This window comes from Zea mays, chromosome 5 (assembly GCF_902167145.1).
Source record: "Zea mays cultivar B73 chromosome 5, Zm-B73-REFERENCE-NAM-5.0, whole genome shotgun sequence".
NCBI lineage: Eukaryota > Viridiplantae > Streptophyta > Magnoliopsida > Poales > Poaceae > Zea > Zea mays.
In genome coordinates this window covers 213,434,762-213,506,396 of record NC_050100.1, presented here as the reverse complement: position 1 = coordinate 213,506,396, position 71,635 = coordinate 213,434,762, and the positions used below count along the sequence as shown (strand labels likewise).

Sequence of the window (71,635 nt, the reverse complement as noted above, 5' to 3'; positions counted from 1 at the left end):
TTTTTTGGGAAGCGTCTTCACGCGACTGCTCGTGATCTTCTGACCTCGTCGATCCTGCTACTTCGACATCGTCGACCCTGCTGATTTCGGCGCGCGCCATCTATCAGTAAGTCTAATCAGTACGCATCATCTGATTTGGCTTTTTTTAGTTCTTCTGATTTGGTCATGATTTATATTCGGAATTTAATTTGGAATTTGTCTAATTACTCAACAATCCAAAAAACCTTATTGTAGACAATTTCCTAGTTTTTCTATGGCTACTTTTGCCGACGCGCTGAAGCCAGAAAAGTTTAATGGTATGCACTTTAAGAGATGACAAGTCAAGGCTACGCTCTGGCTTACTGCTATGAATGTCTTCCATGTTAGTAAAGGCAGACCTGAGGGTCCATTGACTCCTGAACAGGAGAAAGAGTACGACCATGCCAATACTATCTTTACGGGAGCCATTCTTAGTGCCCTTGTTGACCGTCTGGTTGATGCGAATATTCAGTACACATACGGAAAAGAGTTGTGGGATGCACTTACTACTAAGTATGGTGCATCAGATGCTGGCAGTGACCTGTATATCATGGAGAGCTTTCATGATTATAAGATGGTTGATAATCGCTCTATTGTAGAGCAAGCTCATGAAATACAGTGTATAGCCAAGGAGCTCGACCACCTTAAGACAGTCCTTCCTGACCGATTTGTGGCTGGGTGCATTATTGCAAAGTTGCCTTCTACATGGAGGAACTTCGTCACATCTCTGAAACATAAGAGACAGGAGATATCAGTTGAAAATCTGATAGTGTCTCTAGATGTTGAGGAGAAAGCTCGGGCTAAGGACACGGGATCTAAAGGAGGTGAGGGCCACTCCAGCGCCAACATGGTTCAAAGGAACCACAACAAGGGGAAAGGAAAGACAAAATCTAACAAGCCCAACAAAACTACCAACTTCAAGAAGAAGAAGAACAAGGCTGAATTGACATGTTTCGCATGTGGCGAGGCGGGTCATTTTGCCAAGGATTGTCCCGATCGAGCGGATCGCCGTGGCAAAAAGGGCAATGTCAACACAGTGGTCGCTAGCAATGAGGAAGACAAAGGGTATGGTAATTTACCTTTCATCTTCTCAGTACTTCAATCATCTAGTTGGTGGCTTGATACTGGTGCTAATGTTCATGTGTGTTCTGACATTAACTTGTTCTCTTCTTATCAGGGCGCCCGAGATTCTTCCGTGCTAATGGGGAATGGGTCACATGCTTCTGTTCATGGCACTGGCACGATGGATCTGAAGTTTACTTCGGGAAAGATTGTGCAGCTGAAGAACGTGCATCATGTCCCTTCTATACACAAGAATCTCGTTAGCGGAACCCTTCTATGTAGAGATGGGTTCAAGGTAGTTTTGGAGTCCAATAAATTAGTTGTGTCCAAGTCTGGACAATTTATTGGTAAAGGCTATGATTGCGGAGGCTTGTTCCGCTTTTCTTTGTTAGATTTCAATAATAAGTCTGTGAACCATATTTGTGCTAATGTTGATGATCTTGCGAGTATTTGGCATTCTCGTTTGTGTCATATTAATTTTGGCTCTGTGTCTCGGCTTGCAACCATGAGTTTAATTCCGAATATCACCATAGTCAAAGGTTCTAAGTGCCATAGTTGTGTGCAGTCGAAGCAACCTCGAAAGCCTCATAAGGCTGCTGAGGAGAGACACCTGGCACCACTAGAACTCATACATTCTGATCTTTGTGAGATGAATGGTGTGTTGACAAAAGGTGATAAGAGATACTTGATAGTCGCCTAGAGGGGGGGGTGAATAGGGCGAAACTGAAATTTACAAATATAAACACAACTACAAGCCGGGTTAGCGTTAGAAATATAAACGAGTCCGAGAGAGAGGGCGCAAAACAAATCTCAAGCGAATAAGCAAGAGAGACACGAAGATTTGTTTTACCGAGGTTCGGTTCTTGCAAACCTACTCCCCGTTGAGGAGGCCACAAAGGCCGGGTCTCTTTCAACCCTTCCCTCTCTCAAACGGTCCCTCGGACCGAGTGAGCTTCTCTTCTCAAATCAAAGCCGGGAACAAAACTTCCCCGCAAGGGCCACCACACAATTGGTGCCTCTTGCCTTGATTACAATGGAGTTGTGATCTCAAGAACAAGTGAGAAAGAAAAGAAGCAATCCAAGCGCAAGAGCTCAAATGAACACGGCAAATCACTCTCACTAGTCACTAGGGCTTTGTGTGGAATTGGAGAGGATTTGATCTCTTTAGTGTGTCTAGAATTGAATGCTAGAGCTCTTGTAGTAGTTGAGAAGTGGAAAACTTGGATGCAATGAATGGTGGGGTGGTTGGGGTATTTATAGCCCCAACCACCAAACTTGACCGTTGGCTGGAGGCGTCTGCTCGATGGCGCACCGGACAGTCCGGTGCACACCGGACAGTCCGGTGCCCCTGCCACGTCATCACTGCCGTTGGATTCTAGCCGTTGAAGCTTCTGACTTGTGGGCCCGCCTGGGTGTCCGGTGCACACCGGACAGTTACTGTTTGCTGTCCGGTGTGCCAGCATGAGCGCGCCTGACTTCTGCGCGCGCAGAGCGCGCATTTATTGCGCAGCAGGTATCCGTTGGCGCGGAGACGACCGTTGCTCCGGAGTCGCACCGGACAGTCCGGTGCACACCGGACAGTCCGGTGAATTTTAGCGGACTAGCCGTTGGCGTTTCCCGAAGCTGGCGAGTTCCTGAGGCCGACCTCCCTTGGCGCACCGGACACTGTCCGGTGTACACCGGACAGTCCGATGAATTATAGCCGAGTCGCCCTGGAATTTCCCGAAGGTGGCGAGTTTGAGTCTGAGTCCCCTAGTGCACCGGACAGGTACTGTTCACTGTCCGGTGCGCCAGACCAGGGGTGCCTTCGGTTGCCCTTTTGCTCCTTTGTTGAATCCAAAAAAACTTGGTCTTTTTATTGGCTGAGGGTGAACCTTTTACACCTGTATAATCTACATACTTGGGCAAACTAGTTAGTCCAATTATTTGTGTTGGGCAATTCAACCACCAAAATTATTTAGGAACTAGGTGTAAGCCTAATTCCCTTTCAATCTCCCCCTTTTTGGTGATTGATGCCAACACAAACCAAAGCAAACAGAGATGTGCATAATTGAACTAGTTTGCATAATGTAAGTGTAAAGGTTGCTTGGAATTGAGCCAATATAACTACTTACAAGATATGCATGGAATGTTTCTTTCTTTATTTAGCATTTTGGACCACGTTTGCACCACATGTTTTGTTTTTGCAAATTCTTTTTGTAAATCCATTTCGAAGATCTTTTGCAAATAGTCAAAGGTAAATGAATAAGATTTTTGTAAAGCATTTTCAAGATTTGAAATTTTCTCCCCCTGTTTCAAATGCTTTTCTTTTGACTAAACAAAACTCCCCCTAAAGGAGATCCACCTCTTAGTGTTCAAGAGGGTTTTGATATACATTTTTGAAAAACTAATTTTCTTTTCCTTTTGAACACAATAGGATACCAATTGAAAAATACTTTTGGAAAGCACTAAGTTTTTGAAATTGGTGGTGGTGCGGTCCTTTTGCTTTGGGCTCCTTTCTCCCCCTTTTTGGCATGAATCGCCAAAAACGGAATCATTAGAGCCCTCGAAGTGCTATCTTCCCCTTTGGTCATAAATAAATGAGTTAAGACTATACCAAAGGCGAGGTCCTTTTCCCGGATGCTCATTTCTCCCCAAGGAATAGAGAGTTGCTTGGAGTGATGGCGAAGTATGAGTTACGGAGTGGAAGCCTTTGTCTTCGCCGAAGACTCCAATTCCCTTTCAATATACCTATGACTTGGTTTGAAATAGACTTGACAACACATTAGTCATAGCATATAAAAGAGACATGATCAAAGATATATAAAAGAGCAATGTGTGCAATTTTAACAAAAGAAGTTCCTAGAATCAAGAATATTGAGCTCATGCCTAAGTTTGTTAAAAGATTGTTCATCAAGAGGCTTGGTAAAGATATCGGCTAATTGATCTTTAGTATTAATGTATGAAATCTCGATATCTCCCTTTTGTTGGTGATCCCTCAAAAAGTGATACCGGATGGCTATGTGTTTAGTGCGGCTATGCTCGACGGGATTGTCGGCCATTTTGATTGCACTCTCATTATCACATAGCAAAGGGACTTTGGTTAATTTGTAACCATAGTCCCGCAGGGTTTGCCTCATCCAAAGCAATTGCGCGCAACAATGGCCTGCGGCAATGTACTCGGCTTCGGCGGTGGAAAGAGCGACCGAATTTTGCTTCTTTGAAGCCCAAGACACCAAGGATCTTCCCAAGAACTGGCAAGTCCCCGATGTGCTCTTCCTATTGATTTTGCACCCCGCCCAATCGGCATCCGAATAACCAATCAAATCAAATGTGGATCCCCTAGGATACCAAAGCCCAAACTTAGGAGTATAAGCCAAATATCTCAAGATTCGTTTCACGGCCGTAAGGTGAGCTTCCTTAGGGTCGGCTTGGAATCTTGCACACATGCATACGGAAAGCATAATGTCCGGTCGAGATGCACATAAATAAAGCAATGAACCAATCATCGACCGGTATACCTTTTGATCCACGGACTTACCTCCTGTGTCGAGGTCGAGATGCCCATTGGTTCCCATGGGTGTCTTGATGGGCTTGGCATCCTTCATCTCAAACTTGCTTAGAATGTCTTGAGTGTACTTTGTTTGGCTGATGAAGGTGCCCTCTTGGAGTTGCTTGACTTGGAATCCTAGAAAATACTTCAACTCCCCCATCATCGACATCTCGAATTTCTGTGTCATGATCCTACTAAACTCTTCACATGTAGATTCGTTAGTAGACCCAAATATAATATCATCAACATAAATTTGGCATACAAACAAGTCATTTTCAAGAGTTTTAGTAAAGAGTGTAGGATCGGCCTTGCCGACTTTGAAGCCATTAGTAATAAGGAAATCTCTTAGGCATTCATACCATGCTCTTGGGGCTTGCTTGAGCCCATAAAGCGCCTTAGAGAGCCTATAGACATGGTTAGGGTACTCACTGTCTTCAAAGCCGGGAGGTTGCTCAACATAGACCTCTTCCTTGATTGGTCCGTTGAGGAAGGCACTTTTCACGTCCATTTGATAGAGCTTAAAGCCATGGTAAGTAGCATAGGCCAATAATATGCGAATTGACTCAAGCCTAGCTACGGGTGCATAGGTTTCACCGAAATCCAAACCTTCGACTTGGGAGTATCCTTTGGCCACGAGTCGAGCTTTGTTCCTTATCACCACACCATGCTCATCTTGCTTGTTGCGGAAGACCCATTTGGTTCCTACAACATTTTGATTAGGACGTGGAACTAAATGCCATACCTCATTCCTAGTGAAGTTGTTGAGCTCCTCTTGCATCGCCACTACCCAATCCGAATCTTGAAGTGCTTCCTCTACCCTGTGTGGCTCAATAGAGGAAACAAAAGAGTAATGTTCACAAAAATGAGCAACACGAGATCTAGTGGTTACCCCCTTATGAATATCGCCGAGGATGGTGTCGATGGGGTGATCTCGTTGGATTGCTTGGTGGACTCTTGGGTGTGGCGGTGCTTGTTCCTCATCCTCCTTGTCTTCATCATTTGCATCTCCCCCTTGATCAATGCCATCATCTTGAGGTGGCTCATTTGCTTGATCTTCTACTTCATCAACTTGAGCCTCTTCCTCATTTTGAGTTGGTGGAGATGCTAGCGTGGAGGAGGATGGTTGATCTTGTGCATGTGGAGGCTCTTCGGATTCCTTAGGACATACATCCCCAATGGACATGTTCCTTAGCGCTATGCATGGAGCCTGTTCTTCACCTATCTCATCAAGATCAACTTGCTCTACTTGAGAGCCGTTAGTTTCATCAAACACAACGTCACATGAGACTTCAACTAGTCCAGTGGACTTGTTAAAGACCCTATATGCCTTTGTGTTTGAGTCATAACCAAGTAAAAAGCCTTCTACAGTCTTAGGAGCAAATTTAGATTTTCTACCTCTTTTAACAAGAATAAAGCATTTGCTACCAAAGACTCTAAAATATGAAATGTTGGGCTTTTTACCGGTTAGGAGTTCATACGATGTCTTCTTGAGGATTCGGTGAAGATATAACCGGTTGATGGCGTAGCAAGCGGTGTTGACCGCCTCCGCCCAAAACCGATCCGAAGTCTTGTATTCATCAAGCATGGTTCTCGCCATGTCCAAAAGAGTTCTATTCTTCCTCTCCACTACACCATTTTGTTGTGGAGTGTAGGGGGAAGAGAACTCATGCTTGATGCCCTCCTCCTCAAGAAAGCCTTCAGTTTGAGAGTTCTTGAACTCCGTTCCGTTGTCGCTTCTTATTTTCTTGATCCTTAAGCCGAACTCATTTTGAGCCCGTCTCAAGAATCCCTTTAAGATCTCTTGGGTTTGAGATTTTTCCTGTAAAAAGAACACCCAAGTGAAGCGAGAATAATCATCCACTATTACAAGACAATACTTACTCCTGCCGATGCTTATGTAAGCAATCGGGCCGAAAAGATCCATGTGGAGTAGCTCAAGCGGCCTGTCGGTCGTCATGATGTTCTTGTGTGGATGATGGGCTCCAACTTTGAGACCACCTAGAGGGGGGGGTGAATAGGTGATCCTGTAAAACTTCAAAACTTAAGCCACAAAAACTTGTTAAGTGTTAGCACAATTATGGCCAAGTGGCTAGAGAGGAGTCAAAACACAATAACCACAAGAAATCAATCACAGAGATGACACGGTGGTTATCCCGTGGTTCGGCTAAGTACAAAAACTTGCCTACTCCACGTTGTGGCGTCCCAACGGACGAGAGTTGCACTCAACTCCTCTCAAGTGATCCAATGATCAACTTGAATACCACGGTGTTCTTGCTTTTCTTTTCTCAATCCCGTTTGCGAGGAATCTCCACAACTTGGAGCCTCTCGCCCTTACAAAAGATGTTCACAGAGAATCACAGAGCAAGGGAGGGAATGAGCAACGCACACAAGACTTCAAAAGATCAGAGCAACACGCACACAAGCAGCAATAAGAGCTCGCAACACAACTCAAAGAGTACACAACTCCACAAGAGCTCTATATGCTATCACAATGAATCGAATGCGCTAGATCAATGTCTTGGTGCTTAGAAAGGTTGTAGGAATGCTTGGTATTCTCCTCCATGCGCCTAGGGGTCCCTTTTATAGCCCCAAGGCAGCTAGGAGCCGTTGAGAACACATCTGGAAGGCTATCCTTGCCTTCTGTCGTCGGGCGCACCAGACAGTCCGGTGCACACCGGACACTGTCCGGTGCCCGATTTGTTTCCTTAAAAAGCTCATCCGACCGTTGCTTTCTGATGCAGATCTGCGCACAGTTGGCGCACCGGACATGTCCGGTGCACACCGGACAGTCCGGTGTACCTTTCCGACCGTTGGCTCGGCCACGTGTCGCGCGCCGATCGCGCGGCCGACCGTTGGCCCGGCCGACCGTTGGCTCACCGGACAGTCCGGTGCACACCGGACAGTCCGGTGAATTTTAGCCGAAGTCGCCGGAGAAAAACCCGAGAGCGGCCTCTTCGGCCGAGGCGGCCTGGCGCACCGGACACTGTCCGGTGCACCACCGGACACTGTCCGGTGCACCACCGGACAGTCCGGTGCCCCAGACCGAAACAGCCCCTTGGCTGCACACAGCCAAGTCTTCTCTTCTCTTCTTCTTTCTGTTTCTAACACTTAGACAAATATATTAGTACACAAAACCAATGTACTAAGACTTAGAAACATACCTTTGCTCTAGATTTGCACTTTGTTCAACCATGGGCATTGATTCACATTTAAGCACTTGTGTTGACACTCAATCACCAAAATACTTAGAAATGGCCCAAGGGCACATTTCCCTTTCAATCTCCCCCTTTTTGGTGATTTATGCCAACACAACATAAAGTAGATAGAACAAGTGCAAAATCACTTCAAATAAAAACTCAAATTGGTTTTGATTCAATTTTGGCATATATGGATCATCCTTTGCCACCACTTGGTTTGTTTTTGCAAATCAAACTCAAATCTCTATCTCTAAGTCAAACACACATGTTGAAGCATAAAGAGAGTCATTCCAAAAGAGATTTATCAAACTTTTCACAAAACTCCCCCTAAATCCCATAATCAACACTTCTCCCCACAAGAAGCCAACTTTTGACAATAGAGACAATAAAAGCTTTTGACACAACAAAAACTCTATTCTACTATTTTCAAAATCTCTATCTCTAAGTGGTAGCTGATCCATTTATCACTTTGGCCTTTATTTTCTCCCCCTTTGGCATCAAGCACCAAAACGGGATCAAGCTTGGCCCTATAACTCCATTGCCTCACCAAAATCTTCAATTAAGAGCAAATGGCAATAAGAGTTCATGAGATGAACTTGGAATTAGTTACCCTCTCATCGGAGTGCAGTGGAAGTCTTTCATGGTCCAAGTCCACCTTTTCCCTTTCAATCCACCTTCGAGACTAAATCAAGCAAACTCAAGCATATGGTTAGTCTCAAAGGGTCAAGTTGTAACACATCTCCCCCTAAACATTTGGTTTAGAATTTCTACCCTTCTTCACTAGAATGTAGCACTTGCTCCCAAATACACGAAAGTAGGATACATTTGGTTTGTTACCGGTTAGTAGCTCATACGACGTCTTCTTGAGGAGGCGATGAAGGTAGACCCTGTTGATGGCGTGGCAAGCCGTGTTTACGGCTTCCGTCCAAAAGTATTCGGGGGTCTTGAACTCTCCTAGCATCGTCCTCGCCATGTCGATGAGCGTCCTGTTCTTCCTCTCTACCACACCATTTTGCTGTGGTGTGTAGGGAGCGGAGAACTCGTGCTTGATCCCTTCCTCTTCAAGGAACTCCTCCACTTGAAGGTTCTTGAACTCGGACCCGTTGTCGCTCCTTATCTTCTTCACCTTGAGCTCAAACTCATTTTGAGCTCTCCTGAGGAAGCGCTTGAGGGTCCCTTGGGTTTCAGACTTATCCTGCAAAAAGAACACCCAAGTGAAGCGGGAAAAGTCATCAACAATAACTAGACCATACTTACTCCCTCCTATGCTCAGATAGGTGACGGGTCCGAAGAGATCCATATGCAGCAACTCCAGGGGTCTTGAAGTGGTCATCACATTCTTGCTGTGATGCGCTCCTCCCACTTGTTTACCTGCTTGACAAGCTGCACAAGGTCTATCTTTTTCGAAATGCACGTTAGTCAAACCTATCACATGTTCTCCCTTTAGAAGCTTGTGAAGGTTCTTCATCCCTACATGTGCTAAGCGGCGATGCCACAGCCAGCCCATGCTAGTCTTAGCTATTAAGCATGCATCTAGACCAGCCTCTTCTTTTGCAAAATCAACTAAATAAAGTTTGCCGTCTAATACACCCTTAAAAGCTAGTGAACCATCACTTCTTCTAAAGACAGACACATCTATATTTGTAAAAAGACAATTATATCCCATATTGCATAATTGACTTACACATAATAAATTATATCCCAAAGACTCAACTAAAAACACATTGGAAATTGAGTGCTCATTAGAGATTGCAATTTTACCTAACCCTTTTACCTTGCCTTGATTCCCATCACCGAATATGATTGAATCTTGGGAATCCTTATTCTTGACGTAGGAGGTGAACATCTTCTTCTCCCCCGTCATATGGTTTGTGCATCCGCTGTCGATAATCCAGCTTGAACCCCCGGATGCATAAACCTGCAAGGCAAATTTAGGCTTGGGACTTAGGTACCCAACTCATGTTGGGTCCTACAAGGTTAGTGCAAATATCCTTAGGGACCCAAATGCAAGTTTTGTCTCCCTTGCATTTTGCCCCTAACTTCCTAGCAACAATTTTCTTATCCTTTCTACAAATAACAAAGGAAGCATTTAAAGCACAATAAATTGTAGAAGGTTCATTCACTACTTTCCTAGGAGCATGAATAACATTCTTTCTAGGCATAGCATTTTTCCTAGACATATTTCTATCATGCATAAAGGAAGAACTATGAGCATCAAAATCATCATAAGCATTATAACCCCTATAAGCACTTCTATCATGATACAAAAAAGCATGGTTCTTTTTAGTGCTACTAGCCATAGGAGCCTTCCCTTTCTCCTTGGTGGAGATGGAAGCCTTATGGCTTGTTAAGTTCTTGGCTTCTCTCTTGAAGCCAAGACCATCCTTAATTGAGGGGTGTCTACCAACCGTGTAGGCATCCCTTGCAAATTTTATTTTATCAACTTCACTCTTGCTAGTCTTAAGTTGAGCATTAAGACTAGCCACTTCATCATTTAGTTTTGAAATTGAAACTAAGGGGGTGTTTGGTTTGAGGAATCATTTCATCCAAAATGTAGTGGTGCATCATGAGTTCATTCCTCAAATTTGGTGGGATGACCTTATTCCTCATATTAGTACTAACTAAATAACTATAAGGAATAAGGTGATGATGAATCAACTCAATCTATTCCACAAACCAAACAAAAAAGTGAGGAGTGAGAAGACGATGGACTAGATCATTCCTCGAACCAAACAGCTTATAAGTGTTCACTACAAGCATTAACATCAAAATCCTTACACCTAGTGCAAATTGCAATATTTTCAACACAAGAGTTACTTGCTACTTCTAGTTTAGCATTTAAAACATTAATTTCACCTTTTAAAGAAGAAATGGTTTCATTACAAGTAGAAAGTTCACAAGAAAGTATTTCATTTCTTTTAACTTCTAGAGCAAGTGAATTTTGTGTACTAACAAATTTATCATGTTCTTCATATAAAAGGTCTTCTTGTTTCTCTAAGATTCTATCCTTTTCATTTAAGGCATCAATCAACTCATTAATCTTAGCTATCTTAGTTCTATCCAATCCCTTGAATAAACTAGAGTAATCAATTTCATCCTCACTAGATTCATCATCACTAGAAGAATCATAAGTATTAGCATTACGAGTGATTACCTTCTTTTCCCTTGCCATGAGGCAAGTGTGATGCTCGTTGGGGAAGAGAGCCGATTTGTTGAAGGCAGTGGCAGCAAGCCCTTCGTCGTCGGAGTCGGACGAAGAGCAATCCGAATCCCACTCCTTTCCAAGGTGTGCTTCACCTTTGGCCTTCTTGTAGACCTTCTTGTTCTCTCTCTTCCCATTTTTCCCTTGCTCCTGGTCACTATCATTTTCGGGACAGTTAGCAATAAAATGACCAAGCTTACCGCATTTGAAGCATGATCGCTTTCCCTTGGTCTTGGCCTTGCTTGGCTGTCCCTTTCGACTTTTTAGCGCCGTCTTGAATCTTTTAATGATGAGGGCCATCTCTTCATCATTAAGACCGGCAGCCTCAATTTGTGCCACCTTGCTGGGTAGCGACTCCTTGCTCCTTGTTGCCTTTAGAGCAATGGGTTGAGGCTCGTGGAGTGGACCGTTCAACGCGTCGTCGACGTATCTTGCCTCCTTGATCATCATCCGCCCGCTCACGAATTTTCCAAGTACCTCTTCGGGCGTCATCTTCGTGTACCTGGGATTCTCACGAATATTGTTCACGAGATGAGGATCAAGAACGGTAAATGACCTGAGCAGTAGGCGGACGACGTCGTGATCCGTCCAACGCGTGCTTCCGTAGCTCCTTATTTTGTTGATAAGGGTCTTGAGCCGGTTGTATGTTTGAGTTGGCTCCTCGCCCCTTATCATCGCGAACCGTCCAAGATCGCCCTCCACCAACTCCATTTTGGTGAGTAAGGTAGCGTCATTTCCCTCATGAGAGATCTTGAGGGTATCCCAGATTTGCTTGGCGTTATCCAAGCCACTCACCTTGTTATATTCATTCCTGCACAATGAAGCTAGAAGAACAGTAGTAGCTTGTGCATTCTTATGGATTTGCTCATTGATGAATATAGGACTATCTGAACTATTAAAGTGCATTCCACTATCTACAATCTCCCATATACTAGGATGGAGAGAGAATAGGTGACTACGCATTTTGTGGCTCCAAAATCCGTAGTCCTCCCCATCAAAGTGTGGGGGCTTACCGAGTGGAATGGAAAGCAAATGTGAATTTGAACTTTGCGGAATGCGAGAGTAGTCAAAGGAAAAGTTAGAATTGACCGGTTTCCTTTGCTCGTAGTCGTTGTGGTCGTCGTCCTTTTGGGAAGAAGTAGACTCATCACTGTCGTCGTAGTAGACGATCTCCTTGATGCACCTTGTCTTCTTCTTCTTTCCTTCCTTCCGTCTATGACCCGAGCCAGAGTCGTTAGGCTTGTCATCTTTGGGCTCGTTGACGAAGGACTCCTTCTCCTTATCGTTGATCACGATTCCCTTCCCCTTAGGATCCATCTCTTCGGGCGATTAGTCCCTTTCTTGAAGAGAACGGCTCCGATACCAATTGAGAGCACCTAGAGGGGGGGGGGGGGGGTGAATAGGTGATCCTGTAAAACTTCAAAACTTAAGCCACAAAAACTTGTTAAGTGTTAGCACAATTATGGCCAAGTGGCTAGAGAGGAGTCAAAACACAATAACCACAAGAAATCAATCACAGAGATGACACGGTGGTTATCCCGTGGTTCGGCTAAGTACAAAAACTTGCCTACTCCACGTTGTGGCGTCCCAACGGACGAGAGTTGCACTCAACTCCTCTCAAGTGATCCAATGATCAACTTGAATACCACGGTGTTCTTGCTTTTCTTTTCTCAATCCCGTTTGCGAGGAATCTCCACAACTTGGAGCCTCTCGCCCTTACAAAAGATGTTCACAGAGAATCACGGAGCAAGGGAGGGAATGAGCAACGCACACAAGACTTCAAAAGATCAGAGCAACACGCACACAAGCAGCAATAAGAGCTCGCAACACAACTCAAAGAGTACACAACTCCACAAGAGCTCTATATGCTATCACAATGAATCGAATGCGCTAGATCAATGTCTTGGTGCTTAGAAAGGTTGTAGGAATGCTTGGTATTCTCCTCCATGCGCCTAGGGGTCCCTTTTATAGCCCCAAGGCAGCTAGGAGCCGTTGAGAACACATCTAGAAGGCTATCCTTGCCTTCTGTCGTCGGGCGCACCGGACAGTCCGGTGCACACCGGACACTGTCCGGTGCCCGATTTGTTTCCATAAAAAGCTCATCCGACCGTTGCTTTCTGATACAGATCTGCGCACAGTTGGCGCACCGGACATGTCCGGTGCACACCGGACAGTCCGGTGTACCTTTCCGACCGTTGGCTCGGCCACGTGTCGCGCGCCGATCGCGCGGCCGACCGTTGGCCCGGCCGACCGTTGGCTCACCGGACAGTCCGGTGCACACCGGACAGTCCGGTGAATTTTAGCCGAAGTCGCCGGAGAAAAACCCGAGAGCGGCCTCTTCGGCCGAGGCGGCCTGGCGCACCGGACACTGTCCGGTGCACCACCGGACACTGTCCGGTGCACCACCGGACACTGTCCGGTGCACCACCGGACAGTCCGGTGCCCCAGACCGAAACAGCCCCTTGGCTGCACACAGCCAAGTCTTCTCTTCTCTTCTTCTTTCTGTTTCTAACACTTAGACAAATATATTAGTACACAAAACCAATGTACTAAGACTTAGAAACATACCTTTGCTCTAGATTTGCACTTTGTTCAACCATGGGCATTGATTCACATTTAAGCACTTGTGTTGACACTCAATCACCAAAATACTTAGAAATGGCCCAAGGGCACATTTCCCTTTCAAACTTGCTTCCCCGCCTGGCATGCGCTACAAATCCTGTCTTTCTCAAAATAAACATTTGTTAATCCTAAAATGTGCTCTCCCTTTAGAAGTTTGTGAAGATTCTTCATCCCAACATGGGCTAGTCGGCGGTGCCAGAGCCAACCCATGTTAGTCTTAGCAATCAAGCAAGTGTCGAGTTCAGCTCTATCAAAATCCACTAAGTATAGCTGACCCTCTAACACTCCCTTAAATGCTATTGAATCATCACTTCTTCTAAAGACAGTGACACCTACATCAGTGAATAGACAGTTGTAGCCCATTTGACATAATTGAGAAACGGAAAGCAAATTGTAATCTAAAGAATCTACAAGAAAGACATTGGAAATAGAATGGTCAGAAGATATAGCAATTTTACCAAGACCTTTGACCAAACCTTGATTTCCATCCCCGAATGTGATAGCTCGTTGGGGATCTTGGTTTTTCTCGTAGGAGGAGAACATCCTTTTCTCCCCAGTCATGTGGTTTGTGCACCCGCTGTCGAGTATCCAACTTGAGCCCCCGGATGCATAAACCTACAAAACAAATTTAGTTCTTGACTTTAGGTACCCAAATGATTTTGGGTCCTTTGGCATTAGACACAAGAACTTTGGGTACCCAAACACAAGTCTTTGACCCCTTGTGCTTGCCCCCAACATATTTGGCAACTACTTTGCCGGATTTGTTAGTCAACACATAAGAAGCATCAAAAGTTTTAAATGAAATAGCATGATCATTTGATGCATTAGGAATTTTCTTCTTAGGCAACTTAGCACGGGTTGATTGCCTAGAACTAGATGTCTCACCCTTATACATAAAAGCATGATTAGGGCCAGAGTGAGACTTCCTAGAATGAATTTTCTTAATTTTGTCCTCGGGATAACCGACAGGGTATAAAATGTAACCCTCGTTATCCTGAGGCATGGGAGCCTTGCCCTTAACAAAATTGGACAATCTCTTAGGAGGGGCACTAATTTTGACATTGTCTCCCCTTTGGAAGCCAATGCCATCCTTAATGCCCGGGCGTCTCCCATTATAAAGCATGCTTCTAGCAAATTTAAATTTTTCATTCTCTAAGTTATGCTCGGCAATTTTAGCATCTAATATTGCTATATGATCATTTTGTTTTTTAATTAAAGCCATGTGATCATGAATAGCATTAATATCAATATCTCTACATCTAGTACAAATGGAAACATGCTCAATGGTAGATGTAGAGGGTTTGCAAGATTTTAATTCTACAACCTTAGCATGCAAGATATCATTCTTAGTTCTAAGGTCGGAAATGGTAGTATTGCAAACATCAAAATCCTTAGCCTTAGCAAGCAATTTTTCATTCTCAATTCTAAGGCTAGCAAGAGAAATGTTCAATTCTTCAATCCTAGCAAGCAAATCATCATTATTATCTCTAGAATTGGGAATTGAAACATTACAAACATGTGAATCAACCTTAGCATTTAAACTAGCATTTTCATGTCTAAGGTTGTCAATCATCTCACGGCAAGTGCTTAGCTCACTAGATAATTTTTCACATTTCTCTATCTCAAGAGCATAAGCCTTTTTAACCTTAACATGTTTCTTGTTTTCTTTAATTAGACAATCCTCTTGAGAATCCAAAAGATCATCCTTTTCATGAATAGCACTGACTAATTCATTTAATTTTTCCTTTTGAGCTATGTTAAGGTTGGCAAAAAGGGAACGCAAACTATCTTCCTCATCACTAGCATTGTCATCACTAGAGGATTCATATTTAGTGGAGGATTTAGATTTAACCTTCTTTTTGCCGTCCTTTGCCATGAGGCACTTGTGGCTGACGTTGGGGAAGAGGAGTCCCTTGGTGACGGCGATGTTGGCGGCGTCCTCGTCGTCGGAGGAGTCGCTTGAGCTCTCGTCGGAGTCCCACTCGCGACAAACATGGGCATCGCCGCCCTTCTTCCTGTAGTACCTCTTCTTCTCCTTTCTTCTCCCCTTCTTGTCGTCGCCTCGATCACTGTCACTAGATATAGGACATTTAGCAATAAAATGACCGGGCTTACCACATTTGTAGCAAACCTTCTTGGAGCGGGACTTGTAGTCTTTCCCCCTCCTTTGTTTGAGGATTTGACGGAAGCTCTTGATGACGAGCGCCATCTCCTCATTGTCAAGCTTGGAGGCGTCTATTGGTTGTCGACTTGGTGTAGACTCCTCCTTCTTCTCCTCCGTTGCCTTGAATGCAACGGGTTGGGCTTCGGATGAGTCGCCAAGCTCGTTGATTTTCCTCGAGCCTTCTATCATGCACTCAAAACTTACAAAATGCCCGATAACTTCCTCGGGGGTCATTTTAGTATATCTAGGATTACCACGAATCAATTGAACTTGAGTGGGATTAAGAAAAATGAGAGATCTTAAAATAACATTTACCACTTCGTGATCGTCCCACTTCTTGCTCCCGAGGTTGCGCACTTGGTTCACCAAAGTCTTGAGCCGGTTGTACATGTGTTGTGGCTCCTCTCCTTTGTGAAGCCGGAACCGACCGAGCTCCCCCTCGATCGTTTCCCGCTTGGTGATCTTGGTGAGCTCGTCTCCCTCGTGCGCGGTTTTGAGTACATCCCAAACCTCCTTGGCGTTCTTCAACCCTTGTACTTTGTTATATTCCTCTCTACTTAGTGAGGCGAGGAGAATTGTTGTGGCTTGTGAGTTGAAGTGCTCGATTTGGGCCACCTCATCCTCATCATAGTCTTGATCCCCTATTGACGGTACCTGCGCACCAAACTCAACAACATCCCATATACCTTTGTGGAGCGAGGTTAGATGAAATCGCATTAAATCGCTCCACCTAGCATAATCTTCACCATCAAAAGTTGGTGGTTTGCCTAATGGGACAAAAAGTAAAGGTACATGCTTTGAAATGCGAGAGTAGCGTAGGGGGATCTTACTATACTTCTTGCGCTCTTGGCGCTTAGAAGTGACGGATGCCGCGTCGGAGCCGGAGGTGGATGGTGATGAAGTGTCGGTCTCGTAGTAGACCACCTTCCTCATCCTCTTGTGCTTGTCACCGCTCCGATGCGGCTTGTGGGAAGAAGATTTTTCTTTCTTCTCTTTGTGATGAGAAGAAGATTTCTTCTCCTTCCCTTTGTTGGAGGAGATCTTCTTCTTCTCCTTCCTCTTGGTGCGGGACTCTTCCGATGAAGTGCTCCCTTGGCTTGTAGTGGGCTTTTCGCCGGTCTCCATCTCCTTCTTGGCGTGATCTCCCGACATCACTTCGAGCGGTTAGGCTCTAATGAAGCACCGGGCTCCGATACCAATTGATAGTCGCCTAGAGGGGGGGGGGTGAATAGGGCGAAACTGAAATTTACAAATATAAACACAACTACAAGCCGGGTTAGCGTTAGAAATATAAACGAGTCCGAGAGAGAGGGCGCAAAACAAATCTCAAGCGAATAAGCAAGAGAGACACGGAGATTTGTTTTACCGAGGTTCGGTTCTTGCAAACCTACTCCCCGTTGAGGAGGCCACAAAGGCCGGGTCTCTTTCAACCCTTCCCTCTCTCAAACGGTCCCTCGGACCGAGTGAGCTTCTCTTCTCAAATCAAAGCCGGGAACAAAACTTCCCCGCAAGGGCCACCACACAATTGGTGCCTCTTGCCTTGATTACAATGGAGTTGTGATCTCAAGAACAAGTGAGAAAGAAAAGAAGCAATCCAAGCGCAAGAGCTCAAATGAACACGACAAATCACTCTCACTAGTCACTAGGGCTTTGTGTGGAATTGGAGAGGATTTGATCTCTTTAGTGTGTCTAGAATTGAATGCTAGAGCTCTTGTAGTAGTTGAGAAGTGGAAAACTTGGATGCAATGAATGGTGGGGTGGTTGGGGTATTTATAGCCCCAACCACCAAACTTGACCGTTGGCTGGAGGCGTCTGCTCGATGGCGCACCGGACAGTCCGGTGCACACCGGACAGTCCGGTGCCCCTGCCACGTCATCACTGCCGTTGGATTCTAGCCGTTGAAGCTTCTGACTTGTGGGCCCGCCTGGGTGTCCGGTGCACACCGGACAGTTACTGTTTGCTGTCCGGTGTGCCAGCATGAGCGCGCCTGACTTCTGCGCGCGCAGAGCGCGCATTTATTGCGCAGCAGGTATCCGTTGGCGCGGAGACGACCGTTGCTCCGGAGTCGCACCGGACAGTCCGGTGCACACCGGACAGTCCGGTGAATTTTAGCGGACTAGCCGTTGGCGTTTCCCGAAGCTGGCGAGTTCCTGAGGCCGACCTCCCTTGGCGCACCGGACACTGTCCGGTGTACACCGGACAGTCCGGTGAATTATAGCCGAGTCGCCCTGGAATTTCCCGAAGGTGGCGAGTTTGAGTCTGAGTCCCCTAGTGCACCGGACAGTCCGGTGCGCCAGACCAGGGGTGCCTTCGGTTGCCCTTTTGCTCCTTTGTTGAATCCAAAAAAACTTGGTCTTTTTATTGGCTGAGGGTGAACCTTTTACACCTGTATAATCTACATACTTGGGCAAACTAGTTAGTCCAATTATTTGTGTTGGGCAATTCAACCACCAAAATTATTTAGGAACTAGGTGTAAGCCTAATTCCCTTTCAATACTTCATGACATTGATTGATGATGCGTCTAGATTTTGCTATGTATACTTGCTAAAAACTAAAGATGAGGCTTTAGACTACTCTAAATCTATAAGGCTGAAGTTGAAAACCAACTAGAGAGAAAGATCAAACGTCTTAGATCAGATCGTGATGGCGAGTTCTTTCCCAAAGTCTTTGATGATTTCTGTGCAGAACATGGCATTATTCATGAGAGGACTCCTCCCTATTCACCCGAGTCAAACGGGATTGCTGAAAGGAGAAACCGTACGTTGACTGACCTGGTGAATGCCATGTTAGACACTTGTGGTTTATCTAAGGCATGGTGGGGGGAGGCAGTCCTGACTTCATGTCATGTTCTGAATAGAATTCCTATGGGCAAAGAAGAGAAAACCCCTTATGAGAAGTGGGTTGGGAGAAAACCATCACTTTCATACTTGCGCACTTGGGGGTGCATGGCGAAAGTCAATGTACCAATTAATAAAAAGCGCAAGCTTGGTCCAAGGACAGTGGATTGTGTCTTTCTTGGATATGCTTCGTGTAGCATAGCATATAGATTTTTAGTAGTTAAATCTGAAGTTCCTGATGCGTATGTTGATACTATTATGGAATCACGTGATGCTACTTTCTTTGAACATATATTTCCGATGAAAGACATTCATAGCAATTCTAGATACTCTTCTAAGATAACTCCTGAACATAGTACACCTATTGAGAATTTTGAACAGCCACATGAAATTGTCCTAGAGGAGGATGACAATGATGCTCCTAAAAGGAGCAAGAGACAAAGGGTTGAAAAATCCTTTGGTGATGATTTCATTGTGTACCTTGTGGACGATACTCCTACTACCATTGTAGAAGCATTTGCATCTCCAGATGCAGATGATTGGAAAGAAGCAGTTCATAATGAGATGGACTCCATTCTTTCAAACGGTACGTGGGAAGTCACTGATCGACCCTATGGATGCAAACCTGTGGGTTGTAAGTGGGTGTTTAAAAAGAAGCTCAAGCCTGATGGTACAATTGAAAAGTACAAGGCTAGGCTTGTGGCTAAAGGCTATACTCAGAAAGAAGGAGAAGACTTCTTCGATACTTACTCACCTGTTGCTAGAATGACCACTATTCGAGTACTACTTTCTTTGGCTGCCTCGTATGGTCTCCTTGTTCATCAGATGGATGTAAAGACAACTTTTCTTAATGGAGAAAGATAGCTTTTCTTAATGGAGAGCTGGACGAGGAAATCTATATGGAACAACCTGATGGATTTGTAGTAAAGGGTCAAGAAAGCAAGGTGTGCAAGTTATTGAAATCTTTGTATGGTCTGAAGCAAGCACCAAAGCAGTGGCATGAGAAGTTTGACACTACTCTAACGTCTGCAGGCTTTGCCATTAATGAGGCAGACAGGTGTGTATATTATCGCTGTGGTGGGGGCGAAGGAGTTATATTGTGCTTATATGTTGATGATATATTGATATTTGGCACAAACATTGATGTGATCAATGAAGTCAAGTCTTTTCTATCAAAGAGTTTTGATATGAAAGATCTGGGAGAAGCTGATGTGATTCTAAACATCAAGCTGATTAAGGCAGATGGTGGGATTACTCTCTCGCAATCTCACTATGTTGAAAAGGTTTTGAAGCGATTTGGCTTCTCTGAGTGCAAACCTTCTCCAACACCTCATGATCCCAGTGTGACACTGCGAAAAAACAAGAGAATTGGTTTAGACCAATTGAGATACTCTCAGATTGTCGGTTCACTCATGTATCTTGTTGGTGCAACAAGGCCCGATATCTCGTTTGCTGTGAGCAAATTGAGTAGGTTCATGTCAAACCCCGGGACTGATCATTGGCATGCACTTGAGCGGGTTATGCGCTACCTGCAAGGTACAATGAGTTATGGAATTCACTATTCTGGTCAGCATGCAGTACTTGAAGGATATAGTGATTCGAACTGGATATCTGATGCAGACGAGCTTTATGCCACCAGTGGTTATGTCTTTACTATTGGTGGAGGTGCGGTGTCATGGAGGTCATGCAAGCAGACCATTTTGACGAGGTCAACCATGGAAGCCGAGCTAGCTGCACTTGACACAGCAACCGTTGAGGCAGAATGGTTGCGTGAACTCTTGATGGACTTGCCGGTGGTTGAGAAACCAATACCAGCTATCCTTATGAACTGTGACAATCAGACAGTGATTGCTAAAGTGACGAGTTCTAAGGATAATGGAAAGTCATCAAGACATGTCAAAAGGCGTTTGAAGTCTGTCAGAAAGTTGAGAAACTACGGAGTTATAAGTGTGACTTATATTTCAACAGATAAAAATCTGGCAGATCCTTTTACCAAGGGACTACCACGTAATGTGATAGAAATCGCATCGAGAGAGATGAGTATGAGACCCGAATAAAGTTGCCATGGTGGAAACCCAGTCTATGTGATCGGAGATCCTGTGAATTAGGTCCTGGGAAGAACAAGCCATTGGTGAACTGAGGAGAGTAACCTTTGACCCTCTCTAAGTAAAGATGCAATACTCTCAAATGCTGTAAGGCAGGTTGGCTTTTGTGCCTTAATGTGTTCTGTTGGCTTGTATTAGCGAAGATGTTGTCCTGCAGAACATTCTTTGAAAGAACACACCTATATGAGTTAGACTGTCTAACGTCGCAGTCTATGAGATTTGGGTGATCTCTAGTAAACTCATGAAGAGACCTTGGAGTACGACGTATATGCTCCACCCGAGAAGGGGACTACTGGTAGCCAAGTACTGGTCATGACTTCAAGTGAAACCCATTCACGCAAAACTTGCAATTCAAGGCATAGTCCATTGTCCAAGTTGTGGGTTGGTGTAGCTTGGAGTTCTAGGCGGAAGTTCAACTTAACAGTCTCTGCTGAAAAACTAGTATATTAAACAGTAGTGAACAGTGGCGAAAACTGCAGATGGGCATTTGAGATCTGGTGGGGGATTGTTAGGATTTATGGGCTTGGCCCAATTAAGAAATTCTAATAAATCCCAGGAAAATCTCAAAAGCCCATACAAGTGGATGGCTAGGGAATTGGTGGAACCAATAGCACCATATTGCTAGTTCTAGTGGAGTAGAGCTAGCTTAAATATGGAAGCCACACTCACTCACCAAGTCATGGATGAGAGGAGAGAGTGTGGAGAGCCACACGCGCGCGCGCTCGCTCGCCTCGCCTGGCCGGGGCGGGGCGAAGGGCGCGGGCGCACGACATGCTCGTGAATGGTCCGCCGAAATCTGGCCCCTCGCCTTGCGGGGGCGCGACTACCTTTTGCCGTTTGATTTTTTGGTTTCTTGGTTGTTACGCTTATCCTAACCGATCGCTATAAAATCTCAACTGATTGCGAGATTTTCGTGGGCGGATAAGCTCGGGGGTCGCGGACTCGGCCCTATAAAAGGAGCCCGCCAGCCAGCCTCCAAATCATCTAGTTTCGCTTTCGTCTCTCTTCATAGCTGAGCGCCTTTTAGTTCCCTTCGTCCCGACCGCAGAGGTGCATCTGCGATCAGGAGAGCAGGTTTCCGGAACCCTTCGTCTTCTAGATCCTGCACCGGGAGAGGGCGAATAAGGTTTTTTGGGAAGCGTCTTCACGCGACTGCTCGTGATCTTCTGACCTCGTCGATCCTGCTACTTCGACATCGTCGACCCTGCTGATTCCGGCGCGCGCCATCTATCAGTAAGTCTAATCAGTACGCATCATCTGATTTGACTTTTTTCAGTTCTTCTGATTTGGTCATGATTTATATTCGGAATTTAATTTGGAATTTGTCTAATTACTCAACAGTTCTCACAACATGCACCCCTCAACATAATAGTATTATGCACTTAGGAGCACAAGAAAGAGCCGCACATTAACCACTCTTGCTAGAACCATGATAGATGAGTACAATACCTCAGAGAGGTTTTGGACCAAAACTATCAATACCACTTGCTATGCGCCAATCACTTATTTTCTCACTGATTGCTTGAGAAGACCCCAATGAGGTGCTGAATAGTAGGGGTGTAAACGGATACTTATTCGGATATTAGTTTTTTGGTCTTTTTTCTTTGATTGTGAATTAATAGAATATAGAATCTGCTATGGAAATTTATATTCTTGTTTTTAGTATTGAGCTTGTAAAGATTTATGAAAGGTAAACCTCAAATCTATCATATATCTTTTCAAATAATAAATATAAATTTCGGATACAAATCGAATACGGATACGTATATTTTTTTACCTTTTTTGTTGTATGGAGTAAATAATGTATGAAATAATTTATACAAAATTCTATTCTTATTTATAATAATGTGCTTCATAACATAAGAAGATATTAGCATCAAATTTCATACATATCTATTTTAAAATATTAAATTTGTCCTAACAGTTCGGATATCCGTTTACACCCCTACTGAATAGAAAGAAGATGGATAACCCTTTGTGTGGTGTATTTGTTTGCAAATGCTACATCTACAAGGAGTGTCAACACCTATGAAAGTTTCAAAGAAGATGTGGTGATGGTTTCTCAATGGATACTCATTGAAGTCCAAAGCATATACAATATTCAACCATGCCACCAGCTTGGTAAAAGAAACATATGGTGTGGAGTTCAATAAAACTAATAGTCTCCAAGAAGCACATGATAATCATAATGATGTAAGTGATGAACCATTAAGGGAGACAATGAAGAACATGCCGGCTAGAGTCATCAAGTATAAAGAAAATAAAAATGTTGTGCAAGTGATTGACGTACCTTCATAGAACACCAGTATTTGGCTCATTACATCTAGGTCATCATCTCTTTTATTTTCTTTTCTTTTCAAATTTGTGTAGTAAGCAGCATGAATCGCGGCGACGACGACGACGGTGATGAAAACAACTGAAACATCAATGTCTCGAGGGACAATCTTTTGGTCGTTGGCTCCAAAGGCAGGACATATGATGCGGAATATAATCAGCATGGAAAACTCCAATCAGTCCAGATGATGATAACGTTGCTAAGAAGCACACCATGGTAACCGACGACAACACACCTGTCTTGCCAGCAATCCTACGCGCAGGCAAGGCGGATGGTGCAATACATGAGACTGAATCGTTTTTTTTTCCCCCTTCTTCTTCAGAATCTGATCCAGCTATTCTCGTTTCCGCAGAGCAAACTTTTTTTATAGTTTTATTCCATCAGCGAATTGGTTTGCCAACAGATTTGTATCCGGATCTAGGAATCTTTGGCCAGGTTTTTCTTTTTAGCAAAAGTCAGATCTCATGTGTACTATCTAAACAGGGGTTGAGAGGGGGTAGAGTCATCAGAACAAAAATATAGGTCCATGTGCTGGATACGAAAATGTTCAGGCAAAGAAACAGAGGCGTTCATGTGACTCGGGTCGGTGAGGGCAGAGACGCAGAGTTGGGAGCTCGAGATGCATCCGTTGACGGGCTTGGAGTGTTGGTCCCTTGGACCTAGCTTGCAGGCAACTGCTCGATCCAGCTCATGCGTGATTGATCGCCTGTCCTCATCCTGCAGATGCTCTGCGCTGCACACAACACAAGAACCATCACATGTTCAGTCGGTCGTGTGTCGTGTGAGGATTTCCGTTTATTTTGGGGTAGCCGAAAGATCACTCTGCCATAGGATCATTAGCTTTACAGGCGAGGCGAGCACTATCCAAAGATGACAAGCGAGTGATAAGGACTAGTGCACTGTGCACGCGGCTGCGCATTATTAATCTGGGCAGAAACGCTCTTCTGTCCTATCGAAATGTTTGTCTGCTTCAGTATCAGATGGCTCCGGGAGCCATGCACGCTGCATGAAGCAGCTACATAATGCGTGACGTAGCGTATAGCATTACACACCCCATGATCAGCGTCACAAGTGTTAGACAACTATTTCTAGTAGGCTATCAGCAGATATAGAAACTCATCCCAGGATATCAATCCTGTGGTTCACTGCCCGATTACCCAGATCATGTTTCTATAAACTGGGTACTCTGTGGCTATATATTGTAACACGTTTGTTCATCTTAATCAAGCCGTGTATTCTCCAATTCCTATACGTCTTCATGGTATCAGAAAAGGCTACGTTCCTTGCCTAAACCCACCCTCCACGTCCCTCTCCCAGCCATAGATGCCGAAGTTCCTAGCGACGCCGACATCGTTGCTCGCCGCGCCGCTGACGCCCGACGCTCTGCGGATGAACTTCGTGCCGCCGAGGATCGCCGCGTCCAGCAGGAGGCTACCGACGTCGCCCATCGTCGATCTGCTGAGACAGCCGCTGCCCTCCAAGCTCGCGCGGACGCCGCAGCCGCTGCTGCCGCCGAGCGTCGCCGCCTCGCTGACGACGTCACCCGCCACGAGCAGGCCCTCGCCGCGGCTCGCCAACGTCTTCAGGTCGCCTACGCAGCCGTCGACGGCGAGATCGAGAACGACGACGTTCCAGCCGCCGACGCACAGGGCAGGAACGCGCGTCGCGACGGCTCCGACCCCGACCCCGTCGCTGCGCTCCATGCTCAGGCTCTCGGCATCCTCAACATCCGCGGCCTCGTTCCCGTCGTCCTCGACCTCGCGACGCCATCCTTCTCCAAGTGGCGCCGCCTCTTCCTCCTCGTCCTCGGCAAGTACGCCCTTGTCGACCACGTGCTGTGCGATGCCTCCTTCCCTGACGTCGCTCCCTGGCTCCGGATGGACCTCCATGTCCTCTCCTGGCTCTACGGCTCCATCTCGCCCGAGCTCTACGAGATTGTCACCACCGCCGCCCCCACAGCCCGTACGACGTGGTTGGCTCTCGAGGAGCAGTTCGTGGGCAATCGGGAGACCCGCATCGTCCTCGTCGACACCGAGTTCCGCACCCTTTGCCAAGGCGCCCTCTCCATCTCCGACTACTGCCGGCGGATGAAGACCCTCGCCGACTCCCTGGTCGAGCTCGGTGAGCCCATCTCCGACCGGCTGCTCACCATCAACCTCCTGCGCGGCCTCAACGACCGCTTCGCTCACCTGCGCTCGTACCTGAAGCGCCAGCGCCCCTTCCCGTCGTTCGTCGAGGTCCGCTCTGAGCTCCTCCTCGAAGAGCTCTCCATGGGACCGGTCGCCACCTCCGCGGCTCCGTCCGTCCTCGTCGCGTCTACACCGACATCCGTGCCCGGCACCGCCACTGCCCTCGCCTCCGGACCTCCTCCTCCCCAAGCCAGTGGAGGCTACGGCCGCCGCCGCCGCAAAGGGAAGGCCAGCGGGGGATCCAACCCTAGCGGCGCCCGCGGTACCCCTGGCGGCGCTCGTGGCCAGGCCACGTTTCCTCAGGGCAGTTGGCCCAATGTCTACAACCCCTGGACGGGTAGCATTCAGATGTGGCCCGGTCCAGTCCAGGGGCACCGGCCTGCTGGCTCCACCTCCCACCAGGCGTTCGTGGGTGGGCCGCCTCCACCCGCAGCAAGCTGGGCTCCGACTGCCTGGCCCACCACCAACGCGCCATCCTGGTCATCCTCTGCGCCGGTTTCTTCTTGGGCCGTCCAGCCACCCACCCCGGCCCAGCCACAGGTCGCCCCTGGTCCCTTCGGTCCGTGGGATCAGCCCACTCTGGCGGCTGCCTTCAACACCATGACTCTCACCCCTCCACAAGGTGAATGGTACATGGACTCAGGCGCCACCGCACATATGGCCTCCACCTCCGGTATTCTAACTCACTACCAACTCCCATCCTCCTCCACACCTTCCTCCATTATTGTCGGCGATGGGACTTCCCTACCCATTGTCTCTACTGGCTCCACGAATGTGGGTCCTCTTCACCTCAATAATGTTCTTGTCTCACCCTCTATTATCAAAAATCTTGTTTCTGTTCGTCAATTCACCATTGATAATAATTGCTCTGTCGAATTTGACCCCGCTGGTTTTTCTGTGAAGGACCTCAGCACACGGAGCGTGATCGCCAGGTGCAATAGCTCAGGCGACCTCTACCCGCTTTTTGCCACTCCCCCACAGGCCCTTCTCACCAGCGCATCTTCCCAACTGTGGCACCGTCGTCTCGGTCACATCGGCCACGACGCTCTTCGTCATTTAACTAGTTCCTCTTCCATTTCATGTAATAAAGGACCTACAGCCTCCGACATTTGTCACGCCTGTCAACTCGGTCGTCATGTTCGCCTTCCCTTTTCGGTCTCCCAGTCGCGCGCTTTGTCCAACTTTGATCTCATTCATTGTGATCTGTGGACCTCGCCGATACCTAGTGCATCTGGTTATAAGTACTATCTCGCCATACTTGACGACTGCTCCCATTTTCTGTGGACTTTTCCCCTTCGTCTCAAATCGGACACTTTCCCCACCATTGCTAACTTTTTTTCATTTGTTCTCACTCAGTTTGGCACCACCATTAAAAGCTTGCAATGCGACAATGGTCGTGAGTTCGATAACTCCCACGCACGAGATTTCTTTCTCTCCCACGGTGTCCGCCTTCGGATGTCCTGTCCCTACACCTCCCAGCAGAATGGTCGTGCCGAACGTATTTTGCGCACGGTCAACAACATCATTCGCTCCCTGCTTTTTCAAGCCCATCTTCCTCCTCCCTATTGGGTTGAGGCACTTCACACCGCCACATACCTTCTCAACCTCCACCCTACCAGCACCCTCCACTACTCCACCCCCACCTTGCGCTTTATGGTCGTCCCCCGTCCTATGACCATCTTCGCGTCTTCGGCTGCAAGTGTTATCCCAACATCTCCGCCACTGCCGCCCATAAACTTGCTCCTCGCTCCACCACTTGTGTCTTCCTCGGCTACTCATCCGAACACAAAGGCTATCGTTGCCTTGAACTCTCCACCAATCATATCATCATCTCTCGTCATGTCGTGTTCGATGAATCCTCCTTTCCCTTTGCCAAGAATCCTTCCATCTCGGCTCTTCCCACTAATCTCGATTTTTTGGATGATTTTTCTGAACAGGTACATGCTCCACCGCTCAGCGCCTCCAACTGGCCGTTCCAGCAGGTTGCTCGCTCATCTGCTGGGACGTCTGCCCCGCTCGGAGGCCGCCCGCCGTCTCCATCAGGAGCCACTGCGCCTGGAGGAGCCACTGCGCCTGGGTCGCCCTCCTTCCCTGGGCCTCGTGCACCCAGGCCCCCGACTCCACCCCGGCTGGCGTCCCCACCAAGGACGCATGCGCCTGGGCCCCGACCACCATCTCCACCAGGGCCGTCTGCCCCTGGACCTCTGCCTCCTGAAGGCACTGACAGCAGCCTCCCTTGGCGATGGGGCACCACCACCAAGCAACGGTCTACTCGTCAAGCTCGGCCTCCGCCCGCTACGTCGTCCTCAGCTCCTGTGGGCTCTGTTCCCGCCCTTCCCGTGGTCAACTCCCACGGCATGCGCACTCGCGCCAAGAGCGGTTTTCACCAGCCACGTCACAATCTTCACGTCGAGGTTACCGCTATCTCCCCTGTTCCGTCAACATATCGTCGAGCTCTCGATGATCCCCTGTGGCGTCAGGCGATGGAGGATGAGTTCCAAGCCCTCACCAACAACAACACTTGGACTCTTGTTCCGCGTCCGCCCCACGCCAACATCGTCTCCAGCAAGTGGATTTTCAAACACAAGTTCAACTCCGACGGATCCCTCGAGCGCTACAAAGCGCGTTGGGTCCTTCGCGGGTTCACTCAGCGACCTGGCATCGACTTCGACGAAACTTTCAGTCCTGTTGTGAAGCCTGCCACCATTCGCACCGTCCTCAGCTTGGCTCTTCACCAGGACTGGCCGATTCATCAGTTGGATGTCAACAATGCGTTCCTCCATGGTACCTTGACTGAGACTGTCTACTGCACTCAGCCAGCTGGTTTTCTTGACCCTGCACATCCAGATCACGTATGCCGCCTCAACAAATCACTCTACGGCTTGAAGCAGGCTCCTCGAGCATGGTACAGTTGTTTTGCTTCTCGCATCCAGTCTATGGGGTTCATTGAGGCCAAGACAGATACTTCGCTTTTCATCTACCAGCATGGTCCTGACAGTGCCTACTTGCTTCTCTACGTGGATGACATCATCTTGACCGCCTCCACATCAGCTCTGCTTCGCCGGATCATCACTTCACTCCAACAGTCTTTTCCGATGAAAGACCTTGGTCCACTTCAGCATTTTCTGGGAATTACCGTGACTCGTTCCGCCACCGGCATGATGCTCTCTCAGCGACAGTACACGCTTGAGATATTGGAGCGTGCCGGCATGACTGGCTGCAAGACCTGCGCCACCCCAGTGGATACTCAATCCAAGTTGTCTTCTTCTGGCGAACCCGTGTCTGATCCTACACTCTACCGCAGTCTGGTTGGTGCCCTTCAGTACTTGACTTTCACTCGTCCAGACATCACCTACGCTGTCCAGCAGGTTTGCCTCCACATGCATGATCCTCGGGAACCACATCTTGCAGCTGCGAAGCGCATCCTTCGCTATCTCCAGGGGACACCTGACCTCGGACTATTCATCGACCACGCCTCCTCGCCGACCACCCTCACCGTCTACACTGACGCCGACTGGGCTGGTTGTCCCGAGACTCGTCGCTCCACCTCCGGCTTTGCTGCCTTCCTCGGCACCAGTCTTGTTTCTTGGTCCAGCAAGCGTCAGCAAACCGTGTCACGCTCCAGTGCTGAAGCCGAATACCGTGCCATTGCTAATGGTGTGGCAGAGGCTTCCTGGCTACGACAGCTACTTCAAGAACTGGGACAACCCTTGCAGCAGGCTACTCTTGTTTACTGTGATAATGTGAGTGCTGTCTATCTCTCGACTAATCCGGTGCAACATCAACGCACCAAACATATCGAGATTGACCTTCACTTTGTTCGTGAGCGTGTGGCCGCCGGCGCAGTCCGTGTTCTACATGTCCCGACATCCTCCAAGTTCGCTGATATTTTCACCAAGGGTCTTCCTTCTACAGTCTTTGCTGAGTTTCGGTCCAGTATGAATGTCCGGCCAGCCGACGTTCCTACTGCGGGGGGGTGTTAGACAACTATTTCTAGTAGGCTATCAGCAGATATAGAAACTCATCCCAGGATATCAATCCTGTGGTTCACTGCCCGATTACCCAGATCATGTTTCTATAAACTGGGTACTCTGTGGCTATATATTGTAACACGTTTGTTCATCTTAATCAAGCCGTGTATTCTCCAATTCCTATACGTCTTCAACAAGCATAAGCATTAGATGCCGTTGAAATCAAGGACGAAAGAAGCCAAGAAACCTAAAAAAAACAGAGAGAAAGCATCGCCAAAGCAACCTCCTCTCTTGTTCCTTCCCTGCACGAAGCCTGGAGCTCATTGGCCAGCACAGACCAGCTGTGGTGAGCCGTGATGCGACCAAAGGAGGAGGCGCTGTTACTTACGGCTAGCAGTGTGTCCAGCCCAGAATATAAACCAGTTACAAACTACGGGGCTATTTGATGCACTATATAGCTACAGACATCCAAACAGCCTAGCAGCTATTAGCTATTTTTAAGTAAATCAGCTAGCAATAATCAGTCAACTATTTGTTAACTAGTTAATCTTAATAGTACGTATCTTTTTAGCCAGCTAATTATTAGCTCTATTATATTTAAATAGGGCCTAATCCAACTGTCTCGATTATCTGAACTCTTCAGTGTCAAACAACAAAAAGGGCGCAACATGTCGTGTTCTAATTCTAACTCCCCCCAAGTGTCCACTGAACCAAACTGGTACAGACACACAGCCCCCAGATTAGATGATCTCATTCACATTCGATAATGTAGGGTGCTTAATTAATCATGGTGGGGGCGTTTGATTACATTGTTGGGGATGAACGCCAGATGCGAATAAGGTTATCTCCAGCAGCTTATCCACCTCTAGACCCATATTCAGGTTTTATTATACAAATAGTACTCTATGAGTAAACTGTTGTGCACGATCTAAACCCATGCCATGAGCGGACAATGCTTTGTAATAAAGAAATAAAATGGCTCATGCATGCATGAATCACCGAATCCGTCAGCACTGCTTCAGTCCAGTAGTGACGTCCCGACAGATTCGACCACCTATCTATCTATCTATCTAGTCAGGCCGCATTGGCGCAATTGCTGCACGCCGTGTTGGAAAAAGGAAAAGCGGATCGATGCACCGGTGCGGGAGTGACTCCGATCCAACCGGTTCCCAGGGTTGTTGTTGCTGTTGTACACTCAGCTACCATACTGGAGGAAGGAGAGGATTACTGTGCTAACGAACTCCGCTCTTTTTTCTTCACGCTTCATAATGGAAGCAAAAGTGAAGTTACTACTAGCTATTGCCGTCCTTCTGAAGGTCGAATCATGCGCATGGGCAGCATGGCAGCTCGGCTTTTGCAAAGTCAGAGCGTCGTCAGTTCATTTTATCTATACAATTGGACATTATTGGGTGCTGTGCGAAAATACGGGTACATGCGATGGTCCCCGTGTGGCTGTGTGGACTTCGATGATCTGTGCAGTAAACTCCACGTGAACTTCGATTGGAAAAAAAAGGCGAGATCTAAAAAATGTTACTATACACTTAGAGCGTGTTTGGTTTAAGGAATCATTCCATTCTAGATGGGATTGTGTATCATGAGTTCGTTTCATAAACCCAGTCATCGTATTATTCCTAACTATTAGTCTATGATGAATGAAATGGTGATCGATCAATTCATTCCATTCCATAAACCAAACAAGAAAGTGAGGAGTAATAAGATAATGAACTATGCCATTCTTCAAACCAAACATGGTATTATGTCCTTCAGCAAATTTCAACACACCGTACGTGCTATTCATTCGCTCTTTGGGGGTGAAAAAAATGAAGAAAAATGCCTACCTCAGTTATAGGAAAAGAGAGGCCAACTGGCCTTAGCTAGTGCACATATCGAATCGACAGTTTAATGTTTCCGTGAAGATTCGTTGTCCTGTCAGAATTTTCTTTCATTTTAGCTCTTTTCAAGTTTTTATCTTCACAAATATGCTCTTTTTAGTTTTAATTCAAAAAATAAATCCTTAGGTCGGTATCGTCACTATTGACGCCGATCTAACACGTTTTGTTGCTAATGCAATTGGCGCCTATTATGTATCAATGACGTGTCCAAAAGGGACCCGTGGCATGGTGACGTGGCGGGGTCGGTGCCAAGATCAATGACGCCGACTAGGGTTGGAAACGAGCCGAGGTCGGCTCGGCTCGGCGCAGCTCGGTGGCTCACCGAGCTCGGCTCGGCTTGTCCATTTCACGAGCTGGGGAAACAGGTTCGGCTCGACTCGACGACGGCTCGCGAGCCACACCCTGATATTACATAATTGCATTATATAGTGAATTATTAGTATATAAATATGAAATATATAGATATCATTCATTATTATGAGTAATCTAAATTATTAATTGTCATATATCTATCATGAAACGCTAAGGAATAAACTGACAATCTATAAAATTAGCCAATATCCATCATTATTCTACATATTAAGTAATTTGCCACGGCTCGCGAGCCGGAACGAGCCGGCTCGGCTCGTCTCGCTACCGGAACGAGTCCAAAAAGCAGGCTCGCGAGCCTCGAGCTTATTTTTCAACCCTAACGCCGACCCTTATATACCGGTTCACGTTTTTTCCTTCTTTCTGTCCCTTCCATTCGACACCGCCGCCGTTACTCCAGCAACACTGTTGTATGTGTAGAACTATATACATAGCCCATCAAACACGACAATACATGCACCTACACCGTTGTATGTGTAGGTAGGATCCCAAAGTTTAGTATTTCGTTGTTTTTCTCATACAATACATAGCACATGAATACTCGTGATTCTTTCTACAAATTCCATTATATATATTAATACTTTTTCAAAAAAAATAATAGCAGTTCATTGTTCATGCTTTAAATGGATACCCAATGCTAAGCCGGATGACACTGAGACTAGCTCCAATAAAGAACTCTAAAGGGTTCTGTACCCTAAATTTAGAGGATCAGATCATCCTCTACTCACTCCAGCAGCGTTCTCTAAACGATCCTCTAAATTTAGAGAACGTTGTTAGATCATCTATACATAGAGTTTCTCTAAACGTTACTCTATCCATTTAAATACTTTAACAACCGATTTAGCAAAACTAAAATATATACAATACATTTGAGAGTATGACAAATATGTATGTACAAAAATTAAAAATTAAAAATTAAAAAATGTCTCTAATATATGTATTTGAGTATAGATGACGTGATTTAGAGAACGTTGTTGGAAAGGAAGGATATATAGAGGATGAAATCTTTTAGAGTAGATTGTAAATGACGGATATAGAGAATGAATATAGAAGACGTTGCTGAAGAGTGAAGACAATCTGAAATCTGAGAACATAGATTCCCGTGGCCGTAGGAGTCAAGAGTCAGAGTCAGATATGGTGGCTGCCTGGCTGGTGGGTTGCTGAACGCACCAGCAAGCGTTGCGTCCATCGTCCATGCAGAGAACGAAAGCACAGTGGGCAACTTCCAGCTGTGGGATAGAAGATCCCTGGCCCCCGGAAGATACCTCGAATCTTCAGTCCCATTGGTAGGTCCGTATGCGCGGTAAAAAAAAAGATGGTGCCGATGAGATGGCTTCCAGCAGGAGCATAATTGAATCCAAAAACAACTTTTAAAATCGAATTGCTGTTATCCGCAGACATCGGAAAAGCTTCCAAATTTCCTTCTTTTTTTTGGCACCCCCCTACGCTCGGAACTCATATATCAAATCAACCACTTCTCGCGATAAAGCTGCACCGCCGAATTCAACATTTTCCCACGCCAACCGCTCCACGCCCCCGAGTCCACATGTAACTGACAGGTGGGCCTCTCTAATAGGCAGGTCCCGGATGTCAGAAGCAGGAGCTGGACGCTTTCCCTGTACGCGCTGGTCCCCCTTTTGTCGCACCTACCGCGTCGAGGAAATAAGCCGAATATATTATGCGCGGAACTCGGAAGGTGTAACCGTGTAACCCGGTTGCCGTGGTTGTAATCGTACGTGTAAAGCGTACGCCTACGTATTTTTACTGCGATCAAGGGCGAGCCGGCTGGACGCCAACTTGTTTCGTATCCCTCGGTCGTCGCCAATATATATAGCCGCCCTCCTCCCGGCCGATCCCTTCGTCCTCAATCTCAATCCCACACCACCACCACCACCTCCTCCGGTCCCCAACCCCTGTCGCACCGCAGCCGCCGGCCATGGCCTGCCTCACCGACCTCGTCAACCTCAACCTCTCGGACAACACCGAGAAGATCATCGCGGAATACATATGGTACGGCGCGCGTTTCCCTGTTAATCTGCATGCTCTCTCTCTCTATCTATCTCTCTCTCTCTGCCTCACTAGTCAGAAAAAAGAATCGATCTTGCTCGGTGCCCCCAGCCGCCTTCTCATGGCGTCTCCCCGTCGAACAACGGGATTTGGGATTTGGTGATGAGGGGGGTCTCTGTTTTTTTATTTATTTCGGTGATCGAGTGGACTTTATTTGTTTGTTCTCCAGTTTTAAAAAAAAAAATCTGCTATTTTGGCTCGATTATTCGCCCATGAATATTTGGCTTCAGTTTAGGATATGCTTCAAGAGACGGACAGATGCAGCCCTGTGCCCCTGTACCTCTTGTTTGTCCTGCTGCTGCTGCGGCAGTCTGTGGCCCTGTGCTCACCGGCCACCGCGCCGCTTATATGGTGTTATTACTGTACCACTGGCCACCGCCAGATGACCTGTTGGCTAAAAGACCTAATCGCACGTCTTACCTCTTACGCGTTAATTGACCCCCCCCCCCCCCCCCCCTTGTGCTAGTATTAGTACACCAAAGATGCATGATTTTGTTGTTAGAAACACGTCTTGGAGTGCTCTGCTCCGAGGAATATGGTGGCCAGTTTGTTCTGTTCAGTTTGTTGTTGGCGATTTGATCCTATATTAATGCATGCCTTTTCGGGTGGTTTTCAGGATCGGTGGATCTGGCATGGATCTCAGGAGCAAAGCAAGGGTAAGATAAGATTCCCAGCACTAGTAGGAGGACCTTGGGATACTTATCACTTATATATCTCTGAAGTCGTCATCCGCTGAGCTGGTCTTTGGCTTATATACCAGAGCTCTGCTCACCACTACCACTGCAAACGATTTATTTTTTTCTTCTATTTCGTAAAAAATAAAAAATTCATACTGATCTGGTGGTTGTTGGTGGTGCATGGTGCTGGTGCAGACCCTCTCCGGCCCGGTGACCGATCCCAGCAAGCTGCCCAAGTGGAACTACGACGGCTCCAGCACGGGCCAGGCCCCCGGCGAGGACAGCGAGGTCATCCTGTAGTAAGTGTCATGGCATGCCAAGCTTGGATGCGTTCTTTTGTTTGTTTTGTTTTGTTTTGTTTTACTAGCAAACATGGGAACGATCCTTATCTCTTGGGCATGTGGCACCCTGCAGCCCGCAGGCCATCTTCAAGGACCCATTCAGGAGGGGCAACAACATCCTTGTAAGTGTATACTTGTACCATCCAAGTGGCATGAACCATACGGTTCCGTGTTATCTACTGCTACTGTTCATTGGTCCACCTCAGATCAGTTTATCTTTGTGAAGAAGGGAGGAAAAAAAACGTGTCTTGTTTCACCAAGTAAACTAAAATCCCTATAAATCTCCCTTTTTAATATGCCTGATGCATAGGCTGAAGTATCTTGATGCAGCACTAGTGGTTCCTGATGCAAATCCTTTACCCTGAACCTTTGTTCAGGTATATGCAATAACGCGAATTTTATAACACGATGACATTGGTTGCTATGAGCTTGTATAGATATTTTTTTTTGTAGTTAGGTGTGATCACCCAGTGTACCAAACCCAAGGTTTAGGAATCCAACAATTGGTCCTTCCCTCTCAGCTTGTCTAACAGTAGGGACCAGTTTTAAGGTGCTGAACAGTGAACTGGTTTGACCCACAGGTGATGTGCGATTGCTACACCCCAGCCGGCGAGCCAATCCCCACCAACAAGAGGTACAACGCCGCCAAGATCTTCAGCAGCCCTGAGGTCGCCGCCGAGGAGCCGTGGTATGCAAATCTCTCTCCCCTCCCCTCCCTTCCCTTCCCCCCGGTATATGTGGCGTAAAGCTGAAACGATCTACATCTACTACCCCTGACTGACTGACTGACCATGATTTGATTTGTTCTTTGCAAATAAATGGCAGGTATGGTATTGAGCAGGAGTACACCCTCCTCCAGAAGGACACCAACTGGCCCCTTGGGTGGCCCATCGGTGGCTTCCCCGGCCCTCAGGTACACATGACATGATCACCGCTTGCGCTTCACGGATGAATTTGCTTGCTTGCTTGCCGAAGACACCACCGGTTCGATGACAAAGTACGCCGTTCGCTCTCCGTGTTTTTAGGGTCCTTACTACTGTGGAATCGGCGCCGAAAAGTCGTTCGGCCGCGACATCGTGGACGCCCACTACAAGGCCTGCTTGTATGCGGGCATCAACATCAGTGGCATCAACGGGGAGGTGATGCCAGGGCAGGTGAGAGTGTGAGACGCTGCTGCTGACAGCTTCTTCTGTATCCCTGAATCTACCATTTTTCTGACCATGGCGAAACACTGGTTGGTTGGTTGGTTGGTTGGTTTCAGTGGGAGTTCCAAGTCGGGCCTTCCGTGGGTATTTCTTCAGGCGACCAGGTCTGGGTCGCTCGCTACATTCTTGAGGTATGGTTGGTTGACCATGTATGTATGTAATTTATGTAACGAAAACGAAGCATGGACAATGATGCGGTAACCTGTGCTCCCTTTTGTTTGTTTGTTTGTTTTTTTACAGAGGATCACGGAGATCGCCGGTGTGGTGGTGACGTTCGACCCGAAGCCGATCCCGGGCGACTGGAACGGCGCCGGCGCGCACACCAACTACAGCACGGAGTCGATGAGGAAGGAGGGCGGGTACGAGGTGATCAAGGCGGCCATCGAGAAGCTGAAGCTGCGGCACAGGGAGCACATCGCGGCCTACGGCGAGGGCAACGAGCGCCGGCTCACCGGCAGGCACGAGACCGCCGACATCAACACGTTCAGCTGGGTACGTACGTGTCTTGTCCCTCCCCCTGGAGCCTGGAATCTCGGCTCCGAGAACCTGCGCCCAACTGATGGATGTTATGCGCTGCGCTTGTGGCGGTGCAGGGCGTGGCCAACCGCGGCGCGTCGGTGCGCGTGGGCCGGGAGACGGAGCAGAACGGCAAGGGCTACTTCGAGGACCGCCGCCCGGCGTCCAACATGGACCCCTACGTGGTCACCTCCATGATCGCCGAGACCACCATCATCTGGAAGCCCTGAGCGCCGCGGCCGTTGCGTTGCAGGGTCCCCGAAGCGATTGCAAAGCCATTGTTCCTTCCGTTCCGTTTGCTTATTATTGTTATTATCTAGCTAGATCATCTGGGGGTCAGGTCGTCGTGGTGTGCCAAAACAGAACACAGAAAGAGGAAGAAGAAAAAAAAAACAAGACGTGTGGCGTTTATGTTATATCATCCAATAATGGCCGTACCACACTTGTGGTACCTTTCAGTACGTATGCTTGCATTGTATGAGGGGTCGCTTTCCTACGCCCTACCATGTCTGTGGCTTTCCTTGCTTGGTGATGCGATATGGAGGGAATCGTTCGTCAGTGCCAGTGGGCGGCAGCATTATTGTCATCGTCGCCCGATTGGATGAATAAACTATTATTAGCCTGTTTTAGGTCAGAAGATCTGTCGTCTTTCCCCCCGGGAAAAATCACGGTCGACGAACCTATCACTCTTGATCGGTTGAGGTGTCACTCGCGATAGCTTGGCTGCTTAGCACAGGAGCGAGGGAAGTGGAGAGCAAGCGAATCCATCACGAGGCCTTGGACCAATAATTTCTCCCAGAGCAGGACGAACTGTAGGAGCTGGAAATTCTTCTGATCGGATCATCTGCTCCAACTGCAGGTACGTATGATATCTTGCATGCTCTGTTCTTTACCGTGTCACCAACCCACTACACCTATTGCGACCATTATTCCACCTATACGGCCAACAAACTATATACCGAGTAAAACGCTATACAGTGATTTACACAGAGAGCAGAGCAGGTAACCATTTAATCTATTTAATAAATGTTCAAGCTAACCCCGATCGCGACAGAGGGATTGGGTTGGCCATTGCTTTCTTGACGTTTTATTGACATCGTTGACATGCACGGCACCTTCACCAACCCCCCCGCGACGTTGCACAGGCTGCTCAACGCAACTACTCGCCTTGATTGGGCGACGCCGTCTGTTCAAGCCAAAGGCTGGCGACCCACAATGGTACACTAGACTACGGGGGTGCTTCAAGAGACCAAAAATAAAAATAAAGAAAATGCAATCGGCAATGGAAATTACTACAAGAGAGTTTATATCCATAAATTAAAAAAATACTACTGGATATTTAGCTTTTGCTCTTAAGGAGATGAGTTACAGCTTCTTTTTTGAAATTAAACTTGACTGGCTCCAAGCTAAATAGTTGCTAAAGGTTCTCTCGATGATACAAAGAGGAAGGCTCATGAATAGACTAGGCCCCGTTTGGTTCTTTTAGAACATTAATTACTGCATACATCGACTGTTTTGCTTCTAATCAATGCATTATGCATGCACATGCGACTGGTCATCACTAGGCTTCATACTGTTCTTAATCAATACATGGATACGTGAGCGAGGGGGAAAAAGTTACCTTGTGACTAGAGAACTAAACTTTATTCATCCTGCTTGGTTCTTTAGTGACAAAATGTGACTAACCCTGAACCAAACGGAGCATAAAGTTTTTGATCCAAAGGCACGGTTTAAGGCCAGCCATCCTTTTGCTGCCGGAAAGGGCTGATTGGCCGGCATGACAGAAAGCAACAAATCACGGCTCACTGCCTTGCCTTGTAGCCCTGGGTCATCGATAAATCTCACTATTAAACTACTCCGTTTCCGTGGAGCGCAATTGTATATGGCACTGCATATTCGTATCGATCCGCGCCTCCGATGAGACAAAAATCCGGCGGAAGCGACACAAGCAGGCTGCGGTCTAATCACTCGTGAGTCATGACGCTGTCAGGACCAAATACTCTCTAATTTCTTTTTTGTTTACCATGTTTTAGTTTAAAAATAAATTAATAGATGACAAATATTCAAGAGCAGAGATAATACCAACCAGTCCTTGCTCTATAATATGTTGTTGCTGCTGATGGAAGCAAAGCTGAGATATTGTTTGTCATTTACGACTGGCGAATATTTAGAATCCTGACTAGATGTCATATCTGCGTACGAAATAATGCTCAAGATTTTTTTTTATCATGGACGGACATTTGAGGCGTCAGCATGAATAGAGCAAAACCACACTTGAAACAGGAGCTGGTGTCAACCAACAATTATTGACAATAATACGGTGCTTAATTTCTTTTTTTTCCTAATGACAAATGCAGAAACAGCTATCCTGCGTCTGCTAGGGGAAGCGACGAGGGCCCCGTTCGACATCAGAACGACTGGAAATAACGAGGAGCAAATAGCTTAGTTTAATCTTCCAGGCTTCTGAACCACTCAGAACGCCGATGCCACAGGCCGTCACTACTGCAGCTAACAAGACCACCAACCTCTTTGTGAGGCGTTTGAAACAAGCAGAGGAGCAGGTCCCAGAATCTAGAGGAAACCTTCGGTGCCTTGGCCGGCACTAACCTCCCTATACAGTTTCAGCGCCTCGTTCATGACACTGGCCTGCGACAGAAGCTGCGCCCTCTTCTTGCTGGACGGGTGAGTCGAGAGGTAGTTATTCAGTGCTGAATCTCCTCCGATCTTTCCTAGCTTCTCATAGACCGAAGGGGCGACACGCGGATCGTAACCAGCAGAAGCGAGCAGCAGGAGCCCGATGTGGTCAGCCTCTATCTCCATTCTGCAGGGCGGTCGGAAAAATGTCAGAAGGGCTTCCAGCAGGCAACAATGTAGATAGATGGATATGACACATGAAGTCAAAATCAAGACTCTGTAATAGCAGAAATGGACAAGGCTTTTATATGCTGGGCCTGGGTTCTTCATAAAAGGTTCCAATTCACCACCGTCCAAGTATAACTTGATGCAATTGGCATCTCAGTATAACATGATGCTGAGCCTCCTCCACAAGGCTAAGTATACCATGATGCACTCAGCACTCCTCTCTACTTGGCATGTCTCGATCAACTTCAATCCTGGCTAAAACAGGAGAAGTATCAAAGCTTCAAACTCCTTGCTAACAGTCCTACCAATTGAAGTATAATGACTCGAGGACTATACGGATAGCTCTTATGAGAGTTCCTGCATTCCTGGTTGTTAGCCACTAGTCACGTAAAAAAATACTCTGCTCGCCCACTCCCCTTGCTATGATCTTAGTAAATAAGCTTGTTCTGACCTTACCTTTCATTCGTGCTCCCTTCATATAAATCATTTTGGCTTATCTAAGTACATAGCTTTTGACATGTATCTAGACAATAGCGTAGTATCTAGGTGCATAATAAAAAGGCATGTATCTAGAAACACCAAAACAGCTTATAGTTTGGACAAGAGGGAGTAGCTTTGAGAGCGATACTATCAAATAAACACAATGTAACTATCCTACCTAGAGAATATGCTGGAATAAAGGAATCCACCATGGGGGACTGATCTTACCTTAAGTAAACATGGAAACCAATTGATCGTATTGCAGATCAACTACCAGCTTGGAAAGTGTACTTAATGACAAGAGCCGGGAGGAGAGTTCAGGTTCAGTTTGTTCTCACTGCCGTGTTGATATATCTTGCAGTGGCGCTCGATCTTCCATCCTGGGTGCTAAAAGCTATTGATGAAATCAGACACGGTTTCCTATGGGGCTCGTAAAGAAGCCAAAGGTGGCCATTGTCTAGAAGCTTGGAAGAAGTCTGTCGTCCATTGGAGCTTCGAGGACTTGGTTTTTCCGATCTTCAAAACTTGAATTGGGCCTTGAGAATGTGGTGGTTATGGTTGCAAAAAAACAGAACCAAACCATCCTTGGGCTACTCTCCCAATTCATGTTCCAGATCAAGTTCGGAGTTTCTTCTCCATAGCTTTGTGGTCTGATATTGGAGATGGAGCAAACACTTTATTTTGGAGTGTCAGGTTGGGTTTCTTATCCATAGCTTTGTGGTCTGATATTGGAGATGGAGCAAACACTTTATTTCGGAGTGATCGGTGGTTGCAAGATCAATGCGCTGTGGATATTATCCCATGCTTACATGCAATAATTCCGAAGAGAATATCGAGAAAGCACACTGTACAGGAAGCTCTCACAAACCAGGCATGGATCTCAAATATTCAAGGGCAGCTCACAGTAGGGATTCTTATAGAATTCTTAAGATAATGGGACATCATTTCTGACTTTGAGCTACAACCAGGCGTAAAAGATGTTATTATTTGGTGTTTCTGAACTGGTGGACAATACTCAGCCAAATCAGCCTATGACGGTTTGCTTGTGGGCTCTACTCAGTTTGGGCCTTGGGAGAGGATCTGGAAGACTTGAGCTCCACCAAAATGTATTTTTTTTCTATGGCTTGTGGCACATAAAAAATGCTGGACTGCTGATAGTTTTGCACGCCATGGGATAGATCATCCTGATTGTTGTCCTTTCTGTGACCAAGAAGAGGAATCTATTGATCATTTGTTGGTGAATCTATTGATTATTTTCTGGTTCACCTCCTTCACCAGGTCGGTTTGCAGGTTCTACCACCACAGCCAGGAGTGATTTCCTTTCATGATGATGGCAGGATGTAAGCAATGCAACAAATGGCTTACTACATCAAGGCCTCAATTCCTTCATTGTCTTAGGAGCTTGGTCTCTATGGAAGCATAACAATCGATGTGTTTTTGATGGGCTAGCCCTAGCTTGGCCGGAGTCTTAAAGAGTCCTGCAGAGGAGCGAGAGCTTTGGGAGATGGCTGGTGCTAGAGGGCTATCCCTCCTGGCCATCCCAATTCCTGGGGTTTCGTTGCATCCAGTGCGTGTAGAGGATCATCCTTTTGTAACAGGCGCGAATGTAATCTAAGAATCAGGGTGTGGTGTGTGTTCTATTGGTTACTCTCTCTCTCTTCTTAATATAAAGATACACAGATCTCCTGCGTGTTCGAGAAAAAAAATATCACTATAGACTAATGCATCTTTCAAATGGTCAATTTTCACATACTCAAAAAATTCTGAAGCATCCAGCTACAAGAAAATTTGTCAGAAATTCAAAGAGCATACTTCAATTATAAATACCTACGTGGTGAAACTCTAGTGGTTGAGCAAAAAGGATATCAATATAAGCGGTTTTGACATATTGGAAGCAAAGCCATGCCGAGCACATTCTATATGCTACTTCCAAGCTTATTGGGTTTACTTCCTAAAGCAAAAAGGGAAGGCACTTGTTTGAAGATTCGTGTTAAAAAAACAATGCCAAGAAAACATAAGGGTGAAATTTAGACACGGGTCTCTCTCCAATGTCCCTGTTGGCCTATTGAGACAATAACTAGCAGTTACGACCTCATTTCTAATAGTGCCAATCACAAGGAAACATAATAATGTCAAGAGTGACTGTTAGTTCATAGAAATGTAAGTATTACATGCTGGGTCCTGGAAAAAAATCATCTGAATAACTTAATTTGTTATGTCCAGTGCCTATCCATAAAAGGGCATAATTTAAAACACAGTTTACAGCCATCTTCAATATTCAAAGAAGCTGTCATGTCAAGTGGCAACTGATATTAATGCACCTACACAACTGATGCCAATAACAGTAAAAGGGCCCGCTAAGTTTTGATATCTTGGTCTGTATGTTCATCGACCTATGATACAACCATACAATGAGCTGACATATTTAGATGCCCCTGCTAGTTTGTTGTGTGTCTACTTGAAGGAATCTGACCTAACGCATGACACATAGCAACATTGAGGTCTACTTATACAGTTCAATTTTGCATTTTACTTGTTTTAGAATATTAGGTGAGCCACCTTTAGTAAAACATGAAGCTTATCACATCTAGGATGCATCACAATTAGCAACTTGAAATACAGAAGCCTTACCTTCGTGAGAAGGGTAGCCTGAGTAGTAGTGTTGACACCGTATTTATCAAGTCCGGCATGTAAATAAACTGCAGGATGACAATCTGCAGGATTGCCACCCAGAGGTTCTTAGTGATCTGCTCAGCGGAGTGCCTCGCAATAGCATGCCCAACCTACAAAAACTAGCCACATAGTTAGTTCCAATGCTCTGCAGTCACCCTAATCCACACATTAACCTGCAGACCAAGGACCGCACCTCATGCCCAACAACAGTGGCAACCTCAGCATCGGCCCTGAAGTTGTTAAGCAATCCAGTGAAGACTACAATCTTGCCACCAGGCAGGCAAAATGCATTGACGAGGTCATCTTTGACAACGATCACCTCCCAGTTAACCCCGTCCAGGTGACCCGTCTGCGGTTGCGCCCCACGTGCCTTACCTCGGCTCCGACTCTCGGTCACCCACCTGTCATCCAGGAGCTCGTCATCTCGCTGAGCGGCCACGGCAGCACTGGCGTTCTTGCCGGGGGAAGCACCAAGCAGCGCTGCAGCAGCGTCGGCGTCGCGGTTCTTGATGGAGAGGTCGTCGGCGATGCCGCCATACCCATACGAGGCGTCCTCTCCGTAGAAGGCGTCGTGGCGCTGTTGGACGGAGATGCCACGGTGGACGGCGCGGACGATCTCCGAGGCGATGAGGCGGACACGGATGCTGTCGGGGTGGAGCGGTGGCAGGATCTTGGGCCCGAACTCCTTCTTGAGCTGGGCAAACTGGGACTCGCCGAGCTGGCGCTCGAACTTCGGCGAGAGGACGACGAGGTGGGAGCGGTTGGTGTAGGGCACGGTCTCCAAATGGCCGAAGTAGAACGCGACCGCCCCGCCGCCGCTGATTAAGACCGCCGCCGTGAGCTTCCGCTGGTCGTGGTACCACCGGGACCCGCCGCGGCGGCGGTTGAAGTGGACGACCTGCTGCCGCCGCGGGGATGTGTAGTAGTGCCTAGATCTCGGCAACTGGGGCGGCGGCGGCGGTCGGGAGACGGCTGGCTTGACGCGGGAGGCGTAGTAGTAGTACCGTGAAGCCGGTGACTGCGGCGCCGTCGCCGGCGTCGGCGGCGGTGGCGCTGCTACGTGGGGCCTGTGGCGAAGGAGTCGCGAGAGGACAGAACGCGAGTTCTTCAAGCAGTTCATGCTGTGTTGTTTTTTCCCCTTGTTTTTTGATGGGATTTTTCCGCTGCGTAGTTCAGAGGTCGATCGCTACGGGAGGGCTGGAATGGGCACTTCAGTTTTGCAGAAGCTGCCAGATGGCGCCGCCGCCGAGCGAACCGTGTCGCCTGGCACTCTCTAGCACTTGCTGGGAAACTTCGCAAGGCCCAGTTTCGTATCGTAGGCCCATATATGACGGAGTACAGGACTCAACATGTCAGCAGCAGTGCAGATACTACAACGCACCTGGAAGCACATCAAAACCTTCGCCTGGAGAGCTTTAGGCTGTCTCCAGCAACACCCTGTAAAGGGTCCTCTCCCCTAAATGTAGCGAACGGTGACTTACTTTACGTCTCCAGCAATAGACGCTAAAAGATGCGCTAAATTTTACAGGGTCCTCATCGTTCGGTAATCCTAGCGGACGAGCTTGCGTTCGCTATCCGCGTTCGTGCCATGCTCCAGCATCCTTCTCATCGAGATCCACGGCGATTCGCTCGCCGGAGAGGAGCCGGAGAGGAGCGAAAAGTGGATGCAGAGGATTGGGGATGTGGCGGCACGGAGGGCCTCGGCCGCGCCATCCATCTCATCGTCGGAGCCGTGCTCGAGCGCCGCAGCGGCGCGTAGGACCTCGGCCAACCATTCTCGTTCCCACCACTCTCTGTCCACACGAATGGCGGCCCACAATTGCTGCGCAGCGGTGAGCTCAAATCAAAGATGAACACCGTGCTAGCAGCGTCTGCTCGGGAGTGGGAAACGCCTGGGAAGAGGATGGGATATGTGGGATTTAGAGATTTGTTTAGATAAAAAATATTTGCGCATGGTAAAAAAGTTATAGTTCTAAAACATATTTTTTAATATAAATACAAAAACAATTTGTAATATTTAAATTAGTTAAAAATGTGTGGATAAATATAGATTTAAAATTTTCTGATAATAGTGGTCGGTGAAAATACGAACGATGAGATATAGAGGATGAAATTTAGAGGACGTTGTTGGAGATGACGAAGATATAGAGGATGTAATCTTTTAGAGTGTGCTGTAAAGGACAAAGAATATTCCTTTAGGGGATGAAATTTAGAGTACGTTGCTGGAGACAGCCTTAGCCTTTAGCCACAGGCGAACGTGCTGGAAAATGATGCATATCCTGATATCCAATTTTTGGATGATTTTGCATAGGTCCATCAAGTTTAAGACATGTTTTCCTGTTTTTTAGTTTAGGACCTGTTTTTCTGTTTTTTTAAGTTCAAGATCCAAGTGACACAACATGTCAAGTTCAATTAGTGCTGATACATTTTACTCATTTTCTTCTATCCCTCTTCTACGTACTACTAACCTCCCTCAGGAACAAGATGGAGTCCAGGAAATTTTTGCAGCTCTGATCCAACCATATACTCCTGATGATTCGGTACATTTGGAAAGCCAGAAACGACAAGAGATTCAATTCCAAAATCTTGGACAGTTGTGCAAGTTCATAATGAAAATAGCCGCACATATAGCAGTCAACAACGCAGCTCATTCTGAAGAAACCAATGGACACAAAACCTTGGGGGTAAGCACCTACCTGATCAAAACTCTAATTTGTCTTATGCAGGAACATATACTTCAGCACAAGTTCTGGAAGATCTCTCATCACACACAATGACACAACCAGTCAGCAATGTAGTCTTCAGGAGGACCACCAATCCAATGCACTCCATCAACGAGCCATCTACCAATAACAAGGTACGTATTTTTACCACGCAGGAACAAACTCACAACAGAGGCAGACAAACCAATCAGCGCATACACTTCGATACACTCTGGGCCGGAGCGGCCACGGCGCTACTCAATCCCAATTCCCAATCCCGGCATCACTGCCTGTGCCTGGGTCTATATGCTTTACAGATGCACCTGGGAGTTGTATTCATCAAACCCCACCACTTACCCCTGGGTTCAATCTTCATACAGGCATCTCATCTACCACCACCATCTACTCAGTGATCATGGCAGGAGCAGCAGCTTTGTCCTTAGAGGCAAGGATGGCTTCACGGTTGAATTTTGATCTTAAAGATTTTCTAACAGACGACCAGAGCCTGGCCACTTACCTCAATGGAGCAAGCCAAAATACTCTACTAGATTGGAGGATGAAACTTCTCACTCGGGACTTCAACTCCAAGGTTTCTAGAACCCAAAATCTCGCTGCCCACTCTCTAGCTAGGCAGGATTTATCCCTTTGAATCACACTCAGGCCTTTTGTCAAGTTTCTGTACAAAGCAGTGGCCATCCTCACATACTCCAGCGCCCTATCCTTCAGGCACTTTCTGTACATTGGGAGCCATTCAGGCTAATCTCTTTTATACAGAATGAGCATGAGTACCAGTGCTCAGTTGGACTGGCTCATGATTCACTGCCTTGGGCTTTGTTTGGGACCATGGCGTGCCGACCTCGCGATAAGAACAACTAGCTTCCAATTCGGAGCTTATTTTTAGGCAAGATATAAAATCCGACCTCTAATGTCATCTTATTACAAACAAGAACTAACTCATTACAGCATGGGCATAATCACATGATAAAAACAGCACTAGTAGCTATTAACCAATATCTCAGTGTACATTCAGTGACACCAACCAATTCATGGATGAAGACATCAATTACGACAGATACCATTCGTCCAAACATCCTAAACATTATCATCGTTTCCAAGAGCGCTGTTCTTTTTTATCTGAAGACGGCAAGGCAAAGGAAGCAGATGCTACCAGCAGGTCTCAAATTACGATCCGAGATCTAAAACATCAGCACCACAACATAAAGCAGGAACACAAGGCAGGCAGAGGAAGAACGAGCCCACCGGATGGATGCGGATCCATCAGTCGTCGCGCTTCCTGAGCTTGTCGACGCGCTGCTGCATCTGCTCGAGCCTGACGACGAGCTGGGTGACGGAGAAGAGGATCCAGTAGAGGAGCAGCGCGGCGGCGATGAGGAGCGCGTTCCGCTGCGACTTCATGATGGACTTCTGGTGGCGGAGGTGCTCGGAGGGGGTGCAGGCGTGCTCGTCGTCGCAGGTGGGGCGCGTCTCGTACTTCCAGTAGATGTCCATGAGCAGGAAGAGGCAGAAGGGCACCACCGACATCATGGGCTTCAGCGCGCTCCGCACCACGGAGATCATGCCCCGGCGCAGGCCGTCCAGCCCCGGCAGCGTCAGCAGCAGCAGCATGATCGCCTCCGCGCCCGCCGCGTAGCCCAGCACCACCCACTCCAGCGCCATGGCCGACGGATCGAGCCCTCGATCTGGGTCGAGCACGGGAAGGGGGAAGAAGAGGGTTTGGGAAGGGGGGCGATTTGGAGATCGGGTACGCCGTGCGATGTGGGGGAGGGATTTCGGCTTTACCGAGGGGAGCGGAGAGGAGGGCGGTGGGTCGCTAAGGTGTTGCGTGGGATGGGTCTATGGGGCTTAGGCTGCGGATTTAAGGGAGGCTACGAGAGGCTCTTGGTGGACGCGGCGTAGGCAGTGCCAAGTTTGATTGGCTGTGACGCAGACGACACGTAAGGAACCCAGTGCCCAGTGGCTGAGCCTGAGACATGGGTGTACAGTACGGTAGACCTGTTCGAAGTTCAAGTTAAATCAAGATCGGATTATAGGTTGTTTGGCATAATCGGGTTAGCCCATGGTTTCTGATTGGACACGTAGGGTCAGTGTTTTTAGGTTGAGTCAGTCTTTTTTGGATTTGGGTTAGGTTTTGGATTAAAATTCACGACTCATACTTAGCCCGTAAATTATTAAGGATCAAAAACTATAAATCGTGTGAGAGCCAATGCATTAAAAACTGTGTCAGAACCGATAAAAATTAAATGGTTCAATAATTTGGCTTAACTATTGGATGCACTCTACCGTATAACTGTGTAGCGCTAGCCAAAATGTCAAATGGCTGCCGGATTTGGCTGGACTCTGTTGGCCATAATGAGGACGGATGCGCAGGTGGGCACGCCAAATTTGGTGCCGACCACTGAGATCCTCGTGTACGGGTCCGGTCTCCGGTCAGAGCAGAGCTCTAGACGCGTGGAGACCGAAGGAAATGAAGGTTTTGTTGTTTGCGGGTTTAATCTAGGTATGACTACGGTTTCTATAATATTTTATTTCTATAGATTAAAGTTATAGCAGTTCGAATAAATAAATGTTTTTTCGACATTATTTTGTATCTGTGGATTGCTTTCGTTTGAGACGAAGATAACTCGTGGAGATGAGATGAGATGAGACAGATGAGCAGGCGAACTGGCGAAGCATATAAGTGGGAGGTTTTCTTCGCCGTTAAGGTTAGGTCTCAGTTGCAAATGAAGGCGTTCCCACGAAGCAGGGCCCAACACCATCATCATACTTAGAACCCGGCCCACCTATGCACTGTCTCACGAAGATGTCCAAGTATCCTGTGTTGTCAGTATGGACCCTGGGATCTCTGGGCAAATTGACAACAAGCACCGGGAAGTGCAGTGCAGTCTTTTAGCTTGTCCCCGGCGATGCACGTCGCTGGTGCTCCTTCTTTTGACCATTTACGAGACCCAAAAGGAGTCCGGAATGATAGCAGCAACAACCACAGTCGGCAGGCAAAGCAAAGGCGGCGTCCGAGCAAAAGCCACTGCCCGGCCGGTTGATCCAATCATATCTAACTGCCACACCAAACCTTGCAACGAACCACAGCCTCTATGTCTGCAGCATTTCAAAGGAGCTATAAGGACGAGCTCACTCTGCACTCCTGCAAACCAGAACTGGTGCAGGAGTACAATGATCTGCAGGAAACTGTGAAAATTCAGAGAAGGTCCACCGGCAGAACAGCTCTTCTCATTCTCAACGAGGCGATTCAGGTAGTAGTAGATGGAGCTACTACGTACTAACTGCCGCCATGAAGCTGATGATGATGGCGAGTACTACTCACCTTCACTTTCGGAACTCGAACACAAGTGGTAGAGAAACAATTCATCCGTTCTGAAATATAGTTGTCGCTATAGATTCATCTGTGTCGGACAAACTCTCTCAAGTTTAACTAGATTTGTAAAAAGAGAGTAGTTAACACTAACCTTTTCCCAAGTAGCATCAACAAGCTAACCTAGTAATTAATTAACGAAAGAGGCTCAATGCTGCACCTACCAGAGAACATCAAAAAGCAAACGAAAGCAACCAACACGCAGCTATCCCTTCGTTTGATCGTTTCACAATTCTAGCCACGCAAAAGCTGAATCATTTGAATCCACTCCCAGATATACTAGAACTCAGCTGGACCAAAAAGAAAAAGAAAAAGCGAGTCCACATCGAAAGCTACAGAGAAAAAACAAAGCTCGCTCCGAGCAAAAGATAAAGGCAGGCAAAACTAAACTAAAGCTCTTTTCATCGCTCGTGCTGTGCCTGCTGTCCCATAGTGACTTTGGGCGCGGCATGCATGATGAGCCGCTGAGACGACCAGGATCAGTATATGTGGCCTTGCTGCCCTCAAAACCAAGTATTAGCACTACTGGGTTTTGTAAACAAGTACACACGTATGTTTTCTCTATCCACTTAAGTCTCCATTCGGCTGCCTGCACTCTAATCCATCTTAATCAGGTGGAACGCTAGTTAATTTTCTATCTTAGGACTTGTTGTATGTCCAGATATTGACCTTAGTTCATTCATGTGTGAATTTAGTTTAGATTTCACACCAAACCGCTGAACACATGCAGCTAGCTGATGGACATCTAAACAAGATCTCAATCCGCACCTCCTTATATGTAGTAGACTGAACATTGAAGTGTGGTCAAACAAGCTCTAACCCATCTCAATCAGGGTACTCGCAGTGCAGGTATACTCACATTACTAGTATCCGAATGTTTTCAGACTCTGCTTTAGTTTTGGATGTGGTTAGCGATAGGCCAGATGATCTGGGCGCCTCATGGTACTGTCACCCTACATCAGTGATAATCTCGGAGAGATCATCTTGCCAAACTTCTTGGTAGGTAAATTGCATGGATAGCCAAAGCTGCTGCAAATTCTGATCTGCAGTAGAACGGCATCAGACCTCATGAAACGTAAGATAAGATCGGGGGCGAAGCCAGCCAACAACACTGTCGGTGTCATCACTATAACAGGATAGGATCATCTGCACTACAAAGCAGTAAACATTACATTTTACTGCTTCTTTACTGGTTTTCTAAGATCCACCGGTGTCAGATGACACTCACAAATGACTCTAGCTCCGCCCCTGGATCATAAGATTAATAATGGTGGTAAGCTGTAGTAAAAAGATTACTTATACATGATTTAGCATAGTTTGCATGCATACGACGTAAGAAATTTACAGTTATAAGACTTGAGAAAGAAAGAGACAGAGTTAAGCTACATGAACACCATTTGAGTTTGAGCACAAGAGCAAAAACTGAGCTGTAAATCTCAAGCATGATGACAAAACACAGCATAGCTACTGCTCCAGTCTCAACATCACCGCACGGTGCAACAATACCTATATGGCAAGTGAGGCATAAGCCAAGGAGGGGAAGAATAAACCGGCGGCGACCACGTGGACTAGACGAAATCATGGGGAAAAACACAGAGGCATTTCGCGTACGTTTATTTTCATTATCGCTAACAGGAACCGCGTTTGCATGGTATGCCACTTTGCCTCCTAATTCCATTTCATCATGGGGGGATCTAGAACAAAAATTTCATGATCATTTTTTCTCCGGTGATTATGAATTGGATTTGGTAGATTTAGTGTCATTGCGACAGACAAAAGACGAATCGGTTAATGATTACATCCGGAGATTCCGCGATACAAGAAACCGATGCTTTCAAATTCATTTAGCGGAAAAACAGCTAGTAGGATTAGCCTTTAATGGTCTACGATATTATTTAAAAGAGAGATTAGAAGGCATCCAATTTTTTACACTAGCACAGTTACACCAGAGGGCTTTGGCTTGCGAAAGCCGGAGCAAAGAAACTGCTAAAGCAATGCGTCACAACGTACATATAGTAGAATGCGACCAAAGTAGCTCAGATGACGAATCAGCAGAAGTATATGCTGCTGAAATGGTTTGGCCAAAACAGGCCAAATCTTCGGCCTGTTCCTCCTTGCAGCCGGTTCAAAAGAAACGGCAAGAGGAGGTTAAGTTTACGTTTAATGTTGGTAAGTGTGATAAAATATTTGATGAATTACTCAAAAATGGCAATATTAAAATAAATCACACTGTTCCATCCGCCGACGAGCTAAAACGTCGTGCGTACTGCAAGTGGCATAACTCATTTTCTCATGCCACTAATGATTGTAATGTATTCCGACGACAGATTCAATCGGCCATTAATGAGGAACGATTGAAATTTCAGGAAATGCAGGTGGATACAGAGCCCTTTCCAATGAACGTGATCGACTTTGAGGGCAAGAAAGTCCTAGTTCGGCCAAACACAGCCGATAAAAGCAAAGGCAAAGAGGCAATCATCGGCAATTCTAAAAAGGCCGATGAGGATCATAAAGTTTCTTGCAGAAAAGTGGTAGCCGAGAAGACTCCCGATGGAGGGGAGACCCTAAAGGTGACCATCACAGCCTCCAGTACTAGGGGGCAAGCGTAGACAGGGAGACAGATGCAGGAACCCGTGTTGCGTATCCCGGACGGTCCGACACGTAGGCGCGGACGGTCCGGGACCCCACCGGACGGTCCGGAGAGCTCCGGCGGACAGTCCGGCCGTACTCAGGACTTACGACGGCCACATACTTTCAAACCACGACGACCAGAGATAGGTACGTGGAAAACAAATACATTCAAGGCAGCTGGTCGGTTGGTTAAAACCGGCCCAACTTTTGATCAATTACTGTCTAAATACGTTAAAAAGAAGGCCGGCCCTAGTGACCGGCCACCAAAGCGACCCCGCTCACCCATTCATGAGCAACGTCAGGTCAGGCCGATTGGATCACCTCACCAATCGGATGAAATGAAAGGTCCTATTGTACAATTGAGACCTAACATGCCAACATGGACACCTCCACCTCCATATCCACCTATGCCATATCCATACACTTATTTACCTCCGCCATATGTCCCAAATCAAATGTGGGGCATGCCACCATATCCATTTGGGATGCCACAGTACCTCGCCTGAGGGGCACCCCAAACATTTGTTTTTGACAGGTTGACGCCACCAGTACAAGACCGATTGAGCACTGCTCAATCCGGTCACCAGGCACAAACCCAACAGGATTGCTGGACTAGTCGGCCTTCCAGGCCGACCAATCCGGCAGGGGGGCATATGCCTGCAGCAACTCAAAAAACAACAAAAAAGGACATCATCAAAATAGGCACTGCAGATGTTGTCATACAAGAAGATAATAAAGGGCCGATGATTTTCGGCGAATCGGCCAACACGATCGAAAAGGATACGGCTACCATCAAAACAGCCGATCCAAAATACTCCATGCCTCTATGGTGTCCAGCGGGATTGACACGATCCCAAAAGAGAAAATTACAACGCCTAAGAGCAAAGGAGAGCCAGGAGAAGGAGGCGGAAAAGACATTTAATGACACACATCCACTATACCCGCCACCGCAAAAGAAATGGAGACCGAAGGCCGTTGAGAAAAAACAAACGGCCACAGAAATAGAAAGTCAATCTGCACCAGGCGCGGACCGTCCGGCCTCTGCGCGCGGACCGTCCGTCGTTCACCAGGAAGTCTCTGGACAACCTGCACCAAGCGCGGACCGTCCGGCCCCCGCACGCGGACCGTCCGCCGTTCACCAAGAAGCCTCCATCGACACGACAACATCAATGGAAGAGGACGACCTGCTGGGAGAAGACCTGGTCGACTACGAGGCTTCTCCAGAACGCCCAGGTATGGATGTAAATATTATTACATTTTCTGCCGATTGTACTATCATCGGCGACGATGAACCTGTTGTTGCCCAGTTTGATTTTGGTCCTAAAGAAGCCGCCTTTACTAAACCAAAGGAATCAGTAAATCATTTAAAGCCGCTCTTCGTGCGCGGTCACATTGATGGGATACCGATTGCTAAGATGTTGGTAGACGGAGGGGCGGCTGTAAATCTAATGCCTTATTCATTATACAGAAAATTAGGAAAACAAGATGACGAACTTGTCAAGACCAACATGACCCTCAGCGGTGTTGGAACTGATAGTTCGATCAAAGCCAGGGGAGTCACGTCCGTTGAATTAACCATCGGGACTAAGACCCTTGCTGCTGCATTCTTCGTCGCTGATGTAGAAGGAAATTATAGTTTAATTCTAGGCAGAGATTGGATTCACGCCAATCAATGTATACCTTCTACATTACATCAAATGCTAATACAATGGGTAGGCGATGACATAGAACAAGTACATGCTTATGTATCGGCCTGCATCGCTGTGGCCGATGCCCCTGTACTCTGGACTTATGAGACTGCTACATGTCTCACAGGAGTAGATTTTTCTGATTACCAATTCATAAGTATAGACAAGAAAGGTTTCATTCCTGTAATGCTAGAGTCGATGGAGAATCGGCTAAATCCTAAATAAAGTTTAAATGATGAATACACACAAAACTCATGAGTCTCTGGCCACGGACAGTTCGGCTTCCAAGGCCGGATGGTCTGGTCTTTCACAAAAGGGTTCGGACTTTAAGACCGAACATACATCACAGCAAAAGGACAGTATTACGGATGATCCGGTCCCCGAGACCGGAGAGTCCGCCGTCACACAAAGATCTTCTAATTCCTCTGTGGGAAACATAATAGAGGAATTCAGAGATCTTGATAAACTAGGACAGGGGTTTACATCGGCCGATCCTTTGGAGGAGATTGACATAGGAGATGGTAAAACTCCAAGGCCGACTTTTGTAAATAAGACCCTGGAGACCGATCCTAGAGATGAGATGATCGGTCTATTGAAGGAATATTCAGATTGCTTTGCTTGGAATTATACTGAAATGCCTGGATTAAGCCGAGAGATCGTAGAGCATCGGCTGCCTATTAAATCTGGTTTCAGACCTTTCAAGCAAAGAGCTAGAACATTTCGTCCAGATCTTCTCCCACGTATCAAGGACGAAATCCACCGGCTGCTAGAAGCTGATTTTATCAGACCTTGCAGATACGCAGAATGGGTCTCCAATATTGTGCCGGTGGAGAAGAAGGAGTCAGGTAAACTTAGAGTATGCATTGATTTTCGCAATTTAAATAGAGCAACTCCTAAAGACGAATATCCCATGCCCATAGCCGACACATTAATCAATAATGCATCAGGAAATAGAATTATTAGCTTTCTTGATGGTAATGCCGGGTATAATCAGATTTTCATGGCCGAAGAAGATGCGTCTAAAACGGCCTTTATATGTCCAGGCTTCATTGGTTTATTTGAGTGGGTTGTCATGACATTTGGTCTGAAAAATGCTGGTGCTACTTATCAGAGGGCTATGAATTTGATCTTCCATGAATTGTTAGGAAACATTGTGGAAGTTTACATTGATGATATTGTAGTCGAATCAGCTGAGTTTAGTTCTCATATAGCTGATTTGCGCAAAGCCTTTGATAAAATGCGTCAGTATGGTTTGAAAATGAACCCACGTAAATGTGCTTTTGGAGTGTCGGCTGGTAAGTTTTTAGGATTTGTCATACATGAACATGGTATAGAAATAGACCCTGACCGAATCAAGTCTATTCGGAATGTGGGACCTCCGACCTGTAAGGTCGAGGTACAGAGGTTTCTCGGCAAGGTGAATTATTTACGAAGGTTTATTTCTAACCTAGCCGGGAAGATTGATGCGTTCATCCCTATTCTTCGGCTTAAGAATGATGCCGAATTCGCTTGGGGGCAGAACAACAAGAAGCATTTGATCTCATCAAAAAATACTTATCTTCGGCTCCCGTATTAAAAGCACCACGAGCAGGAGTACCATTCCGATTATACATTGCAGCTGAGGATAAGGTCATTGGGGCTGTTCTGACACAAGAAACCGAGGGGAAGGAGCATGTGGTGACATATCTAAGCCAAAGGTTGGTGGATGCTGAAACAAGGTACACTTTTATTGAAAAGTTATGCTTATGCTTGTTTTTTGCATGCACCAAATGTAGATGTTATTTATTGTCTAGTCATTGCACTGTTTCTGGTCAAGCCGATGTGATCAAATACATGTTGCATAACCCAATTATGAGTGGTAGAATTGGTAAGTGGGCTTATGCACTCGTAGAATATGACTTGGCCTATGAACCATTGAAATCTATGAAGGGCCAAGTCATAGCGGATTTCATTGTAGAACATCGGGTTAATGATATTCATGAACTAGACATGTCATACCTCACTATTACTCCTTGGACTTTATATTTTGATGGATCGGTTTGCAATGAAGGGCAAGGAATTGGCATTGTGCTTGTTTCACCAAGTAATGTCTCCTTTGACTTCTCTAGCCGATTGAAAACTTATTGCACTAATAATCAAGCTGAATATGAGGCCCTCCTATTCGGCTTAGAACTTTTAAATGGTATGGGAGTAAAACATGTGAAGGTATTTGGTGATTCTCAGCTGATTGTCCAACAAGTATTAGAAGAATATCAATGTTTTGATGGTACTCTAAATAGTTACCTTGAGAAATGTTGGAGCATAATTCATTCTTTTGACGAATTCAGTATTCGGCATATCTCTAGAGTTGAGAATCATAGAGCTAACGATTTGGCACAAGATGCATCAGGTTATCGGATAAAGAGAGGAAAGTTTCACAAAACTGAAAATCTGATAACCAGTGCAAAGCCAAAATCCCAGGTCGCGGGCCGTCCGCGTGATGACGCCGGACCGTCCGGGGTTACCAGAAATGTTCTTTTGATCAATTCGGCCGACAATGAGGCCGATGCAAGTGATTGGAGGACACCTATACTTAATTATCTACGAAATCCCAATATAAGGACAGATAAGAACATTCGGCGAACAGCTTTCAAGTATGTTTTGATGAGTGATGAACTTTACCGCCGAACAGTCAATGATATCATGCTTAAGTGCTTGGACCCAGATGATGCTATATTAGCCATGGCCGAAGTACATGAAGGAATTTGTGGTACTCATCAATCAGCTCCAAAGATGAAGTGGTTGTTGCGAAGGTCTGGTTTTTATTGGCCTAGTATGATAGCTGATTGTTTCAAGTACTACAAGGGTTGCCAAGTGTGTCAAAAATTCGGCGACCTACAGTTAGTCCCTGCAGCCGAATTACATCCTATCATCAAGCCTTGGCCGTTCAGAGGATGGGGATTAGACTTTATTGGAGAAATTCATCCTTCATCCTCAAAGGGGCATCGGTTTGTGTTAGTTGCCACTGACTACTTCACCAAATGGACTGAAGTCGTTGCTCTAAAGAACATGACACACAAGGAGGTAATTGAGTTTATAACTGAGCATATTATTCATAGATTCGGCATTCCCCAGACCTTAACTACAGATCAAGGTACTTCTTTCATGTCAAAGGAGGTACGTGAATTTGCTGAATTATACAGAATTAAGCTGCTTAATTCATCTCCATATTATGCTCAGGCCAATGGACAGGCCGAGTCTAGTAATAGGACATTGATTAATTTGATAAAAAAGAAGATATCTGATAATCCTAAACATTGGCATAAGATTTTGTCTGAAGCTTTATGGGCTCATAGGATATCTAAACATAGGGCTACTCAAGTGTCTCCTTTTGAGCTTGTCTATGGTCAGGAAGCAGTGTTGCCTGTGGAGATAAGTTTGAATGCTGTCAGGTTCGCCAGACAAAATGATTTAAATGCTACTGATTATTATAATTCAATGATGGATAATATTGATGAGGTGACCGACAAGAGGATGATAGCTTTAGGAGCAATAGAAAAGGACAAGATCATGGTAGCCAGGGCCTACAACAAGAAGGTCAAAGCAAAATCATTTCAAGTAGGGGACCTGGTGTGGAAGACTATTCTGCCTCTAAGGAATAAGGACCGGAAGTTCGGGAAATGGTCGCCAAGCTGGGAGGGTCCTTATAAAGTAAAACAAGTGATGTCTGGCAACGCCTATTTGCTACAAACATTACATGGCAAGGATTTGCCTAAGGCTTTGAATGGGCGTTTCCTCAAACAGTATCATCCTAGTATGTGGCAAGATGCCTAAGAGAACCGATGTAATCTCATCGAGTTATTTGCTTTTGGTTTGCTCAGCTCCACCAAAAGGCAGGGGGGCATATGTTGAGCACCAAAATGAGGTGCGGACGGTCCGGCCCTGAGGCCGGACGGTCCGCAGTCCGGACGGTCCGCGCCTGTGGGCCGGACGGTCCGCGCACGCGCAGAATAGATTAGGGTTCCGAGTTTTGTGCTATGTTTGTTAGCTATATCCGCGGAATTAGCTCGGAATCCGGTCGTGTAAAGGGTCCAGCCCCCCTCCTCTATAAAAAGAGAGGCCTACGGCCGATTTGTAATCATCAACAATCGAATCAATACAACTTCTATTCGCATTTATTTCCAGTACAATTAGGAGTAGTTCTAGTCTAGTTCTAGTTTAGCCTCTCAATCCCCAAATTCTTCGCCTCTCTTCGACTCTACGCCGATTAGAGGAGTCTAGGTCGGCCGGCCCGAGCCTAGACAACCCCTAGGATCTCTCCTCCCCGACGGGGTCCCTCCCGGGAGCGAGATCCAGGCGCCGCCGGCGATCTTCCGCCGCCCCTGCGCACGCGCGGACCGTCTGGCCCCAGGGCGCGGACCGTCCGGCCGTCAGGCAGGAAAACCTAGCCCCTGCGCCAGGTCGCGGACTGTCCGGCCCCAAGCCGCGGACCGTCCGCGCCTGACCAGAGAGCACCGCCGCCGGTTCTTTTTGAGTATTTGGCGCTCCAAAAAAGCGTCAACACTTAGCCTGTAAATTATTACGGATCAAAAAGTATAAATCGTACTCGCTGGTATCATCGATAGTCGCCACGTGAGAGCCAATGCATTAAAAACTGTGTCAGAACTGATAAAAAATTAAATGGTTGAATAATTTGGCTTAACTATTGATGCACTGTACATATAACTGTGTAGCGCTTAGGATGGCATCGAGTTTAAAACCCCTGGGTACAGAGATTATAAACTCATACCCGCGAGATTAATGTTAAACCCGTACCCGCACCTGCTACCCGCGACAGGTAGCGTATGTTACCCAAACCCACTACCTGCGGCTTTATGGCACCCGCAGGCACAGTCATATAATAAATATTTATTAAACTTATAAAAACATGTACCGATCTTAGCCAAAAGTTCTACGAGTTTCCTGGCGTCTGTAGTCTTCTTTTATATCATTTGATTGTCTCCGCTCGCTCAAAGCTTTAGGGATGGCACTAAATTGAGATGCATGTGCTATACAGTTGTCGGCGTTTCAAGACCGGGGGTCCCTAAGCCGACGAGTGAAATGTCGCCGCGTGCCCCAGCCCAGATGGGTCGGCGCGAGGCCGAGCGCGAAGGGGGGAAGTGAGGTGGCCGGAGATGGGCGTGAGAGAGGTGGAAATCCCGCGGCCTTCGTGTTCGTCTCGCGCCCAGGTCGGGTGCGCTTGCAGTAAGGGGTTACAAGCGTCCACACGGGAGAGGGAGCGAGCGGCCTCACGCGAGCGCCTGTCTCGTCCTCGTCCCCGCGCGGCCAACCTTCTCTAAGAGGGCCCTGGTCCTTCCTTTTATAGGCGTAAGGAGAGGATCCAGGTGTACAATGGGGGTGTAGCGGAGTGCTACGTGTCTAGCGGAGGAGAGCTAGCGCCCTAAGTACATGCCGTTGTGGCAGCCGGAGAGATTTTGACACCCAGCTGGTGTGATGTCGTGGCCGTCGGAGGAGCGTTGGAGCCTGGCGGAGGGACAGCTGTCGGAGCTGTTGAGTCCTTGCTGATGTCCTCTTGCTTCCGTAAGGGGGCTGAGAGCCGCCGCCGTCACGGAGTATGCGGGGCGCCATCATTGCCTATCTGGCGGAGCGAGCCAGATGGGACGCCGGTCTTGTTCCCCGTGGCCCGAGTCAGCTTGGGGTAGGGTGATGATGGCGCCTCCTGTTGACATGGCTGGTCTGCGCCCTAGGTTGGGCGATGTGGAAGCTCCTCCGAAGCCGAGGTCGAGTCTGTCTTCCGTGGCCGAGGTCGAGTCCGAGCCCCTGGGTCGGGCGAGGCGGAGACCGTCGGCTGAGGCCAGGGCGGAGTCCTTGCCCTGGGGTCGGGCGAAGCGGAGTTCGTCGTCTTCTGGGGCTGAGCCCAAGTCCGAGCCCTGGGTCGGGCAGAGCGGAGTTCGCCGTCTTCCGGGACTTAGCCCGAGTCCGAGCCCTGGGTCGAGCGGAGCGGAGTTCACAGTCTTCTGGGGCTGAGCCCAAGTCCGAGCCCTGGGTCGGGCGGAGCGGAGTTCGCCGTCTTCCGGGACTTAGCCCGAGTCCGAGCCCTGGGTCGGGCGGAGCAGAGTTTCCTATGGTGCATGCGGCCGGGCCTGACTACCTTTCAGCCTCACTCTGTCAAGTGGCACCGCAGTCGGAGCGGCGCAGGCGGCACTGTCTTTCTGTCAGGTCGGTCAGTGGAGCGGCGAAGTGACGGCGGTCACTTCGGCTCTGTCGGCTGAAGGGCGCGCGTCAGGATAAAGGCGTCAGGCCACCTTTGCATTAAATGCTCCTGTGATTTGGTCGGTCGGCGCGGCGGTTTGGTCAGGGTTGCTTCTTGGCGAAGACAGGACCTCGGGCGAGCCGGAAATAAGTTAGCCGCTGGAGGGGGCCTCGGGCGAGGCGGAGATCCTCCGGGGTCGGCTGCCCTTGTCCGAGGCTAGGCTCGGGCGAGGCGTGATCGAGTCCCTCGAATGGACCGATCCCTGACTTAATCGCATCCATCAGGCCTTTGCAGCTTTATGCTGATGGGGGTTACCAGCTGAGAATTAGGAGCCTTGAGGGTACCCCTAATTATGGTCCCCGACAGTAGCCCCCGAGCCTCGAAGGGAGTGTTAGCACTCGCTTGGAGGCTTTCGTTGCACTTTTTTGCAAGGGGACCAGCCTTTCTCGGTTGCGTTTTGTTCCGGTGGGTGCGCGCGAGCGCACCCGCCGGGTGTAGCCCCCGAGGCCTCGGAGGAGTGGTTTGACTCCTTCGAGGTCTTAATGCCTCGCGTAATGCTTCGGCTGGTCTGGTCGTTCCCTCATGCGAGCTGGCCGTAGCCCGGGTGTACGGTCGGGTCCCAAGTTCTCGGGCTGGTATGTTGACGCTGTCAATGATTCAGCCGGAGCCGGGTTTGCGAGAGCAGCCCCCGAGCCTCTGCATAGGGCGAGAGGACGATCAGGGACAGACTCGACTTTTTTACATACGCCCATGCGTCGCCTTTCCGCAAGGAGGAGGGGGGAAAGCGCCATGTTGCCCTCGGTGGGCGCCGAACATGGTGTCTCTGGTGAGCTGCAGGCGGGTAATCCGAGTGGACGTCCGTGCCCCATTCGTTAGGGGTTGGCTAGAGGCCCGGAGGCGCGCCCAAAAGTACCTGCGGGTGATCTGCCGGACCCGGTCCCCTGGCGACGGGGTCCGAGGGCTCGATGCCTCCCTCTGATGGGATTCCGTTACAAGATCGTTCCCGCTGGTCTCGGAAATGTCCTAGGGTACCTCGGGAGCGCAGCCCGAGCCTCGGTTATGTATCAAATGTACCCATGGTCATCCCTCGCTGTAACACCCGGGTTTTAGGAGTCCAAAGCCCGGGCGTAAACATAATCACCAGGTGTGCTGGGACCAAGTCTCACACATATGATGAATCGTGGCACAGGATCGAATGTCACATCTTTACTACATAAGAGGAGTTCTATACAAAATAAGTAAATAATTACATTATAAGGAGACAACGGTCCAGCAACCCAAAGTTGACTGGGAGACGACGGCCTAGACCTCTCACGAACTCATCACAGCATCCTCCATGCGCCTCATCCTGCGGTGCCTGTTCTTGACCTGTGGGGGGGGTGTGAGACAGCAAGAGTGAGCTCACATACGTTCATCGCTCAACAAGTTGTGGGGAATAATGTGCATGAACTCGCCAAAGGTGGGAGCTCACGTGAAGTGTAAGGCTTACCAAAGAGGATGGTTGAAGCTGAGCATTGCTTTTAAAGTTGGTCAAAATTTTATTAGCAATTACTAAGTATAAGTAAATACCAACCCAATTAAATAGTAGAACAAAAGTAACAACATCACCTGCGATGCAATGCATATGTCAAATTGAATTTAGTTCCATAATTTAATCATCAGAGAGTCCTGAGCTGCTCATGACCGTGAGCTCGGCTAGTATACCAGTTTTACACTCTACAGAGGTGGTACCCTTTACCCACAAGTCATGTTACCCGTCTGCCAAGGGATCGCGACTTCCCATACACCTCTACCGAGGAGGCGAGGCAGGGTAACACTACGAGGCCTTTACAAAGTTCCACTAGCTTCAGAAAACCCGCTACAGTTTATAGGAAGCTCCAATGCAGGAATCCCTTGCAGGACCGCCATTGCAGCAAAATCCTCCCGAGGGCCTCCCTACACTGACCACTCCCCTACTGCCCTTGCCCCTTTCGGGTAAGGTAGTCCTCCACTAGCTTTCCTAATTAGTCAGCCAAGGGCGTCCATAAACCCTTGTGGCGGCACGTGTTTCTCAAGTTAAGCTCTATATTCCAATTAACATTTAATGATCTTGTCATGAACATAAATAAAATAACAACATAATTGGAACATAGATATAATAAAATATTAACCCAAAACTATATAAAGCAGTAGCAGAACTACCCAAGTGATTCAGGGGTAAACAAGGTATTCAGGATAAACAAACTAGGGTAACCTATTAGGTCCCATCAAAATTAACCTTTGCAGATCATTATGATTAATTAGAACATGAGTGGGTAAAAGAAGTGATCAAGGGCACAACTTGCCTTCAATGAGCTCCTGCTCAGCTACTTCAATCTGATGCTCACCAGTATCCTCAGTCACGGACTCTTCTACTCGCCACAATACAAACAAGCATAGTCTATATAGAGAAATTAACATCACACCAAACATATAAAAAAATACACAGTAATATTCTACACATTAAAATAAAATCCTAGGAACAGAAATCATAATTTTTGGAGTTATAGGTTTTAAGATATGAATTTCCAAAGGTTTTATATGTTTAAAATGGATTAAGCGAGAGATTAAATTTCTTATTGTTTTCATGATAAAACAGAGGCTCTAAGTGATAGAGAATAAAATTACAAAATTTTAGAAAGTGGAATGGACTAATTTGGACTAAAAATGGATTTTCTATGAATTTATCAAGTTCTAGCACTTATTTATATAATAAAAACATATTTTCTAATTCCTTTATTCAGTTTATCATGGCACTGGACTGGGCGTCAAATTCATAAAAGTCAAGGGGGCTCGGGGTAATAATTCTAAGGCACAAAGAATAGCACTGGTGGACGGCGGGTTAATACCCCAAAACTTCAGGGGTCCCTTAATAAAACTGCCTGGCCCAAAGGGTATGGGGACACAACGGTCGTTAGATCTAAAGAGTGCGGTCCAGATTAGGGTGTGTTTGGCATGGCTCTGCTCCACCCCAGAGCAGCTCTACTCTAAAACTCTGGGTGGAGCAGCTCTGCTCCAGAGTTTAGATTGTTTCTCATAACCAGTGGCAATGGCGGGTAAATAACTCAAAACTCCATGACTAGGTTGCTTTTTTGGAGTTTTCAGAGCAGCAAAAGAGGTACTCCAAAAAATTGTACTGCAGCTCCAAAAACTCCATAGAGTTTACAACTCTGGAGTTAGGGTGTTTGGTATGCTCTGGCCAGCTCCTCCTTGGAGTTTTGCTCTGGAGCCATGCCAAACAGGCCCTTAGATTGCCATCAAATGTGAACCGGTAAATTTTCTGGGCCACTAGATCGAGGATCAACGGTTCTTGTTTTAAATAATCGCAATCACTTTGGATCCATCCGATCACCCCTGAATGGCACAGATCATTCCGCGAACAGGTACGCGTAGGAAATAAGCTACACCGTTGATCACCGAACCAACGACCATCAACTCGTCTTCCCCAGCGATGCCTGGGCACGGCCAACAGCGCCCCCGACGGCGGACGCGCCATTACCAAGCGACACACTCTTCCAAGCACTGCCCCAAACCTCGATTCGTTGGGTCGACACGTGAAGGAGGACATGGCGAATACACTCCGAGGTCTATTGGTAGGCGGGAGGCAAAGGGCAGAGCTGACCACGCAGCTGGGTGGGACTGAGGCGGTTTAGAGCTCTGGTGAGTAAATTTGGCCTATGGTTTGGGTACTCGGGAGCCCGACTCGACGGAAAACAATCACGGGAAGAAGGGAGGAACCGAGCACTTGAGTCTTACCGGCGGTCGATGCGCAGATTGTCTAGCCCCGGTGAACGACGGCCCAGCGAGTATCTTCACCACGGCGACGAGCGGACGAAGTGACTGCGGCGGCTTCACGGCGATGGGGAGGGGCGGCGAGGAATCTGGACGACCCCGCGACACCGCCCAGTGCCCCAGCCCCAAATCGAGGCCACGCAGTTCGTATCCCGTAAATCCGGGGTGGCGGCCGTGGCTTACTTTCCCTTCCCTGTCTATCCCTTGGAACACGGTTGGCACCCAGAGCGCGGGGCATCGATGGCGGCTTCACTCAGTTAACTCACGAGGCGCTCATGCCCAGGTCACCATGAGGGAGGTCGGATGAGCTCCATGGCGGATCTCACCAGTACCCCACGACGACACGGGCAGCCCATATATGGAGCAGGGAAGTCCGAGCGGAGGATAAGCGAGTTCGTTAGGATTTCACGGTGTTTGTTATGGGGAGGTCGGCGTATACAGTCGCGAGATGATCCCGCAGGTGAAGGCGGCGACTGTGTTTGTTGTGCGAGATCCACGGCGGATCCCATTACCCTGCCAGCGAAGATCGCGGAGGGGATATGCGCGGCGGACGAGTCGTTACGAGGATCAGGAGCCTGAGCACGCGGTTGAAGAAGCCGACAAATATGGCCCACATGGCAGTGACGCAGGGCGCGCGGATGAGTTACTTGGGCTGCGCAGATCAAAGGGAAATTGGGCCGAATTGGTTGGCTTAGGCCCAATCGAGCACAGCACTGTTTTTCTTTTATATTTTCATTTTCCTTTCTCTTTCCTCTTATTTTTGAATCTAAATTTGAATTTCAAATTTGTGATGAACTTGTACTCAAATTTTTGAGTATATGATTTGAATAAATTATTGTGGAATAAATTTATCTATTTATAAGTTTATTTTTGTATTGCATAGTATTTTCTTTCTTTCTTTCCAAATTCTAGAATTTCTTTTAGATTTTAAATTCCCATTTGGGTCCTAAATATATTTCTTTTCACACTATTCTATGTTGTCACAAAATGCACACAAAATAAAAATACCAGCATGATGCATAATTTGTTTGAGTGCCTTTTATTACTTATTCATTTGTATAAGTGAGGTGTCCACATGAAATGATAAGTAGAGTCAACACACACATAAATTATAGAAAATGTCTTTTCTCCTCTTTTATTATATATGTTACAAACTGGGTGTTACACTCGCTCTGTGTCTGGGGCGGCTGTGAACCCTTCGGGGGCCAGCCTTCGAACCCCTGATCAGTAGTGGGCGCGGAGCCCGAGTAGCCTGAGGCGGCCGTTGAACCCTTCCGAGGGGCCGACCTTCGATCCTCTGACCAGAAGTGGGTGTGGACCCACGCGCTCTGAGGCGGCTGTTGAACCCTTCCGAGGGGCCAGCCTTCGAACCTCTAATCAGTAAGGAGGCTCGGAGCCTGGTTCCTTCACGGGGAAGGATCCTTTTCGGGGTATCCCCTTTCCCGGTCCCTGTTGCAAGAGAGAGAAAGAGGAAAAAAGGAAAAGGATACGAAATCGAACGACGCGGTGTACCTTTTTTGAGGCGGTCATTATGGCAAAGGCGAAGCGTCGCTCGCTTCTCCTGCCAGAGGCGCCGCCTGTCCCGCCGCGGAGTTAATGCGACGGGGCGAGTGGTTCGCGGGGCGGTCGTTGCGCGTGCGCGAGCCGTTCGAGGAACGGAACACGGGCGCGTTGTCTTCACGCCGTGAGAGAGGGTTCTCTCGTTGCCCCTGGATGGGACGTAAGCTTGGCTGACGACGTGACCGCTGCTCCTGCCCGCCTGCCACCGCCATTACTGCCGGCCCATTTTTGGCCGCATTGACCGTCGCGCCAGGCTGGCGCTGCTGGGTCGTGCGCTGGGTCGCCTCGAGTCGCGGTATTGGTTCCGCAGTCGAGGAGGCGCGGTGGTGGCGCAAGTGGCGGTGCAGTTGCATGCACGAAGCATTCGGCGCGCCGGTTGCATGACGCGTGGGCCTGGGCCTCCATGCTGTGCGTGTTGGGAGTCGGAGAAGTGCGCCCACTTGGCGCGGTTGCATGCCGCCTGCATGGTTGCCCGCCCTTTCGCCCGTTGGTCTGGGCAAAAGTGGAGAGCCGCTTGTAACCGCTGGGCGGTTGTACGGACCGCGCACGGCGGTTTGGCTTCTTCTGCTCTGAGCCGGCTTGCATGACGTGTGGGACCCAGCCCCCGCGCCGTAGGGGAGGACCTTGGAGCGTGTTGGAGAAGACTCAGCCCACGATGGCTGGGGACGCAAGTAGGGAGAGTCGCCTTTAAAAGGAGGGTGACCCCCTTGGAAGGCGACCATGTCTTCGCGCTCCCTTATGCATCGTGTCTTTCCACCTTCCAAGCCCCCGGATGGGGGATACCCGCCGTCTTTCCGCCTCGTCGTTGGAGGAACGCAACTCCGTGGGAGTTGGTACCTTTCAGCCATCGTTCGGCTTCAAGGATTTTCATCATACAGCCCGGTTGCACCCCTCCGCCGGTGGTCACCCAAAACGGTGACCTCCAGCCCATAGATGGGGAGAGGCAAGCCGGGCTATGATCTTGGTCCCGCCCTCAGCCTCAAGGATGTTCGTCATCCTTGCTGGGGCGGAGAGCGAGGCGAGCCGGGGCTCTACCTCCCGCGTGGGCCGGTTGGCCACCTCTTCTTCCAGCTTCTGGTGGTGGCAACCATCCTCCAGCTCTGCGGAGGAGACGTCCTCCAGCCATGCCGGGGAAGGCGAACTGTTGCTGCCCAGCTAGGATGCAACATTCCGCCCTCTTCCTCGCTTTCGTGGCGAGGACGGGAGCGAGGACCTGCCGGTGCGCTTTGGAGCGGCCCGCTCTTTGGCTTTGATGGCTGGTTCGCGTCCCTTGAGTGGGAACGCGAACGAGAGCCCTCCGGCGGCCGCGTCCGTCCTGGGACCATGGTTGCTGCTGCAAAGGTCGCTGGCGGGTCACCCGGTGCTCGTCGCCCCGCAGGCTTCCCGGTGTGGAGGTTGTTCATACCCGCGGGGACGGAACCAGAGTTCCATCTGTAATGGCACTTCGAATGCCAGTGTTTTTGTTCATTGTGGCTGTCGAGGCCTGAACATGTATGTATTTTTTCCTCATTTTCGAGCGCTAAGACTCGCCTGTTGGTTGTCTGAACCGCTTCACCAAGCGTGAGTCGCCCCGTGTAAAGGTGACGAGTGAGGTATCCGTATCCCGGAGGCGTAGGAGTCCCTCGGCTCGGTCAGCCTTGTTGCCCGAGGCTTCTCTTCGCTCAGTTAAAGGAACCCCTCGGTCGCTCTTCGATGAGCCGAGGCCAGGGGTAGCGGTGTCAGCGCGAACAGAGGCAGAGTTGGCTCGAAAAGAAAACCTGGTCGGCCGGAGCCTGGCCGGGTCATCCGTTAGCGGGACCGACGCCAGAATTGACCTGTCGAGGCCTCGGGTCGGGCTGATGTCCTCAGAGGACAGCTGGCCGAGGCCCCGGGGTGACCGGCCGAGCCGCCTGCTCGGGCCGGGTTCTCGGGGAAGACCCTGGCGGCGATGGCCCGGGCTCGGTGATGACGTGGTCCTTCAGAGCGGAGACCCTTGGACCGCGTCGCCGTCCGAGGCTAGGTCGGACCTCGCCGAAGGTGTTGTCGACGCCGAGGGTGCTGCTGCTCCCTTTAGCCATCGAGATCTGAACCTGCAGGATCGGATTATCTTGTAGCGTGTGTTTTCTGCGGCCGCCGAGGCCAAAACACACCCTCGCCGTGTTGTAAAGCCGCGTATCTTTTCCTCTTATTTCGAGCGTCTGGACTTTTTTGTCGGTAACAGAATTGTTTGTGCGAGCGAGAGTTGCTTCTCACGGAAGGTGATGAGTGAGGTATCCGTATCCCGGAGGCGTAGGAGTCTCTCGGCTCGGTCGGCCTTGCCGCTTACGCGCACTCTTACCCGTCTATGGGGTTCTGTCACCGACGCAGTCGAGAAGGCTCGAAGAATCGCTCCGGCAGAAGAGCTTCCGAGCGTGAAGACTTGTTCGGTCCGCGGAATCACTTATCCGGACGTGAGTTACTTATCGCAGAAGGTGATGAGTGAGGTATCCGTATCCCGGAGGCGTAGGAGTCCCTCGGCTCGGTCAGCCTTGGCTGCTTACGTGTACTCTGTCGTTTTCGGGATCCACTTTTGAAGTAGTCGAAAAGCACGAAAGACATTCTGGCAGAAAAGATCTTTTTTCGAGGAAAATTTCGACGCAGAGGGGGTTCCCCCCTTTTAGCCCTCGAGGGAGGGTCGGGCTTTGCCGAGGCAAGGCTGACCCTTCCTTGATGACTAAACTTTGCGTGAGAGCGAGTATATGAACAACTTGAAAACATCTTAAGGGTAGAAGCGACGTAGCTGTTGGATGTTCCAAGCGTTGTTGTAGACCTCGCCTTGACTGTTGGCCAGCTTGTACGTTCCGGGTTTCAGAACTTTGTGAGAGCACCTAGAGGGGGGGTGAATAGGTGATCCTGTAAAACTTAAACTTATAGCCACAAAAATCTTGGTTAATCGTTAGCACAATAACTGCCAAGTGGCTAGAGAGGAGTCAAAACACAATAACCACAAGAAATCAATCACAGAGATGACACGGTGGTTATCCCGTGGTTCGGCCAAGTACAAAACTTGCCTACTCCACGTTGTGGCGTCCCAACGGACGAGAGTTGCACTCAACTCCTCTCAAGTGATCCAATGATCAACTTGAATACCACGGTGTTCTTCTTTACTTTGATCTTTTCCCGTTTGCGAGGAATCTCCACAACTTGGAGTCTCTCGCCCTTACAATTGAATTTCACAAAGAAACACGGAGTAAGGGAGGGAAGCAACACACACAAAACCACAGCGAAATGCGCACACACACGGCCAAGAAACGAGCTCAAAAGACTATCTCAAAGTTCACACTAGAACAAGCTCGAATCACTGAGAATGACAAACGAATGCGCAAAGACTGAGTGTGGATGGTCAAGAATGCTCTAAGGTTGCTTGGTGTACTCCTCCATGCGCCTAGGGGTCCCTTTTATAGCCCCAAGGCAGCTAGGAGCCGTTGAGAGCAAATCTGGAAGGCCATCCTTGCCTTCTGTCGTCGGGCGCACCGGACAGTCCGGTGCACACCGGACACTGTCCGGTGCCCGATTTCTTTCCTTAACAGGCGCAGCCGACCGTTGCAGATCTGGCGCACCGGACAGTCCGGTGCACACCGGACAGTCCGGTGCCTCCTTCCGACCGTTGGCCAGACCACGTGTCACGCGCAGATTCCGTGGCCGACCGTTGGCTCGGCCGACCGTTGGCTCACCGGACAGTCCGGTGAATTTTAGCCGTACGCCGTCGGCAAATTCCCGAGAGCGGCGTCTTCAGGTCGAGGCAGCCTGGCGCACCGGACATTGTCCGGTGCACCACCGGACAGTCCGGTGCCCCAGACCGAAACAGCCTGTTGGCTGTACACAGCCAACAGTCTCCTTTTCTTCTTCTCTCTGTTTCTAACACTTAGACAAATATATTAGTACACAAAACCAATGTACTAAGGCTTAGAAACATACCTTTACTTGTGATTTACACTTTGTTCATTCATGGGCATGGATTCACATTTAAGCACTTGTGTTTGCACTCAATCACCAAAATACTTAGAAATGGCCCAAAGGCACATTTCCCTTTCAATCTCCCCCTTTTTGGTGATTTATGCCAACGCAATATAAAGCAACTAGAACAAGTGCAAAATCACTTCAAATAGAATAAATTTGAGTTTTATTCGATTTTGGCATATATGGATCATCCTTTGCCACCACTTGGTTTGTTTTTGCAAATCAAACTCAAATCTCTATCTCTAAGTCAAACACACATGTTGAAGCATAAAGAGAGTCATTCCAAAAGAGATTGATCAAAGATTTCAAAAACTCCCCCTATTTCCCATAGTCAAAACTTCTCCCCACAAGAAGCCAACTTTTGACGAAAGAGACAATGCAAGAGTTTTGAATAAACCAAAAGCTCTATTCTACTATTTTAAAAATCTCTCAAGTGGTAGCTGATCCATTTTTCACTTTTTACTTTGGCCTTTATTTTCTCCCCCTTTGGCATCAAGCACCAAAACGGGATCAACTTTGGCCCTTTAACCCCATTGCCTCACCAAAATCTTCAATTAAGAGCAAATGGCAATAAGAGTTCATGAGATGAACTTGGAATTAGTTACCCTCTCATCGGAGTGCAGTGGAAGTCCTTCATGGTCCAAGTCCACCTTTTCCCTTTCAATTCTCCTTCGAGACTAAATCAAGCAAACTCAAGCATATGGTTAGTCTCAAAGGGTCAAGTTGTAACACATCTCCCCCTAAACATGTGCATCACTTTGCAACGGACTTGTGAGGTCCAGGGAGTGTTTGTACAACTTGAGCACCACAATAAGCAACAAAATGCAGAATGACCATGATCAAAGGCATATACACATGTATGCTACAATTCAATCCAAGTTCCGCGAATCTAAGACATTTAGCTCACTACGCAGCCTGCAAAAGGTCTTCTCATCTAGAGGCTTGGTAAAGATATCGGCTAGCTGGTTCTCGGTGCTAACATGAAACACTTCGATATCTCCCTTTTGCTGGTGGTCTCTCAAAAAGTGATGCCGGATGTCTATGTGCTTTGTGCGGCTGTGCTCAACAGGATTTTCCGCCATGCGGATAGCACTCTCATTATCACATAGGAGTGGGACTTTGCTCAGATTGTAGCCAAAGTCCCTGAGGGTTTGCCTCATCCAAAGTAGTTGCGCGCAACACTGTCCTGCGGCAACATACTCGGCCTCAGCGGTGGATAGGGCAACGGAGGTTTGTTTCTTAGATTTCCACGACACCAGGGACCTTCCTAAGAATTGGCACGTCCCCGATGTACTCTTTCTATCGACCTTACATCCAGCATAGTCGGAGTCTGAATATCCAATCAAGTCAAAGGTAGACCCCTTTGGATACCAGAGCCCGAAGCAAGGTGTAGCCACTAAATATCTAAGAATTCGCTTCACCGCCACTAAGTGACACTCCTTAGGATCGGATTGAAATCTAGCACACATGCATACACTAAGCATAATATCCGGTCTACTAGCACATAAGTAAAGTAATGACCCTATCATTGACCGGTATGCCTTTTGATCAACGGACTTACCTTCTTTGTTGAGGTCAGTGTGTCCGTCGGTCCCCATCGGAGTCTTTGTGGGCTTGGCATCCTTCATCCCAAACCGCTTCAGCAAGTCTTGCGTGTACTTCGTTTGAGAGATGAAGGTCCCGTCCTTGAGTTGCTTCACTTGGAACCCAAGGAAGTAGTTCAACTCGCCCATCATCGACATCTCGAATTTCTGCGTCATCACCCTGCTAAACTCTTCACAAGACTTTTTATTAGTAGAGCCAAATATTATGTCATCGACATAAATTTGGCACACAAACAAATCACCATCACATGTCTTAGTGAAAAGAGTTGGATCGGCTTTCCCAACCTTGAAAGCATTAGCAATTAAGAAATCTCTAAGGCATTCATACCATGCTCTTGGGGCTTGCTTAAGTCCATAGAGCGCCTTAGAGAGCTTACACACGTGGTTGGGGTACCGTTCATCCTCGAAGCCAGGGGGTTGCTCCACGTATACCTCCTCCTTTATTGGCCTGTTGAGGAAAGCGCTCTTCACATCCATTTGGTACAACCTGAAAGAATGATGAGCGGCATATGCTAGCAAGATACGAATTGATTCTAGCCTAGCCACAGGAGCAAAAGTCTCCTCGAAATCCAAACCTGTGACTTGGGCATAACCTTTTGCCACAAGTCGAGCCTTGTTTCTCGTCACCACCCCGTGCTCGTCTTGTTTGTTGCGGAACACCCACTTGGTTCCCACAACATTTTGCTTTGGACGAGGCACCAGTGTCCAGACTTCATTCCTCTTGAAATTGTTGAGCTCCTCTTGCATGGCCAACACCCAGTCCGGATCTAGCAAGGCCTCTTCTACCCTGAAAGGCTCAATAGAAGAGACAAAGGAGTAATGTTCACAAAAATTAACTAATCGAGACCGAGTAGTTACTCCCTTGCTAATGTCACCCAGAATTTGGTCGACGGGATGATCCCTTTGAATCATCGCTCGAACTTGGGTAGGAGGTGTCGGTTCCGCTTCTTCCTCCATAACATGATCATCTTGTGCTCCCCCTTGATCACATGCCTCCTGTTGATGAACCTGTTCATCGTCTTGAGTTGAGGGATGCACTGTTGTTGAGGAAGAAGGTTGATCTCGTTCAACTTGTTCCTGTGGCCGAACTTCTCCAATCGCCATGGTTCGTATAGCGGCCGTCGGAACATCTTCTTCATCTACATCATCACAATCAACAACTTGCTCTCTTGGAGAGCCATTAGTCTCATCAAATACAACGTCGCTAGAGACTTCAACCAAACCCGATGATTTGTTGAAGACTCTATACGCCTTTGTATTTGAGTCATAACCTAACAAAAACCCTTCTACAGCTTTGGGAGCAAACTTAGAATTTCTACCTTTCTTCACTAGAATGTAGCACTTGCTCCCAAATACACGAAAGTAAGATACATTGGGTTTGTTACCGGTTAGTAGCTCATACGACGTCTTCTTTAGGAGGCGATGAAGGTAGACCCTGTTGATGGCGTGGCAAGCCGTGTTCACGGCTTCCGTCCAAAAGCACTCGGGGGTCTTGAACTCTCCTAGCATCGTCCTCGCCATATCGATGAGCGTCCTGTTCTTCCTCTCTACCACGCCATTTTGCTGTGGTGTGTAGGGAGCGGAGAACTCGTGCTTGATCCCTTCCTCCTCAAGGAACTCCTCCACTTGAAGGTTCTTGAACTCGGACCCGTTGTCGCTCCTTATCTTCTTCACCTTGAGCTCAAACTCATTTTGAGCTCTCCTGAGGAAGCGCTTGAGGGTCCC

At 47.8% G+C, this 71,635-nt stretch overlaps 3 protein-coding genes across 5 annotated transcripts; 1 reads left to right on the top strand and 2 right to left on the bottom strand.

The window, feature by feature from the left end:
* Window positions 1-33,405: 33,405 nt before the first annotated feature.
* Window positions 33,406-36,763, top strand: LOC542214 (glutamine synthetase 4). Its single transcript, NM_001111826.1, is given in 10 exon segments — window positions 33,406-33,506; window positions 34,180-34,219; window positions 34,436-34,539; window positions 34,655-34,703; window positions 35,163-35,269; window positions 35,407-35,494; window positions 35,607-35,735; window positions 35,843-35,917; window positions 36,027-36,278; window positions 36,380-36,763. Coding segments are annotated over 10 exon segments (1,071 nt in total). The 5' UTR covers window positions 33,406-33,432; the 3' UTR covers window positions 36,533-36,763.
* Window positions 36,764-38,556: 1,793 nt separating this feature from the next.
* LOC100279801 (uncharacterized) lies at window positions 38,557-43,717 on the bottom strand. Of its 3 annotated transcripts, none has more exons than XR_004858169.1 (3): window positions 42,511-43,717; window positions 39,873-42,427; window positions 38,557-39,123 (listed from the first exon to the last, which is right to left on the bottom strand). XR_004858169.1 is itself a non-coding variant. In XM_020553281.2 (3 exons), exons 1-3 carry the CDS (start codon window positions 43,435-43,437, stop codon window positions 39,373-39,375), a joined length of 1,122 nt encoding a protein of 373 aa, XP_020408870.1. In that variant the 5' UTR covers window positions 43,438-43,717; the 3' UTR covers window positions 38,559-39,372. The 3 variants fall into 3 exon arrangements, 2 of the variants coding, with proteins under 2 accessions (XP_020408870.1, NP_001146229.1); XM_020553281.2 differs by having other exon boundaries at window positions 38,559-39,415; window positions 42,276-42,427; NM_001152757.1 differs by having other exon boundaries at window positions 38,562-39,123; window positions 42,276-42,427; window positions 42,511-43,495.
* A 2,218-nt stretch (window positions 43,718-45,935) lies between these two features.
* Window positions 45,936-46,856, bottom strand: LOC100284581 (uncharacterized). The gene has a single exon (NM_001157476.2). It carries the CDS (start codon window positions 46,694-46,696, stop codon window positions 46,298-46,300), a length of 399 nt encoding a protein of 132 aa, NP_001150948.2. The 5' UTR covers window positions 46,697-46,856; the 3' UTR covers window positions 45,936-46,297.
* Window positions 46,857-71,635: the final 24,779 nt, after the last annotated feature.

Bases quoted from the DNA above. Each gene is read 5' to 3' on its own strand.
- LOC100284581 (NM_001157476.2), bottom strand. From the start codon at position 46,696: ATGGCGCTGGAGTGGGTGGTGCTGGGCTACGCGGCGGGCGCGGAGGCG.
- LOC100279801 (NM_001152757.1), bottom strand. From the start codon at position 43,437: ATGAACTGCTTGAAGAACTCGCGTTCTGTCCTCTCGCGACTCCTTCGC. The intron at 42,428-42,510 runs GTGCGGTCCTTG...TAGTTTTTGTAG, and splicing joins CCACTGTTGTTGGGCATGAG to GTTGGGCATGCTATTGCGAG. The intron at 39,124-42,275 runs GTAAGGCTTCTG...ACCGCCCTGCAG, and splicing joins AGGCTACCCTTCTCACGAAG to AATGGAGATAGAGGCTGACC.